The sequence below is a fragment of the Sorex fumeus genome, unplaced genomic scaffold (genome assembly GCF_029834395.1).
Source record: "Sorex fumeus unplaced genomic scaffold, SorFum_2.1 ptg000240l, whole genome shotgun sequence".
NCBI lineage: Eukaryota > Metazoa > Chordata > Mammalia > Eulipotyphla > Soricidae > Sorex > Sorex fumeus.
The window spans coordinates 7,490,416-7,562,504 of NW_026606297.1; positions in this window are offsets into that span (position 1 = coordinate 7,490,416).

Below are 72,089 nucleotides of genomic sequence, written 5' to 3' on the forward strand. Positions count from 1 at the left end.
ATAGGATGGCACATTTCTTTGGCAAAGAAAAAGAAAAAGAAAAGGTTTGGACTAAAAATAATAAGGAAAATATTGGTATTCTCCGCACAAATGAAGCACCCTGGATGGTATTTTGCCTCTTTAGTGAAGAAAGAATCCCAACCCTTACTCAGTCATCTCATATCTAAGAAAATCATCAATGACCAGCCCGCAAAGTTCCTTCTGTTATGGAAGTATCATACACAACACAAAATTACTTGTTTAAAGGTTTTAAAATATAATAGGTAAGAATTTATATTCTATTTCAGAGACTATGATTTTAGAAATAAATCACCCAGTATTTTTACTCAACAGAAAAATGATGCGTATGCTTGAATATTTAAGTTTCTTGATCATGAGTAGGAAAAAAAGCATGCTATCCAATGTAATTTGACAAGAAAGTTTATTTGGGGGCTGGAGGGAAATAGGTGGTATAAGTGTTTTGGATAGAATGTTAAGACATTATTTGTATAATTAGAAAGCCTAAACTCATCACTATAGGATATTGTGTAAAATAAAAGTTTTCTTTCAGCTACCAAACTGCCAAGAAATTAATGAATGTATGAATTTACTAATGCTGGTGGAAGCACGTGACATAGATAAATTAATATAGCCACACACATACGCATGCACACACACAGTTGCACCACAAACCTATATTCACCACAAAATCTATATTAAAACAGATTTTAGAAACTCTTTTTTAAATCCTAAAAAAAAAAAAAAACAGAAAATTTATCTGTTTTCCATGTTGAAACACAGTCTATCCTCAATATAGTTTGAGACGATTTGGAGCAAAGCCACACAACTTGAATTCAATTCAGCCTTCTAGAAACCTCATATTTCTGAATTTAACTCTAGCGCACTGATTTACATGGAATTACACTGAATTACAATTATATTGCCTGTATTTTTAAAGTCACTCAAATAGAAAATAAGAATTGCTTGGTTCAAAAACACATTTAGATTACTATATCAAAGATTTCTTAGTAATATTGACTTCAAATTAAGACCAGATTACAATATACTTCATATCAAAGTAGAGTCATAGATTTAAGTTTTATTGATTTGCATAATCTGGATTTTTATATAGTTCATAAAATAACCCTTAATAGAATGAAAAATAACATACTAATGTATGATCGATATAATAAATTTTATTTATACACCATGCAGTAGGCTAGAGTGATAGCAGAGTAGTAGGGAGTTTGCCTTGTGCACAGCCAGCACGGCCACGCCAGGTTCGAATCCTCTGCCTCTCTCAGAGAGCCCGGCAAGCTACCAAGAGACTCTCGCCTGCACGGCAAAGCCTGGCAAGCTACCCGTGACGTATACAATATGCCAAACACAGTAGCAACAAGTCTCAAAATGGAGATGCTACTGGGCCCACTTGAGCAAATTGATGAACAATGGGAGGACAGTGTTTGTTTGGACAACCATGCAGTACATATCAGTGTCACTGTCCTCCCGTTGTTCATCTATTTGCTCAAGCGGGCCCAGTAACGTCTCCACTGTGACAATTGTTACTGTGTTTGACATATTGAATACATCATGGGTAGCTTGCCAGGCTTTGCCATGCAGGCAAGATACTCTCAGTAGTTTGCTGGGCTTTCTAAGAGGGGCAGAGGAATCCAACTCAGGCCGGCCATCTTGGGCGCTTGCAAGGTAAAAGCCTTACCAACTGTGCTATCGTTTCTGCCCGCAGTACATATAAGAATATATAAATATAGCATGTGAAAATAATAAATATATCAAATTTTGCAATAAAATTAATATCTGACTCAAGTAAGATATTTTTAGCTTTCCTTAAAATGCTATTCTAGATATGGTTAAGTCCAACTATTCTAAAGCTATACTTCATTTTCTTAATATCCACTCCTTGTATCGAATCACTTATATGCTACTACAAAATTTTATTCAAGTCAATACTTTACCTGAAAAATCTTTGATGAATTCTTCCAAATTTGAAGGTTTTTTTCTGAAGAATTCTCCATATGAGTAGAATTATATATGCTAACAATATGGCATTTTACTTTCAAAAATTTTTTTTTTAGTGAAACACCATGAGGTACAGTTGTTGACCTTACAAGTTGTTGTACTTGGGTTTCAGTTATACAATGATCGAGTACCCTTCCTTCCACCAGTGCCCATTTTTTATTTGCAAAAGATTCTCAAAAAATTAGAAATTGAGCTTCCACTTGATCCAGCAATACCACAAAAAAATATAGCCAAAATGACATCTGCACTTCTATGTTCGTTGCTGCACTATTCACAATAGCCAAAATCTTGTCAAACATTTTTTGACTGCATCTTATATCAGACTGTCAATTCTGGGAACTGAGGGACTATCTCAAATGTTCAGTTATTAGAGAAAGTATGTAATATAGAATACAAATTTAGCAGCTGATAAATATCTGATCAATATCTGGGGACTACTAAATTAGTTTTGTACTCTCCCAAACCTTCTACTTTTTGAATCGTGTCTACCTCAAAGTTAACTTCCTATAACAATATAACTGATGTGCTGCTTCTCGAATGTTGAAGAAAACTCAGTCAATAAACTTTTACTTCAAAAAATTCTAATCCTAACCTTAACTTTTCTGGGAATCTTGTCAGATCACTATTTGAGAAAGTCTAGTTTTAGAACTCAAATTTATTATATGGACTGATAAACTATTTTACATGAACCTTCATTAACAGTTCACCCTCAGGTGTTTTTCCTCTTGGAAAGATAGCCCTGAGGACACTATAATTCAGGCATAAAACATCCAATAGTTTGTGTTTTTTTTTAAGTCAATTTTCATTCTTTGTGAATATGTCAAAATAATATTACATAAGCAATGAAGTTCAATTAACTCAGTTTTGATTTGATTGTTCTATTAGTTTTTGTTAGTAATAAATACTCAGTACCTGAGAAAGAAAAAAATGAACTCTGTGAAAATGTTCCATGTCTTATATTTGATCATGCTTCATGTTGAATTTGCTTATTGGTTATGATTATTACTTAAGATGATTATGGAAATGGATTGAAGATCCTTGTCTATTTATCTAAATGTTTTAGCCTAAAACAGTGCACTACTATTTACACATTTTATTGTTGTTGTTGTCATTAATTTGGCCATTCTGGTGTTGCTCAGGGGTTACTCCTGGCCTGGAGTTAGGGGTCACTCCAGGCAGGGCTTAAGGGACCATATGGACCCTGGTCAGCCAGTTATAGGAAAATCAACTTAATTTTTGTGCTATCTTTATTTAGACATTTTAACAGTATGTTTTAATTAGTATACAATAGCATTTTAAATACTAGACCTTAAGAGATATAATATCAAAACTATGGGCTTTTCTCAGAATAGATTTGTGACATCCTAATGGTATATTTTTGAACCTGATATTTTTTTAAGAAATCTTGTTCATAGAAGAAGATTTACTTACTCTACATAGAAAATAAATAGCAAACACCAGGTGCGAGTCTGTTTAATTTTATCAGGAATCCTTAAATATTATGCCAAAAGTTGAGGATATTTGTTTAGAATTAGTCCATGAATATTATAGTTACTTTGCTTTTCTTTCTGTTTTAGTACAAGAAATAATGAATCAATAAACAGCACTTAAAGTGTCAGTGATAACGAATTATCTTTATGGGGATAACCGTAGGTATAAATTCTCAACAGCTATTTTGTTTGTTTGTGTTTTGGGTCACACCTGGCAATGCTCAGGGCTTTCTCCTTTCTCCTTTCTCTGTACTCAGGGATCATTTCTGCTTGGTGGCCACTGAGGACCATATTTGGTGCTGGGGTTAGAACCAAGGTCAGCCATGTCCAAGGAAAATACCATACCTGCCCACAATTTTTTTTGTTAAATAAGATACAATGTATTTTCCTAGAATTGTTGAAAAAGAAAATACTCATTAGGGGCTTTCTATTTTAAAATAATTGAAAAGTTACCATTTCATTTATGTCTATTTTATATGGAAAGAAGTCGTAATAATTTTCTTCTAGTCTATTGAGCAGCCTGCAGGAGAAAAATGACATAAGTTCAAATGGGAATCCTCTGAGGGCACCATAGAGGTCTTTGACATTTCTTTTGTCTGAAGTTATGCAAGAATATCTAACTCAGAACAAAAGGAACATGCATGATACATCTTTGCCCAAGGTTCCTCAAAAAATATTAAAGTTCAAACTTTATGTCCAAGATAGGTAAGCTCTAAATTTTAATTAGTATCATACAAAAGTACGACTACACACAGTCTGAAGGAAAAAAAAGAATTAATCAATAGCTAAATCAATTGCTTCATTTAACAGATAACTGCATGACTTACCAAAAAGAAAGGTGTCATTGAAAATGCGATAAACTTTTTATAACTTACTCTTATTTCATCCTATTTCTTCCAGGAGTATTAAATAGCTAAAACAGCAAACTTTCCAATGATAAAAATTCTTCACTTCCAAGTAGGGGGTGTGACTACAGATGTCACCTTCCTACAGCTCTGAAAGAAAAGGAATAAGCTTCCTTTAAAACTGAAGGAATAGAGAGAAAGAGAGAGAAAAGGCAGCGTCAAGGCAGAAGAACTGAAGCAGTGAATAGGATCTGTTGCAGTAATTTGATTTCACAAGAGTCAACGGAATTGAAGCTTGAAGGCTAATACATGTGATTACTCCAAAACAGTCAAATCAGAGACAGTGCGAAATAAAGGGCCTCTTCCATTGCATCCTTGTGGCTTTTCTTTATAGCTACTACTTGAAAACTTCTTGGACCTTTATTTCCACAGTTTACCCTTTTGCTATCGATCTAATCCTTTCTGTAGAAAGCTTTGATTACCACAAGGATTAGACATTTGCTTCTGAGGCCTTTGTTTTTAATGTGAGTTTGAAAGTTGGTGGACAATTAGCAATCCAAATAGGAATAGTTTATAATTTCTGATGGCAAAAAAAAAATCACATGCAGTTTTATAAGTATAGATGGTTTCTTACCTGGCTGCTTCGGAGTGGAACCTGAAGATTAGCAGACGTAGATTTTTAAGCTATATAATAGATACAGATATATGTGGTATAGAAAATGAAGTGTGTTTATCTATCATATCTATCATAATACATAAAGTTTATATGGAAGAGAGATTGTGTACTTCAATAAAATTTTGCTATTCAGTGGCAGCAATTTTCAGAGTCTCTGATGTACATAAAGTATTTTTAAGTATAAAGCAACTGGATAAATTTTACTATGAAACCCAGACATATAGCAATTTATTTTCTGTGGTCTCTCTCTAAGTTTTTCTATTTAAAAACTGAAATGTTAATAGCTCTGTAGTAGCCCATGGCATGAAGAATACATTCTTTTGATATGGAAATACTGAGCTTTCTGGTGATAGAAAAGCTAACACTCCACTCAGAGAAGTCTGTGTATGTGTGTGTGTGTGTGTGTGTGTGTGTGTGTGTGTGTGCGCGCGCGCGCGTGTAGGGGTGGGGTGGACTTCTCAGATAAACAAAGCAATAGGAGACTCTAAAGGTAAGAATATGAAAAATGTAAAGATCCCTGTGAGGGCACCCCAACTAACTTTTTTCCCTAGAGAACTCCAGGCCAAGATTTGAACATAACCTAACAGAAGTCATTCTCTTTTGTTTTATTCTGTTTTGTTTTCTCCCCACTCTGGAGAAACCCTTGTTTTCTGTGGAACCCATATTGCTAATTCTTTCTCTCCCTTCACATTTCTGTAAGTTATTTTTTTAGGTAATAAAATTTATAAATTTCTTTAGATAAAAATTGATATTTTTCTTTTCTAAATGAAGTGTTGTCTCAATTTGACATGTAGTGGGAAAGGAAATTAATGGACAGATTATGCTACCTCTGCACACATGAAGTAGGCGGGGGTCACACTCACCAACTGACCCCCTGGCGCCGTGTAATCCCATCAGCGGCCAAGACTCAGAGACTATAAAAACCAGCTCCCGGAAGAGAAGAGTGCAGTCTTCTGCCCCCGCGCCTGACTGTCCTCGCTCGCCGGGACCCCTTGGAGGGGAGCGGGTTGAGCTTTCCTCCCCGCCCCGACCAGGGCTCCGGCAGCCGAAGACCTCCAGGACCAGCCACCACCATGCTGAGACCACTCTCCGCACACATGAAGGTACTGGCAGAGGGACAAAGTCACGCGGGTTCCGGGGCCGAGATCTCCAAGCCTACTAGGATTTGGGCTGAGCATCCTCCACCCAGATCCTCCAAATTCCAGTAGGCGGGGTCACACCCACCAACTGGCCCCCTGGCGCAGTATAATCCCATCAGCGGCCAAGACTCAGAGACTATAAAAACCAGCTCCCGGAACCATGAGGCCACATTTGCGGCCGCGCAACATCTTATTATGACATCTTATTATCTCATTCCTACTTTGGACAAACTGGCAGGCTACCGAATGTAGCCTGCCCACATGGCAGAGTCTGGCAAACTCCCCATGGCGTACCCAATGTGCCAAATACCAGTAACAATGATGGGTCTCATTCTCCTAAAGAGCCTTGAATATAATCTCAGGGCTAGGATGAAGGAGACGTTACTGGGGCCTGCTCGAGGCAATCGACGAATAACAGGATGATTTGTGATTTGTGATTCTACCTAGGGATGGAAATAAGAGTCTTAAATCTAAGAAAAACATATATTCTGGGTAAAAGGAAAATTCATATAAGAAAAAGAATAGTGAGGATCTATAACCCAGGCAATGGAGACATATTGATTGTCCATATCATATCATCTCTGTATAAGGAAGCAAGCATCTGAGAAGGCTGAGGGTCTCTGGTGCAAAAACATCTGTCAATGACACTAACTCAGACACTCATCCTCTCTGTATTTAGAGCCTCACTAAAATATTGATTAGACACACAACACACAACACACAACAGCGACATCGGAAAACTGGTGTGAATCTAAAGAAAGTCAGTTGAATAAATTTGCAAACATGCATTTGTTTGAACTTCTGAATCACAGTTTGTTCATATATTAAAAACCTGCCAAGTACTTTAAGTAGAAATAGGAAATTGGCTAAATAAATGTGTTAGTTGAGATTAAAATATTCACATAAGTTTTCAGAAGTACCTTTTATGAATAGTCATTGTACTGATATTAACTATATTACTTCAATATTATGAATGTTATTTTTAGTAGTGACCCATGAAGGCAAAAATGTGAAAGGGAAAGAGGACTATGTTATTTTGTTATTCCAGTGAAGTCCTCTATGCTGATCCAACGATTTACATAGATTTAGAAATATTTGTAGACGTGTACCGATTTAAGCTACAGCATTTTGTTTGCTAAATGTTACAAGTATTATTCATATTTAAAATAGTATAAATAAACTAACTTGAAATTTAATTAAGGCTGTCTGCATGTATACAAGTAAATATCATTTTTATATATTTAACCTTTTATATTCAACTCCAAATTACAGAGAGGCAATATAGATTCTAATTAAACAGAAAAAAATATCACTTTGAATAAATTACAGAGGAAGTGAGGGAAGGAAAAAGAAAAAGGAGATGGTAATAAGTAGGAAAATGGAAGAGAAGAATTTCAGTGTTTGGAACATGATGAGGTTTGAAATTTTTTTTATCTTTAATACATTTTATTCAGATTACTTTTAGACTAACCAATATATTGCAATATTACAGAACATGGTGGATCTCAACATTTTCTAGTTTTGCTATATTACTTCTCTCTTTGAAGTCTTCCTTGATCGCATCTCTGCAATGCTTTGCAAGCTCGGATGTTCGCTTGCGGTTGCCTGAGGCATGCGCCAAAAAACATTGGCGAATAAGCTCAAGAGTTTTCGAAGACAGGTGTTTTTTTGTAGTTATCTCTCTCTTGGCGTTCCTCACACAATCATAGAGGTGCTGAACTAGTAGATCATATTGCTCGTCAATGTTGTTCACAATGGCATCTTCCCATGTTGCAGCAATAGTGCCAAAGAGCTCCTAGTTGGTGCTCGTTCTGGGAGTTCTCTTTTTAAACTTTTCAGTCCTTTCTCCCCGCTCTGTGAAGTAGAATTTTGCACGGAGAAGATGGTGGTTCGATCCCGTTTGGAATTTTGGGACAACAGCGATATCGGCCAGGCAAAACTGTCGATTGAATATGATGCGGTCTACTTCATTGTGGAATTGTCCACCGGGAGACTCCCATGTCCAACGTTTAGATTCGGCATTCTGGAATCTTGAGTTACTATGGATGGTCTTTAGAAGAGCAGAAGATGCGGCAGAGCTGGGAAAAGTATTTGTAATGCCCACCTGTCCTTCTCCAACTACAAGACCAAGATGACTGCCCTCCGACGTCCTGATGGGTCTATCACATCTTCCAGAATGGCAATGGAGAAGATTATCCATGACTTCTACTCAAACCTCTTCAATAGCCATGTCCACCTGCCAACATACCAAATTCCACAGGGTGAATATGTCATTCCCAATGTTCTCCCTTTCGAAATCTGACATGCCATTTTGTCGGTAAAGAAACGAACAGCGCCTGGCCCAGAAAAGGTCAGACCTGAAAACCTGAAGAACTTACCATCAGTACTCATCAATACACTGGCACAGCTCTTCACACGCTACCTGTCTGAATGTAATGTTCCATTCCAGTAGAAAACCATCAGGACTGTACTACTATACAAGTAGAGAGACATCCACGACATTGACAACTATCGCCCAATCTGCCCATTTTATGTAGTCTACAAACTGTTCACTCGAGTCATCCTGAATAGGATTGGCAGAACACTAGATGAAGGACAACCATGTGAGCAAGCTGGGTTCTGCAAACGATTCAACACCATTGACCATATCCACACGATAATCAAGCTCATTGAGGTTTCTCGGGAGTTCAAGATGCCGCTCTGTCTAACGTTCATTTATTTAAAGAAGGCCTTTGATTCTGGTGAGACAGAAGTGGTCATTGAAGCCCTAGCCAATCAGGGCATTCAAACTCAATACATCAAGATTCTCCGTGAGCTGTATTATGGATTCACTACCAGGATCTCACCTTTCTACAAAGAAGTAGACATTGATGTCAACAGAAGGGTTTGGCAGGATGATACCATGTAACCGAAACTCTTCAGGGCCACCCTCGAGAACATCATGCGAAGACTGGAATGGGAAGGAATGGGAGTGAAGATAGATGGTCGGCAACTACACGACCTTCCGCTTTGCTGATGACATTGTTTTAATAACACCAAACATTAGCCAAGCGGCACAAATGCTGGCCAACCTCAACCATGAGTGTGGAAAGGTCTGACTACAGCTGAATCTTACGAAGACAATGTTTATGGAAACAGTCTCGTTCCTGACGCCCCATTCACTCTCAATGGAACAACCATCTCTGAATGCAACAGCTATGTGTACCTAGATCGAGACGTCAACATGACAAATGACCTGGCACCTGAGCTGCGCAGGAGGAAGAGAACAGCTTGGAATGCCTTCAAGAGTGTCGAAGAAATAGCTAAGAGGATGACGAATCTCAGAGTCCGGGCACATCTCTTTGATTCCACTATTCTTCCTGCATTAACATATGCCTCAGAGACCTGGGCCCTACGCAAACAGGATGAGAACGCTATTCAGGTCTCCCAAAGAAGAATTGAAAGAGCTATGCTTGGAATATCACGTTTCACTCAAATGAGAGAAAGAATCCGGAGTTCCGACCTCCGTCGACGATCAAGAATCAGGGTCGCTGTCTCGTTTGTCAAGGTGTCTGAGATTTAGAGACGACCGCTGGACTAGAGCTGTTACTGACTGGATTCCACGGGATGTCAAAAGACTGCGTGGCCGCCCACCTACCAGATGGTCAGACTTCTTCATCAAGATCATAAACGACCGGTTTGAGGCTCTTCGTATTCCTAGAGCAAACAGATGTCATTGGGCTACACTAGCATCGGACAGGGAAAAATGGAGACTTTACTGGCACCTGCTCGAGCAAATCGATGATTAACGGGAAGTCAAGTGATCAAGTGATCAAGTTATATTACTAAAACTTCTAATTTACAAACCAATATTGATTTGGCATCTTGAAATAAATTTGATAGAATATTGAAATTCACTTTGCAGTAATGTTCTTTCTCTATATCAGAATTCTATCAAGATATAGTGTATTTTTATTGCCTTATCTTCTCCAAAAATATATTTGTAATTTTAAAACACAGAGCGATAATTAGAGAACGTTCTTGTATGTGGTTAAATCTGGTTTTGATGCAAAAGCGGTTAAGAGTGGCACTCTGGCTGTCCGCAGTTCCCAGGTTCTCCAATATTTTTAAGAATGAAAATATTGAATAAGTAATAAATTTCTAGACTTCAGAGTTAAATTATAGAGGAGTTTAGGAATATAAGTAAAGGGAAAGAAACTTCTTAGCAGGGGAGTAACTCTGTATAGAACTAAGTAGCTTATGACTTCTTTTGTAAAGTTTGTTTATAGTAAAAGTGGTGCTACTTATCAAAGTAATCAGAAATATGACATTAATTTCCTAGATATGTCCTGTTAATTTAGGGCCTATTTGTGTTTTTTAGATAATACTATCAAACTGCATATATTTATATTTACATGTAAGATATGGAGGCTGTCTATTTTTTGTCATTTAGGTTTTCTGACTGTGCTCTGTGTCGTGTCTATTTTTTCTTGGCCCTCTGTTTACCCATGATCTGGGGCAGAAGTTATGGTCTTAGGGAAGTGTAAACTACCTTGTTTCATAAGGAGTCTGGGGACTTGAAAGAATGTCTAAAATTCAGAATTAACTCAGCGAAAATGGAGCCATAAGTAACAGTAGGCAAGATTTAAACTGATGTTTCCTCTTTCAGTTTCGTCCCTGGCACCACATATGTTCCTTTGTACTGTCAGGAATTACTTCTGAGCACAAAGCTAGGAGGAAACTCAGCATTTCTGAGTCCAAAAAATAAAATTATTTATAAACTGTAACAATTCATTACCCATCAGGACTTCTAAATTATGGCAAAAAAATGACCCTGCTATAAAGATGTAAAATTGTTGATGAAAATGATAGCACTTCAGAACATATAAATAATGCATGACTTATATAATTCTTTTATTTGTATAACATGGTTTACAGTAATGTTAATATTTATGCTTTATGCATACAATGCTAATGTCACAACCAAAATTAAAATATCCGTCCCCCACACACTTGGTTTGTAGTTTCCTTCTCTGCCTCCTGTTCCCACTTCTCTCTAGTTCAGTAAACTTATATTTGGTTTTCAGAGTCTATGAACTTATTAATACTGGCCAGTGACTCCCTCATTATTTTGTTTCACTGTGTTTCATAAAAGAGAGTTATTGTCAATTTTTTTCACTTTCTGATACTTTTGGCTTAAACACCAATTTCTATCCAAGTTGTAGTGAAATATCTGTTTTCTTATTGCAGATTAGTATTCCATTGTGTACATTGCTATAATTTATATCCACTCATCTACTGTTGTGCACTTGAGTTGTTTCCATATATTTGATATTATAAAGAGCGCTGCAATGTATAAAGGTGTTCACATAGCTTTCCAAATTAATTTTGTGTGTGTTCTTGGGAAAGAGATCATAAACATATTTTAGGGCCATTTTGTAGCTCTCTTTTCAATTCCTTGAGAAGTCTTTATACTGTTATTTTAGAGGCTGAACAAAATATTTGCACATTCAGTGAATGAGGGTCCTATTTTTATCATAAGCCCAACAGCACTTATTTTTCTATATGGATAATAATCTATATAGAGATAATATCTACTAATGATTTGATTTGTATTTTCTTCACAATCAATAATGAACAATTTTTCATGCACCTGTTGGGTACCTATATGTCTTCTTTAGATAATTGCATATTCAGTTATGTTCTTTTTATGATTAGATCATTTCTTTTGTCAAATTTTGTGACTGTTTGGTATCTTTTATATAATATTTTTGTATGAATCATTGAATACGTTCACTGATTCAGTTGAGTATATTTATTTTAGCCAAACCTCATGGTGCACTACAGCTGTTTAGTTTAATGGCATCCTGTGGTTTATATTTATTGTATTTTATGTGTCAATAGATTTAATTTATTAAATAGATCTCTGAGGTCAGCATCATCAAGTATTATGTTGCATTTTACTTCATTTATTTATAGATTCAGGCCTAATGCAAAGGTTTATAATACACTTTGAATTAATTGTGTACATTGGAAAGTATACTACAATTTCTTATTTTTAATGTGAATAACTATTCCCAACATTATTTGTCAAGTAAACTTTCATTCCTCTATCTGATGCTCTTGTTCCCTTTGTTACAAATTAACTTCACATAACTGAAAATTTAATCCTGGACTCACAATACTATTAAGTCTGTATATTTAGTTTTCCCTCAGAAATCAAATATATTGAACAGAATTGAGATTAATCTGAAAAACAGGATGCACTTAAAAACCCACCTATAATAAATTTCTATATTTGTAATAAATAATGGTTAGATGCAACATGGTATTTATCAAGAGTTCAGAGGAAATGATATTCTATTATCTTGAACCTTGATAAATTAAAAAATTTTTTTCACTCAAAACAGATACATTTTCAAATTAATTATAAACCATTTGCCCAAAGATAATACATTATTTTTCCAGAAAAATAATATCTCAATTGGCAAAAGTATGCATTGCATGCAGGAGCCTAAGGTTTAATTCTTGGCATTACATGGTCTTCTGAGTATTGGTGGAATAATCCTTCCAACAGCAAGCCAGAAGTAGCTCTTCAGTACTGTCAGATATGATACAAAAATAAAAACGACAAGAATATATCAATTATCTCAACATTTCTTATCATTTTAAATACAATACAAATAAGGAATAATCATATTTTTAAAAAATTTAGTCTGTTTGTGTGCAGTGCTGGTCTGTTTTTAACCTTTGTATCTTTTTTTTTTCTTTTTGGGTCACACTCGGCAATACACAGGGGTTACTCCTTGCTCTGCACTCAGGAATTTCTCCTGGCAGTGCTCATGGGACCATAGGGGATGCTGGAAATTGAACCCAGGTTGGCCACGTGCAAGGCAAACGCCCTACCCACAGTGCTATCTCTCCAGACCCCATTGCATTTTTTTGTCAGTTACTAGCAAAAAACATGATTAGGATATTTCAGTTTCTATCCTACTCTATATTGTAGATAGTTTATAACTAAGTTAATTTTCACGACATTATTTTTCTCATAGTGATCATTAATATAATACCTATTTTAGAGAAAAAAACTTATACTTGAAGGAGTTAGTAATTTTTATAAGGCATTCGGTTCTCAGAATATAGAATGTTGAATCACAGCATTATTTAAAGATATATAATATACAGTCACTGTCACTATCTTCCCATTGTTCATTGATTTGCTCGAGCAGGCCCAGTAATGTCTTCATTTTGAGACTTGTTGTTACTGTGTTTGTTACATTGAATACATATACATCACCGGTAGTTTTCCAGGCTTTGCCATGTGGGCGGGATACTCTTGGTAGATTGCCGGGCTCTCAGAGAGGGGTGGAGGAATTGAATCAGGCTCGGCCAGGCTGGCTGCACACAAGGCAAACACCCTACCACTGTGCTATCGCTCCAGCCCACAATGTAGGTTATACATGTATATATATATATATATATATATGTATATATATATATACTTATTGCTATAAATATATATTGCTATATATATGCAGTTTATATATATAGCAATATATATATATAGCAATAAGGATCACAACATCCTATAGCTTTATGGGGAGGGAAAATGTGCAGAGATTACCTAGCATTTGTAAATTAAAGGTTTTTGAGTCTCAATAATATTTGATGAGAAATCATGCATTAATGGGACAATCAAAATGCATTACATACCTGTGCATATATTAGCACATGTTCTATTGTATACTTCATGGATCTTGATAATGCAATATATTTTATGATCGATTATAGTAGCAAAGAGTTCTTCTATGTTTGAAAGCATTATTTGGCTGAAAGTAAATTTTTTTTCATTTTAGTGGAGTCATTTATAACAAGGAACTACAACACATTTATCATCTCAAGAGTCCTTGTACAAAACTCCAATGAGGTGCATTTTATCATTCCTTAAGTTTCAGAAAAGATAATCATGTGCTCGAGCAGAGATTATGACATAATTTTATATATTTTTCCTAACAAAGCAAGAGTTAAAAAACAATTATGAGTTTTTACAAAGTTCTTTTAAGCTCAGACTATAGTAAATGTATAAAATCTTGTCATCCAGATCATATTTTTCCTAGATTACTTCCCTTATATGTTGATTGCAGGATAACTGGGTCTTCAGAACAGTATTTTAAAATCCCTGATCAATATGACATTCTGTTCTTGTTTTCCTACCTATTCATTACTATGATACATTCTATTACATTCATTCCTGTGATATATTCTATTCTTGTTTGCCTACGTATTAATTACTCTGATAAGGTGAAGAATTCTTGGATTCAAGAAATTCATAATTCTAGGGGAAAGATTAGTATATTATTATCATTCATATGCATGATTAAGAACGTTCAACAATAGCCACAATAACCACACCCAATCTCAGTTCACTGAACTGGGTTGAGATTTTACCCACTACTTAGACCTGTGCTTTGCAGAAGACGTCTAATGGAATATGCAGTAAAAAAAATGTAGTCTTCCCAAAAATATAAAAATGAGAAATTATATTAGTATATTTAGCTGAATATGTCACTGTCTCTGTCCTCCTGTTGTTCATTGATTTGATCGAGCGGACCCAGTAATGCCTCCATTTTGAGACTTGTTGCTGTATTTGGCATATTGAATACATCACGGTTAGCTTGCCAGGCTTTGCTGTGCGGGCGAGATACTCTCGGTAGCTTGCCAGGCTCTCCAGGAGGGCAGGAGGAATCAAACCCGACTCAGCCAGGCTGGCTGCATGCAAGGCAAACGCCCTACTGCTGTGCTATTACTCCAGCCGAATATATCATAAAAAATCATATCATTGTGGGAAAGAAAGATGGCAGCCGCTTGGGAGCTTTGTGGAAAGCCAGGTATGAGCTGGTCGTGATGGGGCGACTAAAACCTCACAGAAAAGGGGGCGTTTGCGCCTCATCCTTCATGCCCTACCAGTTGCCCCCCATGAGCGGCTCTCCGGCACGACCATGACTCCAGAGCACAGAAACCAATCTCTTAATTATCTGACTCTAAGTAGAAATACTTCCAGAGTTAATAACTAAAATAGCAGAAATCCAAAACCACGTGGGACATCATTTAATTCTTGAACCCAGCTGTAGTAAGCAAATCATTTTGCAATGCTTTTTCAGCATGCCTGATTTGGGGGTGTAAACTCTAAATAATAATGGTGCATATTTTATTGAAACAATGAATCTAGTCAAAGTAGGTAGAGTGTTAACTAGAATTCATCTGCCTCACAGGAATTGGGAGAGTTGGGGGGTGGGGGTGGGGGTTTATTGGAGTTCTTCCTGGTGAAAAATAAGTATTGGTAAAGGGAAATGTGTTTGATATTTGCATGAGTGAGACCTAAACCTGAAAGCTTTGTAACTTTTCACACAGTGATCCAATAAATAAATAAATTTAAAAAATTAAGCATGGTGCAGTCAATATTTATATATATATATATATATATATATATATATATAAGGTAAAGGCCCTCCCGTTGATCGTCGATTTGCTCGAGCGGGCCCAGTAACGTCTCCATTGGAGACTTTGTTGTTACTGTGTCTGGCATATCGAATACTCTCTGTAGCTTGCCGGGCTCTCCGAGAGGGGCGGAGGAATCGAACTCGGGTCGGCCATGTTGGCCGCTTGTAAGGCGAACGCCCTACCCGCTGTGCTATCGCTCCAGCCATATATACATATGTATCAGATTGATGTATTTTGAAGTTTTATTCCCACAGGAAATGTGTCACTGCGAATAACCACTTTTTACTAAACATAAAGAGAGACACAGTGAATCAATTGAGACATACAATGAGGAATGTACCCAGAGCACTACAGGGTTCAAAATAAAATCTGCTTCTTGAACTTTGCAAGCCTCCTGTTCTAAAAGATGATCTCAACCCTTCCAACTATTTTTTTAGGACTCAAAAAAGAGCTTAATTAGCAACAAGTTTGCTCATTGGAAGATGGTGGGCGTATGTCTTCAAGCATTTGTCTTGTCCAGTTCAAAACACAGGTTTGAGTGGAAGAGAAGAACGAAGCATGGTTTTATTTTATTTTTATTGAATCACTCTGAGATACCTAGTTACAAAGTTGTTCATGAATGAGCTTGTCATACAATGTTCTAGTACCCATCTCTTCACCAGTGTCTATTTCCCATCATCATTGTCCCTAGTTTTCCTCCCCTCCTTTCCCCAACCAATTGTTATTATTTTTCTCATAGTGATCATTAATATAATACCAATTTTAGAAAAGGTATTCTCTCTCTCTCTCTCTCTCTATCTGTCTCTTCCACTTCTTAGACTAGTCACCAAAGTAATATTGGTGCCCACTCCACATTATTTCTTATGGACTAATGATATTTTAATAATCTAAGGAATAACCAATAATATTCCATATGGAACAATCACTTGCAGCATCTTTACAAATTGCAAATAAAGTTTAGACAAGATTTCCAACCTCTTATTTTTTACAACACTGCAAGGTTATAACCTCAATATTTTCAACCATGTCAGCATGGCCACGTTTTGGGGTTTGCAAAAGAGATCTCTGAACCAGGTTTAAGCTTCCCAAATGCCCAACAGGTTCAACTTTACAGCTCATCTCCATTGGCAGCAGTCACCAAAGTGTTCAACAAGCAAGAAGGCTCTTTGGCTTTGTTAATAGTAAGCTCAGAAACACATTGCTGCTACTCAGAGTAATCCTTGGCAAATTAGCAGAAAGATTGAGGGAAGTATAAATTGTTAGCCGTAACACCAAACCTACTGAATTTTAAGAACACCCTCAGGGACTAGAAAGAGAGTTCAGTGGGTTAGTCCCTGGCATTATACTCAGTCCACTTGACATCAACCCCTGGCCTCACCAATAGTCCGCTAACCTCCAGGGAGTGATGCTTATTTGCAGAGTAAGGAACAAGCCCTGAGCACTACCAAGAATGACCCCCAAACCACTGTCACTGTCACTGTCCTCCCATTGTTCATTGATTTGCTCGAGCGGGCCCAGTAACGTCTCCATTGGAGACTTTGTTGTTACTGTGTTTGGCATATCGATTACATCACAGGTAGCTTGCCAGGCTCTGCCATGAGGGCGAGATACTCTCGGTAGCTTGCTGGGCTCTCCAAGAGGGGCGGAAGAATCGAACTCGGGTCGGCCATGTTGCCTACGTGCAAGGCAAACGCCCTACCACTGTGCTATCGCTCCAGCCCACCCCCAAACCAAAAAGAAAATAAAATAAAAAATATCAGGAGATCCATATGTGCAGCAAAGTTGAGAAGTGCTGTTTTAACAAGTGTATGCAAAGAAGGCTCAGAAGTTCTTTTCAAGGAAACCTGGAAAATCTGCTCTGGGCAGCTGGCCATTCATAATATCCTACTTTATTAAGTACATTTATAATTTGCGTAGGTAGATCCAAACCAATAATGCCAAAAGGTATAAATATGCTATTCAAGTCACTTCTATCAGTGATATTTATAAGACTCAAACAAGTGCTCCCCAAACTTTTGTGAAATCGCTTAGACAATCAAGCCCTGCATATATATTAGTTTGTACTATTTATATTTTAATTTAATTTTAGACTAATTGCTTTGATAAATATGTATCTTGTGTTTGGACAAGCATGCTTTTAAGAGAGATTATGCAAAAGATAAATAAAATCAACATACTGATTTAACTTTATACACATATTAGATTCAACAAATAATTCATGATTTCAATGACACAGTTCTGAGAACAGCTGGAACTTAAGTAATCAATTATAGATGCATTTCCCCCAGGCACCTTAAAAATATTCCATAGAGTTAAGAATTTTTATTCCCTCAGCTGCTATGCTGTGTCAATTGCATATTTGAAATGGGGACCAAATTTCCAAAGTTATAGCATGCTGCATGCATGAATAATCAGATTGTCAAACTTTAGTCTGTATAATTGTAATTGTGATTACTTATCTAGTAAAGTCAATTCAATATATTTAATGCAAAAAATAGGTAAAGTCAAGAAATAAAATTTGTTATTGTCTCTATTCTTCTGGTATTTGTATAAACAATAGTTAAATAGTTAAGAATATAGATTTCTAATTCAGGTACACCTGGTTTAAATTTATGAATATTTTTACTCTCTAACTGAATAACATTAGCACTGTCTGTCCTGTAGCACTGTCTTCCCGTTATTCATCCACCTGGTCGAGCAGGCACCAGTAACGTCTCTATTGTGAGACTTGTTGTTTCTGTTTTTGGCATATTGAATATGCCACACAGAGCTTGCCAGATTCTGCCGTGCGGGTGGAATACTGTCAGTAGCTTACTAGGCTCTCCGATATGGGCGGAAGAATTGAAGCCAGGTTAGCCACGTGCAAGACAAATGCCCTACCCACTGTGCTATGGCTCAGCCCATTGAAAACTGAATGACATTAAAAATTAAATATCTCTAAATTTACTTCTTTTTAGTTATTTGTAGGGCCATAGTTGATGGTGCTCAGGACTGACTTCTGATTGCACCCAGGGATTACTTTTGGCATTCTTTTTTTGATATAATCTTATAAAATGATCAACTATACTGATTTTGTCAAACACTAGATGAAACAATAGTAGTCTCCATATAATACTTCTCTCTCCCCCTGTCTCTCATTCTCTCTCTTTCTTTGTCTGTCTGTCTGTCTCAGTCTGTCTGTCTGTCTGTGTGTCTCTGTATGTCTATCTGTCTGTCTTTGTTCTCTGTCTGTCAGTCTTGTTCTCCAACCCCCAACTTTCTTGGAATTTTGGTCTGCAATACTAATACTGAAAGGTTATCATATATACCCCTTTACTTACTTTCAGCACCTAGTTCTTGTCCAGAGTGAGAAAACCTTATATTTTAATGACTAGAAATTATATTAATATTATAATGATCTTAAGAAATCAATAAATAGTTATAATTGAAATAAATTGATTCTGGTTAGCAGTTAAAGGCACATTTACTATAGAGCACTCTGCTAAGAGCTTTTATAAACTATTTTTTTTCTGGAATGGAGAGAGAGCATAGCAGATGCTATAAGAGAGCACTGGTCTTCAATGTGATGGAACTGTATTCAATCCTGGTACTTATGGTCTCCCGAAACCCAGCAGTAGGGATTTCTGAGCTCAGAGCTGGGGTAAGTTCTGAGTTTCACCATGTGTGCCCCCCCAAAAAAAAAGAATCACTAATTATAATATCACAAGAATTAAAAAACAAAGTTTAGATAACTTCTCTAAAGTCACACATGTAAGAAAACAAGCATAAATACTTGGGTTAGTAACACTAAAGTCAATTCATAAACTTCTTAAAATAAAAGATCATGGAAATAATTCTTTGGAAAAGCAAGACAATAGAACATAACTTTTTACTTCAGAAAATTCCAGCAAATTAATTTTAATAAAATAGCAATTCCTCATCTAATTTTTTAGATTATTTATCAGTGTTGTAGATTGGGGATTTGTGACTCCCCCTTTCTCTGTTGAAGAACCCTAGTATCTTAGACTTTATTTATGGATGGTTTCTAAATAGGAATAAATGAAGAATAAATAACTGTAAGTTAATTCCCTTTGTAAGGATGGGTCTGAATCTTAAATGACAGCAGAGATGAGACAAGATACGAGAGCTATACCCAGATGACCATCAATGTACCTAAAGGACAATGATACACATAGAGAAGACTACACAAGAGAAAATAACCACTCAAGGTAATGGTACTTATAAGGAAAAAATCCTGCTAATGCCTTCATAAATTACATTGTATAGAAGAAAATGGGCTGGAGTGATAGCACAGTGGGTAGGGCATTTGCCTTGCATGCAGCTGACCTGAGTTTGATTTCTCCATCTCTCTCGGAGAGCCCGGGAAGCTACCAAGAGTATTCCGCCCGCATGGCATAGCCTTGCAAGCTCCCCATGGCATATTCTATATGCCGAAAACAGTAACAAGAAGTCTCACAATAAAGATGTCACTGGTGTCTGCTCGATGAACAACGGGAGTGTTCACAGTGCTACCATGCTACAGAAGAAAATAGTTTCCAGTTAAGTCACTCTCTTAATATTTTGTCATGTCAGACTTTAGCACACTTACATACTCAACAATTAATTAATCCTTCAATTCCACTTAAAGAGTCTTTTCCATCTAGACAAATACAATCTAATCTATTCCACTCTGACATGTATCTAACCCATATCAGCTTTTTTGCCTTGAACACTTTTCCTTAGATATTTGAGTCAACTCTTTCACACCGTATAAACATCCTACTTGCTAAGATTTTTTTAATAGGTATTATTCAGAGACACGGTACAGGCAATACCAAATGTACTTTCTTGATGATTATAGGTGGTATAGCAGGTAGGCACATGCCTTGCAGGCAAACTACCCAGGTTCCATACATGTCATCCTCTATGGGCTCTGAGCTCAAACGGACTGAGTGCAGAGCCAGGACTAAGTCCTGAGTACCAATAGCTCAGGTACTTGACCCCAAACAAAAACTTTTCACTTAAATGTATTTAATTAATCATAAGTGTATTTTATTAATAGGCTGATGTCTATGAATAATTTTATCAATATGTACTTTTCACCAATATTCAGGGATTCTTTGCTGTCATAGTTCAAAATCATCTATTTTTGGAAACTACATGTTCTGCAAATGTCTCTTCACGTCCAGTTCATGGACCATTGATGATGATGGTTCTCTATTGTGCTTCCAACATTCCATTTTATAAATTAATTTTTTCTTATAGGAAATAGGATTATTTCTATTATCTTGCTCTCTTTTGAGCAAACGAGACATGCGTTTGGTGAAAATGATTTCTATGCTTTTTCGTAATGTTGTGTCTTAAGTCTTTAGGAGAGAATCCATATTTTTTCCTAAATAATCTCCTAAAAGAATCCAAGAAACAATTATAGGGTCTGAAATATGTCTTTTAAAGCAACAGAGAAAAAGTGAAAACAATAAGGTATTTTCAAATTGTATCAGAAATATGTAGATCTCTCTAAATATACTTCTAGATTTTGTTTCATAGTTGAATCTTCTGAATCCCTGTCATGTGTAAGTATTCTTCGTATTAGTATTTTGATAACTACTCACTTGATTATTTTGCTTGATGATATCTTTATTTAATTTTTCTAGGACTGTATGGATTTCTAATATTAGTAAAGAGTTTGGGGGGTATTAACTTTAGTAATGTTATTAATATTTCCTCTATAATTATGAGTACTCATTAAATAATGAAGAGATGTGTTCTTAAAATACTCTTGATCTAGGATATGAAATGGAATAGAGGGATGGAGCAATGGTACACTGGGTAAGGAGTTTGTCCTTCACAAGGCCACCTAGGGCTTGATCTGACATGGCTATATTAAAATTGCAATAATTCAAAATATGATATGCATTGAAACTCTTCAAGGAGAGTGACTTTCTTGTATGGAGAGGATCTGATGGATGAATACAAGAAGAAACTGACAATGGTAAGCACCTCATTAGAAATTTTTATTTCAAGGAACACTTGTCAAAAAAAATATGACTGTATACCGATTAATTTCTGTAGTGTTTGTTTCAGGAAATTCTTGCATATCAAATTAACTTAGACAACAGTCTATTCCCCTGATTATAGCAAATATCTAACATAGCATACAACTATTTTTCAAGAAATACTTCATCGTACTTACCTTAATATACACTAATCTTAAATGTGAATATTCTGTGCTGCCTAATCTAATATCTTTGCCATATTCTAGGCATATATCAAAGTTCTTGGTCCATTTCTTAAAACCAGGTTTGTATCTCTCTAATGACTTCCATGCCTCAAAATTATTATAATTCCCTCTTGATGGTCTTCTCTGTTTATTATCACTGCTACCGAGTCAAATTTGTTATATAAATAAATTACATGGAAATATTAAAACTGTAAGCCAGATTGTTTTATTTTGGAAGGAACAATAACAATTACAAATAGGGATAAAACTAAACAAAATCTTGGTTAGATTCATTACTCAGCTCTTAGGTAACTGAGCTATGCAGAAGTTGCATAAATTTTCTACTCAACAGTTTTGTGGATGAACCCAGAATAATGTTCCTTTTGCTTTCTGCATTACCAGATTCTTAGCCAAAAGGCCGAGTGATAGCACAGTGGGTAGGGCGTTTGCCTTACAAGCGGCCAACATGGCCGACCCGAGTTCGATTCCTCCGCCCCTCTCGAGAGCCCGGCAAGCTACCGAGAGTATTCGATATGCCAGACACAGTAACAACAAAGTCTCCAATGGAGACGTTACTGGGCCCGCTCGAGCAAATCGACGATCAACGGGAGGGCCTTTATCTTTTTATCTTTTATTACCAGATTCTTAAGGATATAATACAGTTTTTGTGTCAGGTAGCTTCGTTGGAAGAATATTTGCTATAAGCAGTTTAGCTGCATCACTAGTTCATATGGAGGCAATCTTGCTGTCAAATAAAAGAATTAACTGGTGAACTGTTTGGTTTAATTCTTCCATTGACAGACCAATCAATCAATTTAATATATTTGAACAAGATGTCAATTAGATTTCATTTCTCCATTGATGAAATAAGAAACTATCTCTGTACACGAATGTGTTAATCATGTTCAAAAACAGTAATTTGTGAAATGGCTTTACACTGTGATTTTATACCTCCACTAAGATTGATTAATAAAAATCTGTTTAAAAATTAGGATATTATAAGTGAATAAAAGATTATGAATGTAAGTGCTATAAGGTACATAAACTCCACAAAAAATTCTATTTTTATACATATTAACATGTATCTGAACACACTGTTGAAGTTATCTGGATACTTTTTATTTTGTTAATAATTTCTCATGTCTACAATGCTATTGAAAATGTCCCTCTTAGTTTTTAAAATAAATCTTATGTTTTATGGAAAATCTATGTTATAACCATTTCGCTATGTGACAGAAGTATTTGTATCTATAACTAAAATAATATGTAAATATGGGATGAGTACTTGGTTATACAATGATTTGTAGATCAAATAGATTACACGATTTTGGTATAAATTATCTGGTACATTTCATATAGACCTTTATACTTCATAAGATTCTTTGTAGAATCATAGGAATCACTGATTGTTAGCATAAATTCAGGTAGTACTCCCACTTGGTTAGCAGCAAAACATCTGGAAACCAACACCATTATCACTACCATCATCACTACCACCATTAACATAATTTTTTTTGTAGGAGTACTGCTATTTATTCAGCCACTGATTAGCTGATTGAACTGTGCATGAACTCCACCTTACTTTTTTTTTTCTTTTTCCATTTTTTATAATTTTATTTATAGAATCACCGTGAGAGCAGTTACAAAGCTTTTGGGTCTAAGTCTCAGTCATACAATGAAACACCCGTACCTTCACCAGTGCCCATTCTCCACCACCAAAAATCCCAGTATACCCCCATCTCACACCCTCCCCCTGCCTGTGGGGCAGATGATTTCTACATTACTCTCTCTCTACTTTTATCACATTCACTATTTCGACACCAGACCCACCATTATTTAAGATTTTACCCAGCACTCAGATCTGCTGAAAAGGCAACAATAGACAATTTGTGTTCTATTGCTGGCTATGAATAACATATGATGTCGTGTGGCTTCAGTAGGGCCATGTGGTTTTGAAGTTCTGAAATTTTAACACTTAAATCTGGAGGTATTTCTGCCAAAAGTCACTGGGTTTAGAGATCTGCTCCTGAGTCTCTGGGATCATGGCCATTGAGTAGCTTGATGAGGAGCCAAAGAGGCCATTCGTGGGCGATGACTTGGGGTTTCATTGGGGTGGGGAAGACAGGCCCCGCTCCACCTCCCTCCCCATCCCGTGAGACCCAACAAGTTGCGTCACTGCGGGCCCAAGCCTGACTGTCCAATGGCCTCTGGAGGATGACAGCCACCAAGTCGCCAAGAGAGAGCAGGCGGAGGGACAGCACCCATTCCCCCCTGGGGGGCCCAGTGACAGTAACCTACTGAGGGGTCCGGACACATTTCTGACAAAAGCCACTGGTTTTATTAAAGATCTAAGCACAAAATTTAAAAGGCCCTCCCGTTGATCGTCGATTTGCTCGAGCGGGCCCAGTAACGTCTCCATTGGAGACTTTGTTGTTACTGTGTCTGGCATATAAAATACTCTCGGTAGCTTGCCGGGCTCTCCGAGAGGGGCGGAGGAATCGAACTCGGGCCAGCCATGTTGGCCGCTTGTAAGGCGAACGCCCTACCCGCTGTGCTATCACTCCAGCCTGTGCTATCACTCCACAAAATTTAACAGATAACTAAATGTAGTAAAATACCTATGTAACTGGGAAAAATAACAAGTAACAAAAAACACATGTAGTGAGAAGATACACATGAATGATTTACATACTAGATAGTAGGTTCTTCACCATAGAGTTTCAATTTTATCTTGTTTTGTTATTCAAACATGCATAATTTAAAATTTAAGCTTACTTTGTCACACACCAGGATACTTTATCTTCTTTAAAATGATATTTTTGAACAATAACATATTTAAGGTGAAAAAAATAAGACAACTGAAAAATAATGTAGAAAACACACAACAAAATCACAAAATATGTTTCAAAGTCTATAATTCAAAATTAATTCAAAGTAAATTTGCATTACTTGCAGACCAAAGCTATTTGACTTGGTCTTGTCAGACCCTAAAAGGAATTGATTTGAGGTTTCCTGACCCTGTATAGCAATGTCTGGAAGATACAGCATTGGGGTCAAGAGGCATTGGCCTATACGTCTAAGAGTTGAGGGCAACAAAAGTTTGAAAAGTGTTGTGTATATAAAGAAGACAATCTTTTTGAGTTATGAAGGTCATATTATTAATAGTACCAGATACTGTTTTATAGGTGTATGTTATGGACCTTTAAAGTTTGTTGTTATAAGGATTCTTCTTTTTTCTGCTGACCCTAGGTTTGCTATCTTTGAATAATTCTGAGCTTTAAAGAAAACATATAAAGTGGACACTTGATTCCTGATTACAAAAGACTACATCCTCTTCATTTAAGAATTCTTGGATGACACACATTCAAAGTCACCACCATTTAAACAGTCCAGTTTCATAGTCTCATAACTTATGTTTGAGAGATGCCAAGCCAAGCTAATGAAACTGATTGGTATATTGGTCTTTTGTGCTGAAAACTCTGAAACCTCCTTGTGAGAAAGGGTGGGCTGAGAATCATCCCAGTTCTACATATTCTGGAGTTCCTGGAGCATGTGACTGAATATGTGGCCATGGGACACCTCCAAATTCTGAAGTACTGAGGACCCAATAGGCGAACAACAAATTAGATGGAAAATCAACATATAAACCAACTAAACTCAATAAACAAAAACAATAACACAAAACTCAGCTAGCAACAGATTAGAAAATTCTCGATAACTTTAACAATTCCATTATAAGACTTATAAAAATGTTCACAACTTTTCTTATATTTTTTGTAAGTCCACTTACCCTTTTTTTGTAATAAGCAATATAGAATTTTGTGCCTGCCAAGAAGGCAGGGTTAGGGGTTGGATGGGAAAATGGAGACACTGGTGGAGGGAAGATCACACTGGTTGAGGAATTAATGGAGGAACACTGAGTATCCTTAACAACTGGTATCATAAACCACTTTGTAAACTATATTAATTAAATAATGTTTAAAAAATTTTTTTAAATCATCAAAACCTTTTCATTTCAACTTGATAAAATGAATGCAATCAGAAAAATTATAAAGTACCAATTTAGAATAAATATAAAACTTAAAATCTGATATGCAATATACAAAAGGAAGACAACTTTTGAAGAAACTGATTGAAAGAGAATAATATTGGAAGCATATTTATATTCTTCAAGTGAATAAAAGTACTGAAAAACAGAATATCTGACTAAACTTAGCAAAGTTTTTAATAGATGGGTGCATGTGCATTTCTTTAGAAATGGGAATAGTATGTTTTGAGTCAGAAAATAGAAGCTCCTTTGAATATTTCTTGTGATAGGTACTTGTTATTATTTTCTAGTCACTCAAATTTATTTAAGTTACATAAAGTGGAAGTTTTCACACCAGAGTTAGGGAAAGTTTTGTAAAAGTATGAACTTTCAAAACCAGATTATATAACAGTAATCCAAATTAATTCCATTACAACATAATTTATAAGTAGCACAGTGGGTAGGGTTTGCCTTGCATGTGGCCAACCCGGGTTCAATTCCTCTGCCCCTTTGGAAGAACCCGGCAAACTACTGTGATATTCCACCCACAGGGCAGAGCTTGGCAAGCTACCAGTGGCGTATTTGTTATGCTAAAAACAGCAACAAGCCTCACAATGGAGAAGTTGCTGGTGCCCACTCAAGCAAATTGATGAACAACAGGACAACAGTGCTACAGTGATTGTTATTCAGAAATATTGTAAAGGAAAACAATTATCTTTTCTTTTGTGTATGCTTATAATGTGGTTTCTGTTTTGACTTTCTCTCCCCAAGTCCATTGAGTAGCAGTATTTCACAATATATTTTTTCAAGATTTCAATTTGTTTGTTTTCTGTGTCAGTCCAGTTCTTACAAATTATAAGAATCTGATTTCAGAATAGATGTTAAATAGCACTGAATTCTTGATGATAGCATCTGTTGACATTATTGCTTCTAATACAAGACATTTATCTTGGTGTCCTTGAAACCACACTTCAAGGTTCCTCTACTATAACTTCAAAGCCATTCTTTGTAACCAGAATCATGACTGTTCATCACTTTATGGTGTATATTGCTGTATTTGTCACCCTTGGGAGTAGCGAAAATGCATTTACTCTTGTTGAAAGAAATTTTTTTATATGACAAGGGATGAAAGTCTCACCAATCAAAAATTGTGAAAATATCTATAGATTTACTCCCAAAGTCAGTTTAATGTATATGTATACATGTCCATATATATATGTGTATATATATAAGTATGTGTGCAGTGATCACTATGCATAACATAACAAAACATAAAACAATGTCAAAGATTCTGATATCAGAGGGTTGATAGACAAATTAAAATAATATGGTAATTCTAATGGCAATTCTTGTCTCAAAAATAAGTAAGAGAACTTTCTGTGAGAGTGAAATGTTTATCTCACTAATAAACTCAATCTTGATTTCATGCAAGAAATTACAGTACATTGTAGATCCACTTAACAAGAATCTAGGGGTAGACATCAACCAATTCTCTGAAACTGAGCTACTCCTTCCAATACCCAAAAAAAAAACTCAATTTCACCAACCACCCTGTAGAATTAAAAAAGAAAAGGAAGAAAGAAAGAACATGGGGCTGGAATAATAGCAGAGCAGGGAGGACATTTGTCTTTCATGCAGCTGACTGGTCTTTGAATCCCTGTATCTCATATGGTCCTCCGAGCACCATTGGTAGTAATTCCTGATGCACAGCCAGGGGTAACCCCTGACCATTGCCCCGTGTGACCCAAAACACCAAAAAAATAAAAATAAAAAATATAGATATTTTTCCCAATTGAGAATTAAAATGAATGTAACTTCCAACTGATATCTATATCAGAGTCTTGGGCATAAGTATGAACAAATGACTCACCTCATCTGAACCTATGGGAATGTAGGATATTCAGTGTGTAAATATTTTCAAGTTGATCAAATTTAGCTAATTTGTATTGATCTGACAACCAAAGCAAGTAGTTATTCCAAAAACATAATTATTGATTCAGAACAAAATGATAGAAAAGAGGGAAAATTCGAAGGCATATCCATGGAGCATGTATTGACAAAGTGCACTTCTCAAATTTTCAAATCTATGTCTAACAGCCTCCTGCATAGCCTACGAAGAACATCTCTGTTAGTTTTGATAGAAAAAGAGCTTCACTTCTGATTGAGAAGAGTCTTACAGTCTGTAGTTTTGTGGACACACTTTAAGCTCCAACTTCATTTTAAGAGGATTTCTGCACACTAAATTCTGAATACTGACTCTTCAGATGCATTATCCTTCAATAGATAACTAATACAGACAGACTTGTATGCAATGCCAGCATTGATTAAGATTTTGAATGAGTAGTAGAATTTATTAAGGAGAATAACTGTGCAGTGAAAGGAGAAAAACTCCAGTTTGAGTAAATTAACAAAGCAACGAAAGAAAAAGCAGTACTTTTGTAAGGAACTGAAAGTGTTTTATGGTTCACGAGCAGGTGCTCAAGTTTCAGATGGAAAATAAGGATGCAGTCAAAACCCAGGTTATATATCACTTTAGGGATCTTGGGCTTTTAATCATACTTGTCATAGAAGAGTACAGATGGAATAGAGGCAAGAGACTTTTAGGTATGATTTAGATAGATCACTCTTATAAAGAGGAAGAATTTAGGACGGGTAAGATTAATAATATATAAGTAATAGCTAATATTTATTGGGCACTTACATGACAGGAACTCTTCTACTTCATTTGGCAACCACAATCCTCCTTCTAAAATTTGATATGGCACTTTCAATATGGAAAGTTAAGGTCATGAGGAATTAAGTCAAATTACAAAGACAACAGGTAATGGATTGCAGAGTCAGGATCAGACACAATTAGATGTGCCCTCGGGGTCCCTCTATCAATGGCTCATGTGGGCTCTATCTCCGTGGCACTTCAAGAAACCACTGCAGGAAGAGACTTAATCTTATTGAAGAGAAAAGATTGTACAAAAAGCAAGATGATATAAAAAGCATCCTTTTAGCTCCTGACTTCCAGGCTTCCTATCTCACTGTTAGACCCCTCTCCCATCCCTTATGACAACATGAGTTCTTCCCATTCCTGGTCTTTCCTGTTTTTAACTCCTGTCTCTCTTCCTAGGTTGTCTTTTCATTAATCATCATTCTCACCAGAATCAAAAAAATTTCCTCTATTTGTGTCTTTTCTCATAAATATGAAAGTTTAATCCAACAAATTCTTCTTTTGTTTAGTTTGACACATACTTCTTTTCTTTTTCTCATTTTATTTTACAATAAGCAAGCAATAACTATCATTTTTTAAATCACTCTTGCTCATTCCATCTGCTGGATGATTTTCATCTGTGGTAAGTTCCAAAGAAAATTAATAGGAATGAATAGGGCTGGTGAATTTGCTTTCTACTTTGCCTATGCTGAAGAGACTGCATATTTATCCATAGACGCTTGACCTCCCTGGAAGAAAGGAAATAAAAAGTGAGAGATATTTGAATTTAAACCTGAAGAAAATGGCTCAAAGGGAGTTTGTTCAGTATTGTTTCATTATAGGCCACCAAAGTCTGAATCTTGCCAAATTAAGGGACTTTATATAGGATTCGGTTTTGTTTCAGCTGGAGAGAGTGCAGAAACAAATATATAGTATGTTTTTCCCTTTGTTGTTTTTGTTGTAGTTCATAAATCTTTCCCACAGCAATAGCTGGGCTTTAAGCTTTTAAAGTTCAAATACAGAATCCACTGTTTATCAGTAATGTAGCCATCAGTAAGGCTCCTGTTCTTTAATTTTGTCATAATAATACTTGCGTCTTATAGAATTTGCATAACAAAATTTTGCATGTTAAGAAACCTTTACACCAGGCATTCACACATTAAAAGTCACAAATATATCAAAGCTAAACTGAGATAAAAACTACATTGTTGGGGCTGGAGTAATAACACAGTGGGTAAGGCGTTTGCATTGCATGCAGCCAACCTGGGTTCGATTCCCAGCATCACATGTGGTCCCCAGAGCACTGCCAGAAGTAATTCCTGAATGCATGAGCCGGGAGTAAGCACACTGGCCAGGGTTCCATTTTCTGCATCACATACATTTTCCAGAGCACCACATGAGAAATCCCTGAATGCAGAGACAGGAGTAAACTCTGAGAACTGTAGATTGTGGCCACAAAACAAAACTAAACAAAAAAATATGCATTGGTACATTATACTTGAGTAATTCCAATAATGGTCTGGTTGATTTCTTGCCTAGTAGATGTATGAAAAATTCAGAATACGTTTTAGGGTAAAGGTAAAGGTAAAGGCCCTCCCGTTGATCGTCGATTTGCTCGAGCGGGCCCAGTAACGTCTCCATTGGAGACTTTGTTGTTACTGTGTCTGGCATATCGAATACTCTCGGTAGCTTGCTGGGCTCTCCGAGAGGGGCGGAGGAATCGAACTCGGGTCGGCCATGTTGGCCGCTTGTAAGGCGAACGCCCTACCCGCTGTGCTATATTAAATATAAAATGATTGAAAGAAATTATATTAAAAAGATTAATGCAAATTGGAATCAATAGTCATACTATTTACTGTCAGTAAAAATATCAATAGGTCTTATGTTTACCGGCCTAAAAAGTTTTGTGAGAGATACACTCCCTTCAGTGCTCAGGACTTGGATTTGGGCCCGTGCTTGGGAATCAAGTCCTAAACTTTCTGAGGCGAGCATATGTGATGCTGGGGATCAAGTCTCCGTCAACCAAATGAAGGCAAACACCTTATCAGTTATACAATCTCTCCAGTTTCTTTTTGGTCAAAATATTTTACTGACTCTTTTCCAAATTTTAGTGTGAGACACCTATGGATTATTTAGATGAAATTGAACATTACAACAAATTGATTTGTAATGAATTGTTATAATATTTATATCTATAATTCATAAATAGGAGATCTAGTTCTCTGATGTATTCTAGATTTTCTTTAGTATTTTACTCCTGATAGCTGTGCTTTTCACATACTTAATAATAAAGTTGAATGAAAAGAGAAGATATCACATTAGCTATCTATCTTATTTATACCAATATTTAAATGACTGAACTTGATACATAATGCAAATTGCAAACTGAACCCCAGGCCTATAAAAGAATTGCATTTAGTTGAGAAAAATTCCTCCATCCTCTCATTATAGAAAAAATGTGTTGGTACAGCAATTTGTTCAAGAAACCATTCAGTGAAACTGCTAATATGTGTAGTTTCTATCTCATTGTCCGGGCCATATCTGCTTCTAGAATCACATTAGTTTGTTTCCATTTACCTTTAGACTTCATCATGTTCTTTGATCTTTATAAGACTCCAGTTTCTTTAATAAAAATCGGACTACTTTGCCAGTCTGTTAATTGAGAAAATCAGGCCATTGATAAATTCCAGTCACTTAATTGACTAAGTATTTGAACTAATACCTGGCACAAAGCAAGAAATCAAGTAACTGCAAAGTTAATCAGGACACACACAGGTACAACACTTAATTAACTAGCAGGTCCCTTATATAGCACTTTTATATAGCACTCAAACCTGCTCTCTATGTGGTGAACAAACTCTTTTTTAGCAACTAATGAACTGAACCAGGCACTGAACAAGGCAAGGAGGAAAAATAGGAACCCAGAAGGGGGGCTGAAAATGAGTAAGTTGAAAGCATACCATGACTAAAAATATTGAAAAATGACTTTTAAAAAGCCCAACGATATCTTTGAAAGAGACACATGGGTAGTTTTTTTTCACAGTTTAAATTTAATTCAAACTTTTTATACGATGCCATTTCTGTTTGCTTTAAAGCAAACTTTGTGAAACTTTTTATGGTAGCAAAAAATCACCGTGAATACAGTTGTGATGGTCTGAACTATCATGAAGTTTAAAAGCACCAGGTGTGAGTATACTGATTATTTGTATTTAGTTATAGGATTCTTTAAAATGCTTCTTTTGTTGTAGTAGTGGTCTATTTTTATTTTTATTTATTTTTTACATATGTTATGTATGTGATCATCTAACCTTTCAAACAATGTATACTGAGGCAACAAGTTCCATTTTACTTTTTCAGTCAAATTAGTCAAAATATCTGGCCACCCCCAGATAATATTTAGAGATGATAAGAAAAGAGTTGTTTTAAAGTAAAGCGCTGAATAGGATGGCCTGCAATATTTTATACTTGGTACAAATGAAAAGAATAAATCACTTTGGTGAGATAGTCCTGGTCAAAGGTTCAAATGATGTGATATGATTATACAGTTAAAATTGCATTTGCTGATATTACTATGAGGGACATATGCATGATGATTTCCCATACATTAACTTTAAATGCTTTTTCTGAAAAAGCTTTGTATTCAATGAATATAGAAGAGACGAATAATAGATTGACATATTCTGGAAAGTTGTACACTCAGCAAGTAAACAAAATTTTATTAACAATCATTGGTTATAACTTGCTGCTTAACTAAAAGCCAAGACAAATTTATATACCAAATTATTCCATATTACCAGCAATTGAATGTAGAGTATCATGTTTTTATCAAAAAGCTGCCAACAAAGTTTTTTTTTTTAAGTTTAACCTACTGCAATTTGATCATCTTACGGAGGTGTTCAATTACCATTATTATTTAAAATTTATTCAGGCTCAGTAGTATTCATGACTTAACAATAGCTAGTTGCAGAATTTAGGAATTGTTTGGGGTCCTGGGGATTAAACCTCACAAGGTCAACTTCCAGTGATGCGAGTGACCTGCTCATTGTGTTATTTCTCTAGCCTCCTGATTCTTTTATTTGTGAAGACAGTCATACTTCTCACTTACTACTTGAGTATTTATGAAGAGATGTTGGGCCACTACATTGCTCAGGGGCTAATCCTAGCTCAGTGTTCAGGATGCCTTCAGACTCTACTTAGGGAGAACATACGTGGAGCTGGTGATCAAACAGAAGTTAGTCTGATTTGAGGTAAGTAGCTTAGCCATTGTGCTGTCAGGTGTCAACATTTGACGTTATTGAACTCTAAAATTCATGCATACGTTGTTTCAAGTAAAAAAAAATCACAATGATTATATAAGAAAACGAAACTTTGACTTCTCCTTACACATACACATGCATACTCAGATAAACACTAAAATAAGTTTTGTGCTGTCTGTCCTCCTCCATCACCCTTCTGATATTGAGAATCACGTTTTCTTCTTGTTATTGTTACCCAGCTAAACTTGAGCATAACTGCTGGCTCTTTGGTAAAGAAAATTCCCGGGAAACCAAAAGTAGTGCCAAGGTTTGGCTGATTGTAAAGCAAGCTAGTGCCTTAGCCCATGTACCATGTCTCCAGTTGAAGTTACACATTTAAAAGTAATGAAATTAATCATGCTATGTTTTCTTGCTAGCACCCCAGCCCCTACATCTAATATCCTATTCACTTTCCCTTAGTTATCTTAGTTCTGTTATTAATTGGTTCATTTTATGCCACATTGTCTGTCCATCAATTTTTATATCCTTTTTATTGCACACATGGGTTAAATCATGATATACTTTTGAGACGTTTTTCTGGCTTATTTTATTTAGCATAACCCCATTGAAAGTTTTTGTGATTTGCTACATATTGCAAACTTTCAACTTTTTAATAATTGAACTGAACTTCATTATTACTATATACCAAATCATCTTTATCTAATCTTTTATCATTAATAACTTGTTTGTTTCTGTGATGGTAAATAATACTGTGCTAAGTGTTAGGGTGGACATAAGTCTTTGTGTGAATATCTTCATATTCTTTAGCAGATGTCCAAAAATTAAAATAAAACTTTCTAATTTCCATTCTTTAGTACTTTCATCTGTGATTTTTATTTTACTCGCCACTCATAACAAATCAATTATAAGGGCAATGTATGGTATATCATGAAATTTTGGCACGAACTCTATTACAGATCAAATTTATCTTTTTATGAGACAAATTCAGGAGGCTCTTTGAGCATCAGTGGTCAAGGCTGTGGAATCCATGCCTCAAAGGCATCTCCTAAATATTCCAGGAGAAGGAGTGCCATCACCCAGCAAAGATCTATGTCTAAGAGGTTATGACAGCACTGAAAACAAATAAGATAAAGGAATTTCACCAATTCTCAATTCACTTTTTGTGATGAGGGCCACGCCAGTAAGTTAGCCTGACATTCCACCATTATATCAAGATCTTATTCTGATCTGTTCTGAGTCATTCATTTTTTATTCACAGCTCAAGTTCTTTCCATTTTACTTCTACATGTGCTCTACACAATATTGCAAATTCTTCTGGGAAATTTAGCTTAAACTAATAGCTAACTTGATCTCAGGCCACTCTCCCTGCCTTGTACCATGAGGGAATCAGTATCTGAAGGACAATCTCAGACCCCTTTGGTAGAAAGTCAGCTCAGTATCGGGATCCCCCAAACTAAGAGAGCATCTTGTCTTTGCTTCTCAGAGGAAGATCCTCAAGAAAACAGATTTTTACTGAAAACAACAACCTTGATGCATCTTATGGAGGTGTTCAATTATCATTGTTATTTAAAACAATGGCTGGAGTGTTATTTAAAACAAGGGCTGGAGTGATAGCACAGCGGTAGGGCGTTCGCCTTACAAGCGGCCAACATGGCCGACCCGAGTTCGATTCCTCCGCCCCTCTCGGAGAGCCCGGCAAGCTACCGAGAGTATTCGATATGCCAGACACAGTAACAACAAAGTCTCCAATGGAGACCTTACTGGGCCCGCTCGAGCAAATCGACGATCAACGGGAGGGCCTTTACCTTTACCTTTACCTTTATTTAAAATTTATTCATGCTCAGTAGTATTCATGACTTAACAAGAGCTAGTTGCAGGATTTAGGAATTGTTTGGGGTTCTGGGGATTAAACCTCACAAGGTCAACTTCCAGTGATGCAAGTGACCTGCTCATTGTGTTATTTCTCTAGACTCAGTTGAAGATAAATTTGATCTGTAACAGAGTTCGTGCCAAAATTTTATACGTATTTAATACACATTACAAGTATGATTGTCTCTATAACTTTCTCTGTTATATGTGTCCTATAGATCTGTATAGGTAAGTTGAAGCAGAATAGTTATCGTATGTATGGTTATTCTAAAAATATTTTTAAATGCTTGTGATAGCTAATATTGAATCTACAAATAATCAAAGATTTAGAAAATTAGTACTAAATTCTTTATAATCTTGTAATGTAGTATTTTTTTCATAGTAGATATTACTAGAAATTTTTCTCTTCCTAGAATATCAATTTTGTATCACATATTAATTTGACTATGTTCTTATATATTACTTAGTAATAAAAATATAAATAAATGATACCCACAAATGGTAAACTCAATTAAAATAATGAACATAGAATTATAATGTCACAGCTGTTAAGCTAATTTTTAATTTCTGTTTTATGTGCTTTCTTGAAAGTGTCTTGTTTCTGTTTCTGATGATTGTGTGTGTGTGTGGGGGGGGGGTAGGTGAGACCTGGCAATGCTTAGAACTTCTTCCTGGCTCTGCAGTCCACATCACTTCTAGCAGGACTTGTGGACTTGTGGACTCATAAGTATTGTCAGAGATTAAGCTCTGGCCCACTAGTGTCTGCGGTCCTTTCACTGACCCTACATTATTATTTTTTTAATTTAATTATTGAATCTCTGTGAGAAAAGTTACAAAGCTTTCAGGTTTAAGTCTCAGTCATACAACGATCAAACACCCCTCCCCTCACGAGTAATTATTTTTCACCACCAAAAAACCCAATATATCCCTTTCCTCACACCCCTATTGATGCCTGTGAGGCAGATGATTTCTGCTTAACTCTCTCCCTACTTTGAATACATTCATTTTTTCAAAAAAAGATGCATCATTATTGTTTGGAATTTCCCCCCCAACAATCAGAACTGATGAAAAGGCATTGTGAAATAATTTGTTTTCTATTGGTGGTTATGAAAACCATATATGTTGTGCAGTCACTATTGCGGCTGCACGATTTTGGATTTCTGATATTTTATTAATTAAATATGGAGGGATTTCTGCCAAAACCTGGATAATTACGAGATTGGTTTCTGTGCATCTGGTGCCATGGCCGTGCCAGAGAGCTGCTTGTGAGGGGCAACTCATGGCCTACGCTGAGCATGAAGCACAAGCTGGTTCTGCCCTCCTTCCCATGAGGCTGCAGTTGCCCCATCACCGCTGGCTCATACCTGGCTTTCCAGTAAGCTCTGAGGCGTCGGCCACTATGCTGCTTGGTGGGGGGATGGGGGAGACACAGATACCCTTTGCCTCCCTGGAGTGCATGGTGCTGGAGTTTAACGCATAGTCCATTCAAATTTCTGCCGCAAGCTGCTGGGCTCTGGGTTAGGTCCATTTGCCTCTGGTGCCATGGCTGTGTCGGAGAGCTGCTCGTGGGGGGGAACTCATGGCCTTGGTTGGGCGTGAAGCCCCTATATTATTTTTAATGTTATTATTCAATATGCATATTTAATGACTTGAAAAACATAACTTCAATATATTTTTACCAGTGCTTCTATAACCTTTATGTAAACATATTCCTTAGTTTATTAATTTCAGAGAGTTAAAATTAAATATGTGTTCTCTTGGGAAATAAAACATTGCATACTTCTAACTAATGTCCTTTGGACAGCTTTTATTGTACAAACTTGTACAGTTTTCCCCAATTCAAAGGGTGAAATTAAAAAGTAAATTAGATAATCATATATTAAAATAGTGGTCTAAGTCATTCATAATTTTGTTTCTACCTAAATTTAATATCTTCTTATCTTTAAAATTATTTTAGTGGTCACATTACTCTCATTTTTCTAAAACTTATCTATTGTGTATTCTTGCATTTATTTATGGTTGAGGATTTTGAATTTGGGTTCATAATCAGTGCCTAAGGATTACTCCTGGCTTAATGCTTGGAAATTGGTCCTGGAACCATATGTGGTTTTGAGAATCAAAATATGATGATCTGTATGCAATGGAAGCACTTACCTTTTTACTACCTATCTGGCCCTGAGTCTTTTACTTAAGTCTCCATTGTTTTTCCTTTTTCAAAAATGTTTAGAATTGAACTCATGTGATATGTAGCCTTTCTAGATTGGATTACTTTTCAATATGATCTTAAATTATTTTCATATAATTCATGATTTGACGTCCCATTTTTTATGAATTTATGTACCTATATTTTGGAGTGCTGGGTGTTGAAGACAAAATTCACATGTGAGGGTTGCTTTCTACCACTAAGTATATCTCCAGTTACTTATTCCTATTTTTATTGATAAGTAATATTCCACTGCCCTAGTGTTGCACAAATCATTGATTATTTGAACTATTCAAGGTTATCTTAATTCCCTATGCACTTGGGTGATTATGAAATAAAAACTCTAATACATGTCAGGAGTTAAAAATATATGCTTTTTTAAGACAAGTTCAACCTGTCTCTAAAAGCAGAGATGATATTTTAAATTCCCAATAGCATCAGATGCACCTCTTTTGTTGTAAATTCTCAACAGTCTATATTTGTACTGTTCTAATAGGCATATTTTGGTATCTCATTATTTTCACTTGTAGTTACCTAGAAATTATAACATCGAGTAACTTCACATGCACAATTCTCATTTACCATTTTATATTATTTTGTATTAAACATTCATTGTTCAGGTCTTGGCCCATCTTATGTTTGTCTGATCATTTTACTATTGTTGAGTTTAAGAGTTCATTATTTTAGATAGAAGTCATTTGTGTATTGAAAATAATGTCCACTGGTACATGATTTGTCTTCTTATTCTTTCAACAATGTCTTTTCCAGAGCAAGTGTTTTATGAAGAGTGAATGGTTCTGCATCTGCATGTATGCTTTTGTATGTGGATGATGAGATTTTCCACAATTATTTGTTGAGAAGTTTATATTTGCTTAATTGCATTTTCTTTTCTTCTTTGTTAACAAGTTATGCATATTTAAGTGGGTCTATTTCTGGATTCCCCCTTCTGTTCAATTAATTGATTTCTGTGTTACTTTAACAATGCCATATTCTCTTAATACCTTATACTTATTTCCTTTAATTTATAACTGCTTTATTTTTGGTACTAATATAAATGGGAACATATCTTGTGGTTATTATTATGCACTCACAATTGACATACAGCAGGATACTGGTTATATGTAAGACAATATAATATCCGTATGACAAAGCATATTTCAATTAACTTCAGTCACCATATAGTATAGTGAGTTTCTATGCCTTATTTATGATTTAAGTTCCAAGTTTGAATCTTTTTGTCTTTTGGGCCTCAGAGGTAGGGATAAAGGAACTTAGGATGAAAATAGGCAATCCTTGTTCTATATCTGGCAGCATATATGGTCCCCCGAGCATCACCAGGTGTCACCGCTGAGCAGAGAGCAGGAGTACGCCAAAGTACCGTTGAATGTGCCCTCAATAAACCAAAGATAATATTTCTATTCCTTTGTTTTATGCCTCTACAAATATCCACACATCTAGCAACCACCAATCTGTTCTCTGAGTATCTGTGCAGGTGTTTTTATTGTTGTGTTTGAAATACATATAAAAATCAGACTACATGTTACTGTCTTTCTAACTTATTTTTCTTGGCACAGTGCCCCCAAGATGTACTCAGGTAATGTTTTTAATTTCAAATGGTCCTTGTTTATTACTGTAAATAAGAAAACATTGACTTCTGTAGACCCATTTATCTGATTTCAATTACTTGAGGTCAGCCATGGTAGAGAATGCATAGAGGAAGATAATTTGGAAGAGAGAGGAGTTAGAGTAACGGAGATTGAGGCCCATATGAGGTGCTGTACGCAAAACCTGAAGTGACCACATGCAAGGCATTTACCTTAATTTATGTATAAAATCATATTCTTGAAAAAAATATATTTTACATTTTTGTTTCCAAATCAGTTTTTATTATTATTTTATTTTTATTTATTTATATATTTATTATTTATTTTCATTTTTATTATTTATTATTTTATTTTATTATTTTATATTATTATTATATTATTTTATTATTTTATTTTTAATTTTTTATTATTTCCATTTTATTTTGATCTCATTAGCTAGGATATCCAGGAAAATGTAAAATGGTTGAATTGGATATTTTGTTGTTCTCTGTATCTTACTATACAGTAATGGTATTTACTGTTGGTTAGGTAATGCATTTTCATTGAGGAATTCCTCCTGCAATTCAATTTGGAGCATAAATTTTCTCATGAGGGAGTTTTAAATTCGACATATGTTCCCTTCCAGTTATTAAAGTCCCATTTTAAAAATATATATATTTTATATTCAGTATCCTTAATTTAGCTTGGACATGGGCAGTAGTAAGAGAAGGCCAATTATCTCAAATAAATTTAGAAAAATAAGTTTCATTGAGGTCCAGTTAGTGTGTAAAAACTGTACATATTTAATGCATATAAATTGATGAGATTTAAAATAAACATCTGTGAACCTGCCACAGTCAAAACAAGAGCCCTTTTTAAAAGGTACTAAGAATACACATAAAGAATAGAAGAATTTTATCTTACTTTATTTCTTTCATTTTATTAGGCACCTAGCAGTACTCAAGGCTTACTCCTGGTACTGGTCTTAGAAATCACTCCTCATGGGACTCAGGAAACTGTATGTGGTTTCTGGACCTGGGCTGGGTCACTTGGAAGGCAATTACTATCTCTCTGGCCCCAAGGCAATGCCTTTTTCTACCTCCTGTAAGAGTTTCCTTAAAAACAATTTAAAAGGGGTTGGATGGATAGTACAGTGAGTAGGGCATTTGCCTTGCATGAGGCCGATCCGGGTTCCATTCCCAGCATCCCATATGGTCCCCCAAGCACTGCCAGGAGTAATTTGTGAGTGCAAAACCAGAAGTAGTCACTGTGCATAGCCAAGTGTGACCCAAAACGAAAAAAAAATTAGGATTTTACATATTGATGATTGGTACAATATTTTTTCCCTTATTGACATGAAGCAGTATGTTCATTGATTCACAAAATTTAAAGAAATCTTTCACACCTGAAATAAATCTTGTGTGATTATGGTGCATATATATGTTTTTAAATATATGTGTTAAACTTGTCTTTCCCTTGTTTAGGCTTTGCTTTTTAACAGAAAACTTGATCTATAGCTGTCTTATAATTTCTTTGTTTGGGTGTTGGCGTTGTTTTGGTGTCATAGAATCAGGCAGTGTTCTTTCTAAAATCTGTTTTATACGGTCCTGACTAAAAATGTATTTTATTTAATAATTTGTATTTTATTTATATTTTATATTTAATTTTAACAGTCTTCTGTATGGAAACCTGATTAGAGAAGGCAAATTCAGTACAAGATAAAATGAAGTACTTTTATTGTAAAGCTGAGATTCAGGAGACAGTGTGAGTTCAATCAGTGTTTGATTTATCATGATCAGCAAAGCATCTCTATGGGTGACATCTAGAGGCCACAAGAACTGCTCCCTGCAGCTCTGGAGGTCCCCAAGGTATGGGAGTTGGGGGTTGGAGGAAGTATTCCTGGACCCCAGGGTCTTAGCTACATCACATTTCAGACCCATGAATCCAAAGCCTGATGAACTGAGACTCAGGATTTGGATACCACGTCACTTACTGATGAAGACCCCCCAAGCCCTCTAAAACAAAATAAGACTTTCCAGTTGACTTCTGAAGAGATGATACAGAACAAAAGGAAGTGGAGAAAACTCATGATTCTGAGATAGACATCGGAAACAAAACCAATGGAACTTGCTTATGAATAAGTCACATAGAAGGATTCAAGTCTTATTTAACATAACACCTATTTAAGAAAGTGCATAAATTCTGGGAGTCATTACCAAGGTGATAAAGCCTGTAGAAATACCAGATGGAAAGTGTAAGTTAGTTAATTTTTTCAAAACCTTTTTAATTTGCAGACAATAGTATTTGTCACAATTGGTCTTACATACCAGTTTGAAATTAGTGTCATCATTTCTCAAATAAAGAGGCAAGATTTGGAGATACTTAACCATGTTTAGTCTTCTATCCCTTTATGTTATAGTTCTGATGCTAATAATTTTAAGTCATAATTAGAGACATATTAAATGTGTATATATATGTATTTATATATACTTTTTTCAGATTCTGATAACACTTTTGTGAATGGGTGTTGTTTTTCCTTCTAAAGTATTCATTTTGAAATATGTATATCACTTGATCACTTGACTTCCTGTTAATCGTCGATTTGCTCGAGCAGGCACCAGAAACGTCTCCATTTGTCCCTGTCACGTGCTAGTGTAGACCAATGGCTTTTGTTTTTTCTAGAAACATAAAGAGCCTCAAATCGATTGTTCATGATCTTGATGAAGAAGTCTGACCATCTGGTAGGTGGGCGGTCACATGGTCTTTTGACATCCTGTGGAATCCAGTCTGTAAAGGCTCTAGTCCAGCGGTCGTCTCTAAATCTCATTACGTGACCAGCCCATCTGATTTTTGACACCTTGGCAAACGAGACAGCATCCCTGATTCTTGATCGTTGACGGAGGTCGAAACTCCGGATTCTTTCTCTCATTTGAGTGAAACGTGATACTCCAAGCATAGCTCTTTCAATTCCTCTTTGGGAGACCCGAATAGCGTTCTCATCATGTATATGATTTAGAAAATTCAGCAAGTGTTCACCAAATGATATTTAATCATTTCAACCAAATGCTATTTAATCATTTCAATATTTCAGTAATATTCTGCAGTAAGTTAGTTAGAAACTACCTGTTAGCCTCCCAACTTCCGCTAAAGGCCCAAACGTCTATGCATTCAATTCATTGGTATCAAACTGCATATTTCAATTCAAGGCTTTACAACAGTACAGGAATTTTAAATAGTCTACTAAGCTATTGAATAAATTTGCCATAGGCATTCATTTCTAATATCAAATTTTAGATTTTATAACTAAAGCTAGTTATATGTAGCAGAAATAAAATTAAGGTAGATATTAGAAAGCTTTTATTAATAAAATCACTGCATTTTAAGAAATGCATTTATTCATTTCTATGCTTTTGTAAAACCTGAATATAATAATTTTAGAATTTCACTAAATAAACGTAGCACTATACTAATTTCACCCTTGCATGGGCAGCGGGGGTAGGACGCGGTCTTTCTCTTCTACTTACCAATAACTTTTTCTACTTTCTAGGATTAATAAATAAAATAAAATTTGACAAAATGCTCAGAGGGATTTTCTGTGTTAAAGCATATCTTTTAAAGAAGTTTATTGCTCATGATTTTAAATGGTCTTAGGCTAAGAATAAGCATGGGGCAGCAGTCTCAATACTGAGAGAACATTTACAGGAATCATCTGCTTTTGTTGAACTCAGAAGACATATATTACAGGGCTTCAAAATGTGACTGTTTTTACATTTCAGAAATGGTATTCTGATCTCAATGTGATTTATGTCATTTCCTCTAATACATTTGCACTGGATAAAACAAACACAAATTTGTTAGTTATTTCTTGTGAGATAAAACAATTCAATATTCAGACATTTATTTCTTTCCCGTTAAGAATACTATAGCCATAATATTTTTTTAAATGAAATCAACATCTGTTTAATGTCTCACTTTATGGTAAGGGATTTGCATATCTTATCTAGCTTAATTCTTAGATTACTTATTTGCCAATTTAAATTACAAAAATATGAAAGACTTACAGTGAGACTGATAAATCTACTAGGCTTGACTCTCACATGGGTCAGTTTGTCTCACATTGAATCGTCTTAATTATGTCTGAAAAGGCAAAATTCTAGTTATTTGTGTGATATTCTTTTGTTGTTTTTGTTTGGTTTTTTGAGTCATACTCAGTGATGCTCAGGGTTTACCCCTGTCTCTGCACTCAGGAATCACCCCTGAGTGCAGAGGGGTGGGACCATATTTGATGTTGGGGATTGAACCCGGGTTCACTGTGTGCAAGGGAAATGCCTTCCCCACTATAATATTGCTCTGGCCCCTTGTGTGATATTCTTAAGCATGTGTTTATGACTTGTTGATCATAGAACTTTAAAATATAGATCCATATATACACCCCTACAATAATAAAATTAAAGTAAGGGAACATTTATAATAAAAGTACACTAAAATTCCATGGAAACTATTCAATTTTTAGAAATTATTCTTACAATTAAACTCAAAGAAATAAATAGTGATATTTAACTACCCTAAGTAGCATAAGCAGTGCTCAATTATAATTTATTAAACATCTTTGCTTCTCAAAAAGATTAGGATCAAGTAAACTCAAAAGATTAAAAAAGATTAAAAAAAAACTTCAAAAATATTTCTGAGAACATGTTTCTTAATACTTTCCAAAAAACTAATTTGGCTAATAAACATGGGCTATAATGAAGAGACAGTGTTTTTCTTTTACTGAGCTGAAATATACCTAACTAGATGTTTTTTATTTGCGTTAATCTGTTATTGTTCATAAGAATCAGAGCATGCGCTCGACACAGTGGGGATTGAATGCAGCGAATTTATTTATGTATCTATGCTGTGGTGGCCATGTCAAATTTAAATCATGCAGAAGGCTGTGAGTAATAAGAAAAGGAGAGGTTACTCTAAAACTGAAATACCTAAAGAAAGATGCAGGTTTCAAGTTCAGAGCAAAGCGACAGAAGTTTGGTACAAGTAAGCTGCACACCCTGACCAAATTTAGCATCAGCAAGTCAATATGAGAAGTTGGAAAGACCATCTTCAAAGATTTCTAGGGAGAAGGAACAAGTCAGGGAACAAATGGATTAAGAAAAAGACAAGCTAATTGGGAGCTTTAGAGACAGTCAAGTGGCTGAGGCACTAGGCATGCACCAGGCTTCTTGGGTTAGATCCTCAGGACACCTTAAGGCCCCAGGAAGAGAGGCAGGAGTGATTACTGAGTGCAGTGGCCACAACAGGGCGTAGTCTAAAACCACCCATGGGGATCTGGAGGGATAGCACAGCAGGTAGGGCATTTGCCTTGCATATGGCCCACCGGGTTAGATTCCCAGCATCCCATATGTTCCCCGGAGCACTGCTGGAGGTAGTTCTTGACTGCATAACCAGAACAACCCCTGAGCATTGCTGGGTGTGACCCCCCCAAAAAACACCCTCAGGAGCCCCCCCTCCCCATTCCGCTTTCCCCCAACCCCAACACACACACACACACACACACACACACACACTAAATACAAGACAGTTAATTAGGGTTTTATTGTTGTTGTTATTATTCTCTCTGTCTCTGTCCTCCCGTTGTTCATCGATTTGCTCAAGCGGGCCCAGTAAACATCTCCATTGTGAGACTTCTTGTTACTGTATTTGGCACATTGAATACTCTCGGTAACTTGCCAGGTTCTCCAAGAGGGGTGGAGGAATCAAACCCGGCTCGGCTGGGCTGGCTGCGCTCAAGGCAAATGCCCTACTGCTGTGCTATGATGTAGGACAATTTCAAGTAACGAAAACTTAAAAATTTTTAGTTGTTTTTTTTGGGGGGGGTCACACCCAGCGATGCAAAGCAGTTACTCCTGGCTCATGCACTCAGGAATTACCCCGGGTGGTGCTCCAGGGAGTATACCGTATACTGGGAATCAAAACTGGGTCAGCTGCGTAAAAGGCAAACGCCTACCGCTATCGCTCTAGCCCCCTAAAATTTTAGTTTTTTTTTTTTTTATGAAGATCCTGTGACATGGTGCTTTCAACACAACACTTCATAAAAAATTCTACAAATACTTATCCGTTAACATCTTCTCTCCATGCTGGTGCTATCCTTACAAAATGTCACTACTTACCTCAAAACAAACAAAAATATATATTCTATTAAAAATAGTTAAAATTCCATAAAAATATTAGACTAGTTATATTATTGTAAAATTATGAAACAATGATCATGTGATTTAAAGGTCATCAATCAGTGTAAACCAATACTCATTCAGCAGGTTTTGGAATAGAAATTATTTTTCCTAGGCTACAGGCTAATTGAGATATAAAGCAAACACTATTAAATGAAGTTATACATAGACACTTGAAGGTTATCTTTTGCCTAAAAATGGAACAGATTAGTAACTATGTGAGATATTATATAGCCTGATCAAACCTAAAATATTCACTAACTCTCCTCTTATAAAATATTGGAAATGTTGAAAACAAAAAGGACCAGGACATGTAGATCACTTAAGTTGCATGCAGTCAACCTGGGTTTAGTCTTGGGCACCTCATATAGTCCCCCACACATGACTAAGAGTAAACCCTGAGCACTCAATCATAAATAAGCCCCGAGCACAGCTTAGAGTGGCAATGAAGTCAGGGAAAACTGTTAGGGGTTGACAATTATATACTATGTCAGGGATCTATCCACCCCAGAATGTGCAAAACCAGTGCTTAACCTACTGTATTATCTCTCAATCCCCACCTTTTTCCTTTTTTTCCCAAAGAAAACTTCTACCAGTTTCTTTTTTATTTTTTATATTGCTTGTGAATAATAAAAGACAACAATCACAAGTTCAACTATATACTACTCGAATGCCCACAAAACCAAATTGATGTTTCAGGTATCAAGTTTAAATAAAGAAAATCTATTTTGTCGTTAAATTATTCAATACCTAAATTAGGTTATCTTGTATTAGGGCCAAATAACTTAATTATCAGATATTCTTTAGAAAAAAAGTCATTCTTTCATTTGCCTTCAGGTAGATTTAACATTTTGACTAAACAGTTCACAAATGGATAATGATAAAATTGAATGCTTTGTATTTCCATAGTTTCTGGTAATGATAGCTAATACTTTTAATTAAATTTTTCACAAAATATCCAAATTTTAATATATATTTACACAATATAATTTTAATATGATTATTATTATTAATAAGGTAACTAGTTTGTTTACTGTCACTGAAAATTATTTTCAGTCTTGAAATCTGCCATAGGCCTAGATTATAGTTCAATCATCAATAGGACCATATATTAAATAGTAATATTTAAATTTAACTTGAACATGGATTAAAAACAGGAACAATATAGATAGGATCTCAAGAAACTTTAGTTATAACTCATCTTCCAGATATTTGATTAGGAAGGGTGCTTTTCAAAATAAGTAATAAGAAGTTATATATTATGGCATCAACCTCGAATGACTACAGTAAAACCTCTGTCACACCAATTTTAATCTCATTTTACAAGAATTATGTTCTTATGTCTGCTATGCAAAATATATATAAAAAAAGAGTATACAAATTAAATGAGAAAATTTAATTACATTTTGTTTACAAAATCAGAAGAAAGATAGAGGGAAAAAGTGGTGGAAAACAGAATGTATCTGATGCCAACTAAGAGGCACACATGTAAATCATTTCTAAAATTAAACGCCTTAATTTCTCAAAAATTCTATTTTAAAAAGTCAATAATAACAAGCACGCATTTTATTTGACATAATCCAATATAGAAGTTACACCTACTTTAGAAGTGACGGGTGTTTTTGTCTCTTTTGTGGTAAAATAGAAAGTAAAAGCCAGTTTTAGTATAGGATTTCTTTTTCTATCTTTATTTGGATGAGAGCTAAAATTTGTATTCTCAATTTTACCTCTATCCGTGAAAATGCTCTCACATCACAGCCTAGAGACAATATGAAATTCTCCCTATTGAATTCTAAGCATGTATGCATATGTAATATACATATTCATGTATGTATATAATAAAAATTTGTTTCTATAATATTCATCTATAGAGGAAAGGGGCACCTTGTTCGATATCCTTCTTCAAAGTCCGTTCATATCTCAGATTAACACCTCAGGCTTGGCTTTACAATCCCCTTGGGTAGAAGTTCTTTTTAGTGGGCAAAACCTTATATTTCTCCTTTTCGTGACCCCCAGGCAGTAGAGCTGACACCGAAATGAATGTGTCTGTTTCCATTGGTCTCTCTTTTGCTTCTGGTGTGTTTTGGTGCCAGTGACCATAGGTGAATCAGAGGACTCTCCTGCTATCAACATCTATCCGCTAATGGAGAAAGTCTTCTCTACCAAATATGCTCTTTCTTTTATGAAGACCCTGACGGCCTTGGTTTCTATTACATCCTAACAAACTGTCACCTTCATCGGTATCCAAGTCATACAACTTAACAAAGTCTCCATTTAGGAATAAGCGAGAAAAAATCCAAATTCCTCACTAAAGATGATCCTACTTAAAGACATTCCAACTAAGTTATTTGTGGAGTTTAGCACAGCTCACTTCATTTATCCTTAGCAGGAGATCCTTTGCTTTAGTCTACTCAGTCCCACAGCATGTCCTAGGCATCCACTGGGCCTTTGCCTTCCAACATCATTTTTCATGTACTGGCAGGTGACTTACCTGAAACAGTCTTGCAGGGATGTCTCCAAGGAAGTGGTATCCTAAGCCTGAAGTGGAGCTAAACCTCTAGTTTTAGGGATCATGCATATATGATCATATATTGTATCTCAATCCTAAATATACATGGAGAATCACCATGTTATTGACAGGCTCAGAGAAAAAAAGAACTAAATTGCTACAGAGAAATGCTCAAGATTATTATTGATTAGAGGGGATAAATGAAATGATTTCTCTGCTCTGATTTTGAACTCAGTAGGCTATGGTGAGGTCTGAACTGCTGAGTACCATGCAAAATATGAGAAAGAGTATATTATAAAAATCAGAGTTTAGGGTCGAGATAGATAATAAAACGATCAGGGCACTTACTTTGCACATTGCACAAGCCTAATCTGGCTCTGATACCCGGCCACTCACCTGGTCCCCTGAGCATCACCAGGAGCAATCCCTGAGTGCAGAGCCAGGAATAAAGCCTGAATATAGCTGGGTATGTCCCACGCCCCCCCTCTTGACCCCTCCCCAAATTAATCCCATTTAGAAAATGTAGAAACTTTTTTTTTCTGATGACATTATTAGAATATGATGGTATTTGAAGCTATAAATAAATAGAAAATTTTAGCTTTTGAAGCAATAATTATTTTTTTCAGTTTAATCTAGAGGGCTGGAGCGATAGCCCAGCAGTAGGGCATTTGCCTTGTGCGCAGCCAGCCCGGCCAAGCCGGGTTCGGTTCCTCTGTCAGAGAGCCTGGCAAGCTACTGAGAGTCTCCCGCCCACATGGCAAAGCCTGGCAAGCTACTGGTGACATATTCAATAAGCCAAACACAGTAACAACAACTCTCAAAATGGAGACATTATTGGGCCCACTTGAGTAAATCGATGAACAACAGGAGGACAGTGACAGTGTTTAATCTAGATTGAAGTGTACAATGTATAACTTCTAAGATTGCAAATATTTTTTCCTACATGTATGTAGGTCTCTGGAAACCCTCAAGCATTCCATTATGTCAGGTGTGGACATGGAAAGCTCATTATGTATCATAACCATTTTCTGTAAATTATAACTATTTACAGAATAGATAATCCAAGCATCTCAAATACAATAAACTCACAGTTGCAAAGAGAGAGGCACAATCAATAGTTGTGATTTCCTACTAGTCTCCTCAGTGTAAAACTCAAATATTATTCATATGCATCCCTGAATCCCTGCATCTTTTTGTTTTTATGCTGAGATTTTCAGTTTGATAGAGAAAGCTCCAGGTCCCACTTACTCTATAGAGAACTCAGAAGTCGTTAACTACCCTAATAACAAGAAAAACCTGAAAAAAAGATAAAGGTAATTATTTCTCACATTCACTAAAGCAATGTGTTCATAGGGGGCCATTCTCCTTATAAAAGTAAAAAATAAAAATAAATAAAAAGGCAGATGAAGATCATCACAATTTACCTGAGCAGAAACTCAGAAAGTACCCATAAGAAACTTGGGTGTGGGGTACTCTGAATTTGTAACTGATGGATACTCAGTATTAGGACTGCACCTTCAAGGGGTCTGGTCTGAGGCTGGAGCAATAGCACAGCGGGTAGGGCATTTGCCTTGCACGTGGCTGACCCGGGTTCGATTTCCAGCATCCCATATGGTCCCCTGAGCACCACCAGGGGTAATTCCAGAGTGCAGAGCCAGGAGTAAACCCTGTGCATCACCGGATGTAACCCAAAAAGCAAAAAAAAAAGGGGGGAGAGGAGGTCTTAGTCAAATGAGCTCCTTACTTTACCTCTAAGTCATCTACGGAGTACTCACAGAAGCTATTATAGTAATTAAAAAAGCCTGGAACACATAACTATCTCAAAATACTCTAAAGATTTTGCTTATTTTACCCATATCTGCCCTCAGGAAAAAGAATTGTACCCGAGTTTAGTTGACTAAGCTTTATACATATCCATAAATAAAATAGCTGAGGAAGGGGAATTTGCAACAAAGAACAGTGGTCTCTAGGCCATACTGTTATTCTTAGATGGTTCACTCAGTGCCTGTAAATACTGTTATATATGTATTTAATTTACTGTGGCAAATTCACTTCAGTTTATCTATTAACCAATACAAAAAAGAGAATTGTTCTCTAGGTCTGATTCCTTTTGTTTTGCTTTCTTTGTTGTGTTACTTAGAGATAATAAATAGGAAGGCAAGGGCATAAAATAAATTACAACGGGTATTATTTGATGTCTCTTCCAAAGAGTTCTATAACATTAGTTTGCCCTTATCTTCTTAGTGTATCAGTTATTATGGTTATTCATTTACAAGTACCGCCAAGGTAATTTAGTATTGAATGGTCTCTGCCATTTTGTTGAGTCATATAATCTGGATCATACTTGCATAGATTCTTATGCACACATTATATATGTCAGCAATGAGGTTTGACACGGACCTCACATTCATGAATCATGCTTTCCTCACTCCTCAACTCCAATTCTATTAACATGAAGTTTGCCTATGATCAGGGACTCATTTTAGTTCAAGTTAAGAAATCACTATTATTAGCCAGAAACTGGAAGAAACCTGAATGCCCAAGAACAGATGACTGGTTAAAGAAACTCTGGTACATCTACACAATGGAGTACTATGTAGCTGTTAGAAAAGATGGAGTCATGAAATTTACATACAAGTGGTGCTACATGGAAAGTATCATGCTAAGCGAAATGAGTCAGAAAGAGAGGGATAGACATAGAAAGATTGCATTCATCTGGGGGATATAAAGTAACAAAGTATGAGATTAATACCCAAGAATAGCTGAGATCAGCACCAGGAGGATTACTCCATAACTTAGAGGCCAGCCAGGTATCCTAGAGGAAAGGGCAGTTCAGATAGAGAAGGGAGCACCAAATAAAGTATGTTTGGAGGATCCTCCCAGGAGGGGAGATGCATGTCGAAAGTAGACTATGGACTGAACATGTTTGCCACTCAATGCCTCTTTTGCAGACCACAACAACCAAAAGGAGAGAGAGAACACAGGGGATTGCCCTGCCACAGAGACAGGGGGGATGGGGGGATGGGGGTGGGAGGGATATTATCCATGGTGGTGGAAAATGGGCACTGGTGGAGGGATGGGTATCTGATCATTGTATAATTGAAACCAAAGCACAAAAAATTGTAAATCTACAACTTTAAAAAAATAAAATAAAATAAAGGGGAAAAAAAAAAGAAATCACTATTATTCAAATTTTACTGTAACCATGCTGTTATTAGATTTACAGGTCTCACCTCCCCAATCCAAGTAAAATAGAGCTTTTCCTTCTAAATAATTTCTAAGAAAAATGGCATAAAATAAGAAAGCAATTATCAATAATTTTTATGGAAACATTTTGTTAATAAATGTTAGACTGGGAAAGTATTAGTACTAAATAACACAGAAAGAGGCAAATAACAATAACCCACCAAAGCAGGGCTTACTTGAAAACATAAAAATCTTGTATCAAATAGCTCCTTGAGAACAAGGTTATTGGTGTCACTGTCACTGTCACTGTCCTCCCATTGTTCATCGATTTGCTCAAGCGGGCCTGGTAACATTGTGAGACTTGTTACTGTGTTTTGGCGTAATAAATACTGTCTCGGGTAGCTTGCCAGGCTTTGAAGTGCAGGCAAGATGCTCTCGGTAGCTTGCTGGGCTCTCCGAGAGGAACAGAGAAATCAAACTGTGGTTGGCCTCATGCAAGGCAAACGCCCTACTCACTGTGCTATCGCTCCAGCCCATGGGTATCATTTACACCAATTAGAATGCACTGCTTCTGGAAGGTGCATCATCAGTATGGTAAAGCACATGTCTGCAGGTGTTAGCCCCTGTGTTAAATCCTGGGAAAAACAAAAAACAGATACAAATATACAAACATAGACACACACTCACCATACTCACACAATAAAAAGCTATTTTTGATTTTCATTTATTTAAATATGTAAAAGCAAACATTCTATCTTGATTTTTTTTGGTTTCCCTCCCACCTGACTCCCCAACGCCCCTGCCCCCAACACTCAACCCCAAAATCAAGGCTGTTCTCAGGTATTACTCTTGTCTCTGCACTAAAGGATGACTCCAAGAGCTTTCACGGGACCATGTGGCTGCCAGGTATAAACCCAAACAGTTTGCATACAAGGCAAGTGTTTATCCTACACAGGACCTATTGTCGATGTTTGTAAAACAGAATGCCATAAAGTCGGGAATACTTGTGAATCAATACTAACCAAAAAACATAAGCACATTCATTTAACTTGTCAAAGACAGAAATAGGGGGATGGCAATTTCACCAATTTCAAGAAAGTCACTACTTAATATATTTGAAGAATTTTAATGTTGTTATATTAGATCACAATTAATATTCTAATTAATATTAATTCTACCCTGACATATGTTAGGATTTCTAATTGCCCGATTAAGAAATTAGCTATATTGTGGTAATGCAACAATTAAACTTTTTCTTTCTATGCTTTACTGTTCTTTTTTACAATCAGATACCATATGTGAAGGAGCATATTCAATTTTGAAAAACCTGTTTACTTACAATTCAAGCCAAATGCAATTCCCACTAATTGCTTTAAACTATTCCACAATAAGGAGGCTTTAAAACGTTGGTCCCAATATGTGCTTAATGTGAAAAGTTAAAATGAAATTTTAATATATTTCTATACTTTAATCCAGGAATAATTATCCCTTGATATTTGCAAGAAGCAAACATAATTAACCCTAAAACACAGTGTCAAACTTGAAGAAAAGAATAATAAAAAAGGTAGTATTAGAAACAGTAAATCAAAGCTAATGAAGCAACATTAGCACTTTTATGTTGTAGGTTCTAATTAGAAAGTCTGTTAATGAAATTGGGGCATTTACTTAATTGCTGTGAACAATTATTTTCAAATTAGGCTTGGCAATTAAATAGCATGATTAAACTAAGAGTAGGGGCTTTAGGTAGGGGTATGTTAACTATTTTGCATGCTGTATTATGTATGGCAGTTTAAACTGAGTATCTGCTGATTAACAAATGTAAATGGAATGCATTACTTCTTGGTCTTGGCAATTTATGCAAAGACATTTCTTTCTGCTTTAAATACTTTCTTTGCACAGTAACGTGAAACTACTGGAATCCCAACCTCCAAACTGCCCCACTTAACTTGAATAGAATTTTTTTCTTTCTATAAATGTCTAACGTTTTGAACTATAATTCTATGCGCCGACGTTAATAGTCACCAATGCCTCTTTTCATTCTGACTCTTGGTGCCAGTCTTTTAATCACCAGAAACAATACAAATCACCGCAAAATAGTAGCTTCGAATTGAACAGAAGTTTTACCTTTAGTGAATGATTTCATTCTTAGTAACAACCTTTAAGAAAACAACTGTTAGCATTTCTATTTTCTAGGTAAAATGAATTCTGAAATATTTTCAAAATTCTCTCAAAGGCATATCATAATAAATGACAGGATGGAAATTTGAACACATACTCTCCTACTAAAACCCCAGGCTTTCTGCAAAATCCTTCTTCCTCTCATGATCTTCACTCACACAGTTGCTTCTCACCAAAATCAGACTTTATCTTTAAAATAAAAATCATTCTACCACCGTGCTCAGATTCTGATACTACTTCCCAAGGATGCATTTTGAAATTCTCTTAAATTGCTTTAAAAGTACCACTTTTCAAATTTCTTGATTTTTTTCCCCATAGACTTTCTTTCTTTCTTTTTTTAAATGGATACAATCAGCTCTGCAATCAAAATATATTTTTCCTGAAATTATTTCCTGAAAAATAGGTTTCAATGGTTGAAATTGACTACATAGATCCAATTAGCCCATTTTCCCCAAACAAGAGCTCACTGCCAATTAATGAGCCCAGCATTCACCCTGACTTGATATTGTCAGTTAGACCTACTGTCATTGTCTTTATTTTTTGTCATTCTTTTTTTTTCTTTTTTTTTAATTAGTGAAGCACCATGAGGTACAAACTTTCGTGCTTGCATTCCAGTTACACAATCATCAAGTACCCATCCCTCTACCAGCGCCCATTCCCCACCACTGATGATCCCAGTATCCCTCCCACCACCCCCATCCCACCTCATCTCTGCGGCAGGGCATTCCCTTTTGCTCTCTCTCTCTCTCCTTTTGGGTATTGCAGTTTGCAATAGACGTATTAAGTGGCTATCATGTCCATTCCACAGTCCACATTTAGCCCGCATCTCCCATCCCAAGCAGACCCTCCTAGCCTGCTATACTCGGTGGTCCCTTCTCTATCTGAGCTGCCTTTTCCCCCAGCATGCAAGGCCGGCTTTTAGGCTGTGGCGTAATCCTCCTGGAACTTATCTCTACTGTTCATGGGTATTAATCTCCCATTCTGTTACCTTATATTCCACAAATGAGTGCAATCTTTCTATGTCTGTCCCTCTCTTTCTGACTCACTTCACTCAACATGATACCTTCCATGTTGAACCATCTATATGCAAATTATATGACTTCATCTTTTCTAACCACTGCATAGTGTTACAGAGGAGATAAGGTGGTGTTGAAATCTCCAAATACTATGTGTTGTTCACTATGTACTTCTTTTTTTTCCCTTTATTTTATTTTATTTTTTTTAAGTTGTAGATTTACAATTTTTTGTGCTTTGGTTTCAATCATACAATGATCAGATACCCATCCCTCCACCAGTGCCCATTTTCCACCACCACGGATCCCAGTATCCCTCCCACACCCATCCCCCCATCCCCCCTGTCTCTGTGGCAGGGCAATCCCCTGTGTTCTCTCTCTCCTTTTGGGTGTTGTGGTCTGCAAAAGAGGCATTGAGTGGCAAACTTGTTCAGTCCACAGTCTACTTTCGACATGCATCTCCCCTCCTGGGAGGATCCTCCAAACATCCTTTATTTGGTGCTCCCTTCTCTATCTGAACTGCCCTTTCCTCTAGGATACCCGGCTGGCCTCTAAGTTATGGAGTAATCCTCCTGGTGCTGATCTCAGCTAATCTTGGGTATTAATCTCATACTTTGTTACTTTATATCCCCCAGATGAATGCAGTCTTCCTATGTCTATCCCTCTCTTTCTGACTCATTTCGCTTAGCATGATACTTTCCATATTGTACCACTTGTATGTAAATTTCATGACTTCATCTTTTCTAACAGCTACATAGTACTCCATTGTGTAGATGTACCAAAGTTTCTTTAACCAGTCATCTGTTCTTGGGCATTCAGGTTTCTTCCAGTTTCTGGCTATTGTAAAGAGTGCTGCAATGAACAAACTATGTACTTCTTAAGGTCTGTTAGGCAGTTGTTGTAGGTATTTGTCTGGTCCCTCATTGGGTGCATATACGTTTAGGAGTGTGATTTCTTCCTGATGTACATATCCCTTGATTAATTAAAAAAACAACCGGACTTCACTGTCCCTTCTAATCTTTTTTAACCTGAAATCTATGTTGTCCAATACTAGTAAGGCCTCTCCAGCTTTTTTGAAGGGGTTCTTTGCTTGCAGGATCATTTTTCATCCTTTGACGTTGAGTCTGTGTTTGTTCTGACTATTAAGATGGGTTTCTTGAAGGCAGCAGAATGTTGGGTTCTGTCTCTGAATCCATTTTGTCTCTCTGTGTCTCTTAGTTGGTGAATTATTGTTATGGGGTTTTGTGTCATCTTTCTGTAAGGGTTTGTTGTGTTGTAGGGGTTTGTCTTGTCTTGCAGTAACCCCTTTAGTCCTTCTTTTAGATTTGGTTTTGAGTCTATGAAGTTCCTTAGCTGTTGTTTATCCACAAATAGTTTACAGTTCCTTCGAGTTTGAGTGAGAGTTTAGCCAGGTAAAGTATTCTTGGTGAAGCGTTCATTTCATTGACTTTTTTCACTATATCCCACCATTGCCTCCAGGCTTAGAGAGTTTCCTCTGATAGGTCTGCTCTGAATCTAAGGGGTGCTCTTTTGTATGTGATTTCCTTCTTTGACCTTGTTGCTTACAGTATTCTCTATCCATGACATCCATCATTTTAACTATGATATGTCTTGGAGTGTTTTTATTAGAGTCTCTTTTAGCTGGCACCCTTCAGGCTCCTTGAATCTGGATGCCTACATTCTCCAGCTCTGGGAACTTTTCAGCAATGATTTGTTTAACGGTGGCCTTTTCATTGGGATTGCTTCCCTGACCTTCTGGTATTCCAATGATTCTAATATTCCTCTTGGAATCATCTCATAGGACTCTGATTCACTCTAGAGCTATTTTGAGGTCTCCTGCAATTGTTTGTTGTTGCCTGTAGGCTTCCTGCAGCTCACCTTCAAGCTCACTGATTCTGTCTTCAGCTGTAGCCATTCTACTGATGAGGGCACAGACTGGGTTTTTCATTTCATCTACCAAATCCTTTATTCGTGACACTTCTGTGCATAGCTTTTCTATTTCTGCTCTCATTTCTTCCTGCAATTCCTCGATTGTCTGATCCACTGTTTTTTTCATGTCCTCCTTTAATTTACTGGATATCTGTCCCACTGTTTCTTTGAGTTCATTGAACATCTTCATTATTTCATCTTGAATTCTCTATGGGAGAGCTCAAATTTTTGAGTAATGCCTATTGAGTCTTCTGGCCTCTTTTCTTCGTCCTCACCTCCTGGTGGGGATTTGCGCTGTTTCTTCATGTTGTGATGACTGAGATGTGAAACTAGATTGCTGGATCTCTGTAATATATCTGCAGCTGTGAGTGTCTTCCAGCTCCAAATAAGGCCACGCCCACTTCTGCAGTGGCCACACCCACTTTGGCAAAGGCCACGCCCCCTATGGGTACCTGCTTGGGGGGGGGTGCAGACCTGGGAGAGGGAGAAAACTGGTCATGGCGTTGGATGGACTGAATGTGCTAGGGGAAGGTGGGCAGCCCAGGGTCCAAGAGGATGCCTGGGGCATGGGCGTGGGAAGGAGGTGGTGTCCCAGGTTCGATTATGCATTGACCTGGGAAAAGGAGAAAAATGAGTGCAGCATTGGAACGGACAGCTCATTTTCTTAATAAGGTAAGTCATCACCTCTAAGTCCAGTACCTCAGCTTCTAACTACTTCATGTTCACCTAATTTTCTGGCCATCCTTGCAGACACTCACCTCCTGACACACTGATTGCAATGGTGATTTCTAACAGGAAATACTTAACTTTCATACCAATCCTATAAGTAGGTCTGCTTACAGGGATGAGAAAGATCTCTCTCTCAACCTAAAAAAGCTTTGAATAGTTTCCACCATCCAGTATAACTTCATTGATTATTGATAATAATAGCATGTCCTACACAGAAAATTTAGAAATACTGTAATGAATTTTATTTTTAAAGTATTTAAATAAATTTGTGTGTGTATTTCTGTGTGTCTGTGTGAGGCTTGTGGTGGTGATACCTGGAGATTATCAGGGGTTACTCCTGGCTCTATGGAAGAGAATTACTCCTGAAGATGCTTGGGAGACCACAAGGATGCAAGAGATGGAAAGCAGGTATGCTGTGTGCAAGGTGAACACATACCTCTGCTCTAGAACTAATTTATTTTCATTAAAAAAGGAGCAGATATATATGTATATATTATATATATATATATGATTTGTTTATACAAACAAGCATCTCTAATGTTTTCTTATATCTGGAGTCCCACTTTCCTGACATTCACTGACCCGAAGGCATGTCATTTTCACTGAGATTTTGATCTGAAATCTAGGGTTTGTTCATGAGGTATTCTTCCCTGAGTGCTCTCTCTCTCTCTCTCACTCTGCCTAGGTGTTAGGACTTAAGGATTCTGTTTCATACCTCTTTTCTTGATCCTGCATTCCTCATTTCTCTCACTTCATATTGTTCTTCTGTCTTTGGGTATTATCCTCATACAATGTGTTTTATATTCCAAAAATGAATGCCATCATTCTATGTTTGTCCCTCTCTTTCCAACTCACTTCATATAGCATGATACTCTCAATGCCCATTCTTGTACAAGCAAATTTCATGATTTCATTTTTCATAGAAGTCATGGATAATCTTCTCCATTGCCATTCTGGAGGATGTGATGGATCCATCAGGACATCAGAGGGCAGTCATCTTGGTCTTATAGTTGGCGAAGAACAGGCGGGCGTTACGAATACTCTTCCCAGCTTCTGCTGCATCTACCAGTACTTCTGCTCTTCTCTCTTTGAGGTCTTCCTTGATCGCATCTCTGCACTGCTTTGCGAGCTCAGATGTTAGCATGCGGTTGCCCGAGGCATGCGCCAAACCACGCTGGCGAATTAGCTCAAGAGTTTTCGAAGACAGGCGTTTTTTGGTGGCTATCTCTCTCTTGGTGTTCTGCGCACATTCATGGAGGTGCTGAACCAGTCGATCGTATTGCTCGTCAATGTTGTCAACAATGGCATCTTCCCATGTTGCCGCAATAGTGCCAAAGAGTTCCCAGTTGGTGGTCATTCTGGGAGTTCTCTTTTTGAACTTTGCAGCCCTTTCTCCCCGCTCTGTGAAGTAGAATTTTGCACGAAGGAGACGGTGGTCCGATCCCATTTGAAATTTTGGGACAACAGTGACATCGGTCAGGCAAAACCGTTGATTGAATATGATGTGGTCTATTTCGTTGTGGAATCGTCCACCGGGAGACTCCCATGTCCAACGTTTAGATTCTGCCTTCTGGAACTGTGAGTTACCATGGATGGTCTTAGTCAACATGATGAACTCAGACAGTCTCTCACCCTGTTCGTTCCATTCTAGGCCATGGGTCCCGATGTGAAGTTCTTCAGCTGATCTTCTCGGTCCTATCTTGGCATTAAAATCACCCACAATGATCTTGTAGAAGGTGTGGTCTTCTTTATAGAACTTCTCCAGCTCCATGTAGAACTTCTCGATTTCTCTTTCATCATAATGAGATGTTGGTGCGTAGACAACGAAGATAGAAACTGCAGGCAGTGAGCCACATCTATTCAAATGTAAACGTCGGATTCAGGTTGTTAGGCATTCGAATGAATCAATGCTCTTGGCCAAGTTTGTGTTGACAAGGACACCAACGCCTCCGACACCTCTTTTATCGCATGTTCCGAGGAACAATTCTTCTCCAGTGTCAAAAACAGCATGGTGAGATTCGTGCCTTCTTGTCTCAGTCAGACCAATGATGTCGTACTTGATCATTCGCGCTTGTACCATCAGGTCCTCCATGTATGTAACTGATGCTAGAGTACGTGCATTGAAAGTACAGACGATCCTTTTTGTCTTCCTTCATTGTGGTAGTCTAGTTCAGCCTTGAGATTTTGTTGGCCTCTCCTTTCTCATCCTTCTCAGTGCTGACATGTCGGTGAAGCCGTCTGGCACTTCTTCTCAAATCTCTTCGATAGCCATGTCCACTTGCCGACATACCAAATTTCACAGGATGGATATGTAGTTCCCAACGTTCTCCCTTCCAAAATCCGACACGCCATTTCGTTGGTAAAGAAACAAACAGCACCCGGCCCAGACAAGGTCAGACCTAAACACCTGAAGAACCTGCCATCAGTACTCATCAATACACTGGCTTGGCTCTTCACTCGCTACCTGTCTGAATGCAAGGTTCCATCCCAATGGAAAACCAGCAGGACCGTACTACTGTTCAAGAAGGGAGACATCCATGACATTGGCAACTATCGCCCGATCTGCCTATTGTCTGTCATCTACAAGTTGTTCACTCGAGTCATCCTAAATATGATTGGCAGAACACTATATGAAGGACAACCATGCAAGCAAGACTGGTTCTGTAAAGGATTCAGCACCATCGACCATATCCACACAATAACCAAACTCATTGAGGTTTCTCGGGAGTTCAAGATGCCGCTCTGTTTAACGTTCATTGATTTAAAGAAGGCCTTTGATTCTGTTAAGACAGAAGCGGTCATTGAAGCCCTAGCCAATCAGGGCATTCAAGCCCAATACATCAAGATCCTCCGTGAGCTGTATTCCGCAATACAGTCTCTGCTTTCACTACCAGGATCTCACCATTCTACAAAGAAGTGATCGTTGATGTCAAGAGAGGGGTTCGGCAGGGTGATACCATTTCACTGAAACTCTTCAGTGCCACCCTCGAGAACATCATGCGACGACTGGAATGGGAAGGAATGGGAGTGAAGATAGATGGTCGGCAACTACACGACCTTCCGCTTTGCTGATGACATTGTTTTAATAACACCAAACATCAGCCAAGCAGCACAAATGCTGGCCGACTTTGACCGTGAGTGTGGAAAGGTAGGACTACAGCTGAATCTTACGAAGACAATGTTTATGAGAAACAGCCTCGTTCCTGATGCCCCATTCGCTCTCAACGGAACGATCATCTCCGAATGCAACAGCTATGTGTACCTAGGTCGAGAAGTCAACATGACAAATGACCTGGCACCCGAGCTGTGCAAGAGGAAGAGAGCAGCTTGGAACGCCTTCAAGAACGTCGAAGAAATAGCTAAGAGGACGAAGAACCTCCGGCTTCGGGCACATCTCTGATTCCACTGTTCTTCCTGCATTAACATATGCCTCAGAGACCTGGGCCCTATGCAAACAGGATGAGAATGCTATTCAGGTCTCCCAAAGAAGAATAGAACGAGCTATGCATGGAATATAACGTTTCACTCAAATGAGAGAAAGAATCCGGAGTTCCGACATCCATCGACGATCAAGAATCAGGGATGCTGTCTCATTTGCCAAGGTGTCAAAAATCAGATGGGCTGGTCACGTAATGAGATTTAAAGACAACCGCTGGACTAGAGCTGTTACTGACTGGATTCCACGGGATGTCAAAAGACCACGTGGCCGCCCACCTACCATATGGTCAGACTTCTTCCTGAAGATCATGAACGATCGGTTTGAGGCTCTTTATAATCCCAGAGCGAACAGATGCCATTGGGCTACACTAGCACGCGACAGGGACAAATGGAGACGTTACTGGCGCCCGCCTGAGCAAATCGACGACTAACGGGAAGTTAAGTGATTAAGTGATTTTTCATAAGGTATATGTAATATCACAAAGTATAGATGCACCATGATTTCTTTTTCCACTTGTCTGTGCTCAGGAACTTGAGTTGCTTCCAGTTTCTGGCAATTGTGATTAATGCCACAATGACATAGGAGTTCAGATGACTTTTGTGCATTGTGTTTATTGACCCCTCGTACATGTCCTCAGGAGTGGTATTGTTGTATTTTATGGAAGCTCATTGTAGCACTGTAGCACTGTACTCCTGTTGTTCAATGATTTGTTTGAGCGGGCACCAGTAATGTCTCCGAGACTTGTTACTTTTTGGGCATATCAAATACACCATGGGGAGCTTGCAGACTCTGCTGTGCAGGCAGAATACTATTGGTAGCTTGTCGGGCTCTCTGAGACAGACGGAAGAATGAAATACAGGCCGGACAAATGCAAAGCAAACTCCCTGCTCGCTGTGCTAACACTACAGTCCTGTGGAAGCTCAATGCTATGTAATTATTTAAAGAAAAAAATTAAACATTACAATGAAACACTCATTCATTTTAGCCAGAAATATGCGAGAAAATCAAACAGTTATTTGAGAAGGCATTTTATCTATATTAAGTATCATATGTTATAATTGTATTGCAGTTACTAATATTTTATGATATGCCCCAAATTTAACAATCCATGTATAATGCCTTGTTCATTGCCTTCTTTAGAATATTATTTAATGCAATACGCATTTCCAATGTTTAATGACTCAAAAGCTAAATTATTTACCAAAAATATGTATACATATATAATGGTTACATTGGTAGATAATATTTGATTAAAATGCATTCACAATGCAAAATTTAATTTTAAAATATTTTCTTATAAATTATAATGCAGCACATGAAACATGACAAGAATTCTTAAATTCTAAGAAGGATTTGTATAATTATGTTATGTTATTAAACATGTCCTCCGGCCATAATAAAAAAAAAGGTCTGAACTACTTCAAAGGACCATGTTCTCTCATGCCTAAGGGCTTGCAAGGATTATGCTGCCCCTACCTTAAAAACGCTGCTCTATTCAGTTTCCAGGCTTCCCTCAGTTGATTTCTACTCATTTAGCCTAAGTACAAAGACATCTGTCAGGCTTCTCTAGCTCACAAACCTAGCTTAGGTCAGTGTGAATTCTCCCTTATAATATATTTTTTATAAGCTTCCTTTTTAAAAACTACATGTGAAAATTTTTATAGACTGTTTGATTTTATAGAAGATCATTAGTACCAAATGTTCAAAAAGTTTATCTTGATTTTTATTCTCCTAGGTATAGCAATCACTGACTATATTTATATTTGTGAGTGAGTGAATGTCTTTGTGTTTGTGTGTAGGCATTTGTCTGTGTATGTGTATGTGTGTGTGTGTGTGTGTGTGCTTAATTTGTCTATCTCACTTATAATTCAACTCCTCAATGTTTTTTTCTCTAAAGATAACTGAAGTCATCTATAAAAAAGCTATTGGTTCAATTAATCATATAGCCAGAGCAGCAGTTGCCATTTTGTCTCTTTGAAAATCACTGACCATAAAATTACAGGAACAATGCCACCTCATATACATAAGAGTGCTCATGTAGCCCATAGAGTGAAGGCTAGGGGGTTTATGAACAATCCTTGAGAAACGTGGGTGTATAAGATAGAATCTAAGTTCCTTTGAGTTCACTGCATGTTGCATTGCTCATTCATTCATTATGCATTTACTCATTCATTTATTGTTGAATTATTATTATTAAATTTATCCTCTTATTTATTTTTAATTTACATTAATTATAATCTAAAAACAACATAAATTAATGATATTAAATAAATCCACACATTCATTTACTCCTTTATTTATTAAATATATTTGGTATTTTTTCTGTATTCATTATGCATCACTCATTTGTTTTACTCCTCTCTACTCAAATATTTGTAGGTTTTTCTTGCCTTACCACTCAAAAATTTTCTCATTTAAAAATGAATTTAAAAATAATTTTAATATTGAGCTATATGTAAGAAAATGTATTCATATTTTGAAGTTTCTTCCATTTTTAAAAGTTTCCACATGAAGAAAGTTTCACATACGTTACCCATGTAATATGCTATTCTCACAATTATATTTTCTATACCCATATCAGATTATGACATCCACTTGTACAATTAGTAGAGCTGCACTAATAGCCTGAATTTTAGAGTAAATTCCATCCTCTAATATGAACTGTCTGGTATACCAAGTTATTTATTTTAGTACAGCACTTTACTTCATATAAAAATGAGAATAGCATTTGACTACGTAAATCTTTTTCAAGTATCATGTGCTTCTTTGGTCAGGAACTGTGATTTTGTGTGTGTGTGTGTGTGTGTATATATATATATATATATATATATATATATATATATAACACTGTATCACTGTCATCCTGTTATTCATCGATTTCCTCGAGTAGGCACCAGTAACGTCTCCTTCGTCCTAGCCCTGAGATTTTAGAAAGTGCCACATTCGAGGCACTTTCAGGGTCAGGAGAATAAAACCCATCATTGTTACTGGTTTTTGGCATACTGAATATGCCACGGGGAGTTTGCCAGACTCTGTCATGTGTACAGGATACTTTTGGTATCCTGCCAGGTTCTCCAGAGTAAGAACTAGATAATAAGATGTAGGGGAGCTGGGTTTTATAGTCTCTGGGTCTTGGCCGTTGGTTGGATTACACGGCGCAGGGGGCAGTTGGTGGGTGCAACACTTACATACTGGAAGATGGAGGATCTGGGAGGAGGAGGCCCAGTCCCAATCCGAGCAGGCTTGGAGATCTATGCCCCGGATCCCGCACACCTGGGTTCCTCTGGAACCACAGACTATAAAAAACCCAGCTCCCGGAAGAGAACAGCGCAGTCTCCTGCCTTCGCGCCTATATATATGTATATATATCCAATATTACAGGCAGTAAAAAAATCAATCCTCAGATTAATCAGAATTTCACCATATAAGGTTGGGGATGACAATAGTACAGTGGTTAAGGTGTTTGCTCTCCATGTAACCCACTTAGTTTCAATCTCTGACATCCCATATGATCCTCTAGAACATCCAGTAGTAATTCCTGAGTGCAGAGTCAGAAGCAATCCCTGAGTAATGCTGGTGTGACCCCCCAAATCAAGCAACAACAAAAAAAGATAACGATGAAAAAGAATTGAACCACACAGCTGTCATTTACTATTTTCTGCTTAAAATGTGATGAAATAAACAATGCCTTTATCATTTCTTTTTTTGTTTTCCCACCTCAAGTATTCCTGCATAACAAATGGTGTAATAAATGCACATATTTGCTTAATATTATGCAGTGATTTAGTGTAAGAATTTGAACTCAAACTCAGTCTTTGTCAAGTCTAAAGAGTAAGTAAAAACAGGAAATAATTAACTTAATACCAAATGTTGTACTTACTTAAGTACTATAACTTGTGTTGCCTAGGTATTTTTTTAAGTATGCTTCTATAAATAAACCTCATTGCAATCAAAGGATTTTCTATTTCAGATTTTCAAATTTCGTATTATTTTAATGAGGAGTTACCCTTTATTTATGATTCTGAAACCTGAAAAAATTAATTATTTTTGTTTAGGGCGTTTTTTTTTATTTTTTTTATTTATTTTTTTTTTTTATTTTTGTTGTGTTCAGCGCTTACTCCTGGTACTGTGCATAGAGATTACTCCTGGTGGGGTTCGGGCATGGTATGTAATCCAGGGAATCTAACCTGATTAGTACATGCAAGGTAAATTCCCTACCTATTTCAGTATTGCTCTGGCTCCTGAAACCTAAAAAAATAACAATAATAAATTACTGTAGTACTGCACTGTTGCACTGTCCTCCTGTTATTCATCGAATTGCTCAAGTGGGTCCAGTGACATCTCCATTGTGAAACTTGTTCTTACTGTGTTTGGCATATTGAACACGTCACGGGTAGCTTGCCAGGCTTTGCCATCTGGGCGGGATACTCTCGGTAGCTTGCCAGGCTCTCCAAGAGGGGCAGAGAAATCAAACCCATGTCGGCCACATATAAGACAAACACCCTACCCACTGTGCTATCCCTCCAGCCCAGTAATAATAATACATTATTTTTTTTAATTGTTAGGGCTTTATTTTAATGTGCGTGTGTGTGTATGTGTGTGTGTGTGGTTTTTTGAGTGTCATATCATCTGTTATAGATCACAAGGAAGTTGCTGTAAGATTTGCCATGAGACATGGAATAGAAGATTTCTCTTGAGTTACATTGTACATAAAATTCCCAGAAAACCAGTAAAGTCCATTAATTGCTGTTGTTTTTATTATAAAATGTTTTTATAGTATTTTCATTTTATTTTTTATGATATATTTTTGGGACGGAGCATAACTAGCTGTACTTAGAAGATCATAGAGACATCCCAGCTGACACTTGGCACTGACATTTCAGTTCTGGGGTCTTAGAATTAGGTGTCCAACAGAATCAGCTGTTAAGGGATGGGGACCACTAGGACACTTGATAGTATTTGGGGAATATCTGGTACTGGGATCAAACTCACGCCTTGAATGTCAGATGTAATTTTTTTTTCCATTTTAATCACTTAATCACTTAATCCCTGTTATTCATCGATTTACTCGAGCGGGTGTCAGTAACGTCTCCATTCATCCCGGTTGCGTGCTAGCATAGCCCAATGACATCTGTTCGTTCTAGGAATATGCAGAGCCTCAAACCGATCATTCAGGGTCTTGATGAAGAAGTCTGACCATCTTGTAGGTGGGCGTCCACGTGATCTTTTGATGTTCCGTGGAATCCAATCAGTAATGGCTCTAGTCCAGCGGTTGTCTGTAAACCTCATTACGTGTCCAGCCCATCTGATTTTTGATGTCTTGGCAAATGAGACAGCGTCCCTGATTCTTGAGCGTTGACGAAGATCAGAACTCCAGATTCTATCTCTCATTTGAGTGAATCATGATATTCCAAGCATAGCTCTTTCGATTCCTCTTTGAGAGACCCAAATAGTGTTCTCATCCTGTTTTCGTAGGATCCAGGTCTCTGAGGCATATGTTAATGCAGGAAGAACAGTGGAATCAAAGAGATGTGCCTGGAGCTGGAGGTTCTTAGTCCTCTTAGCTATTTCTTCGACGCTCTTGAAGGCATTCCAAGCCGCTCTCTTCCTCCTGCGCAACTCAGGTGCCAGGTCATTCATCATGTTGATTTCTCGACCTAGGTATATATAACTGTTGCATTGAGAGATGGTGGTTCCATTGAGAGCGAATGGAGCATCAGGAACAAGGCTGTTTCTCATAAACATTGTCTTCGTAAGATTCAGCTGTAGTCTGACCTTTCCACATTCACGATCAAAGTTGTTCAGCATTTGTGCCGCTTGGCTGATATTTGGTGTTATTAGAACGATGTCATCAGCAAAGCGGAGGTGGTGTAGTTGCCGACCATCTATCTTCACTTTCATGTTTTCCCATTCCAGTCATCGCATGATGTTCTCGAGGGTGGCACTGAAGAGTTTTGGTGAATTGGTATCACCTTGCCGAACCCCTCTCTTCATATGGATGATTACTTCTTCGTAGAATGGTGAGATCTTGGTAGTGAATCTGCAATAGAGCTCACGAAGGATCCTGATGTATTGAGTTTGTATGCCCTGATTGGCTAGGGCTTCCATGACCGCTTCCGTCTCAACAGAATCAAAGGCCTTCTTTAAATAATGAACGTTCGACAGAGCGGCATCTTGAACTCCCGAGATACCTCAATGAGCTTGGTTATTGTGTGGATATGGTCGATGGTACTGAATCCTTTTCGGAATCCAGCTTGTTCACATGGTTGTCCTTCATCTAGTGTTCTGCTAATCCTATTCAGGATGACTCGAGTGAATAGTTTGTAGATGACAGACAATAGGCAGATTGGGCGATAGTTGCCAATGTCGTGGATGTCTCCTTTCTTGTATAGTAGTACAGTCCTGCTGGTTTTCCATTGGGATGGAACCTTGCATTCAGACAGGTAGCGTGTGAAGAGTCGAGCCAATGTATTGATGAGTACTGATGGTAAGTTCTTCAGGTGTTCAGGTCTGATCTTGTCTGGGCCAGGTGCTCTTTGTTTCTTTACCGACGAGATGACATGTTGGATTTCTGAAGGGAGAACATTGGGAACGACATATCCATCATGTGGAGTGTGGTATGTGGGCAATTGGACGTGGCTATTAAAGAGATCTGAGTAGAAGTCATGAATAATCTTCTCCATTGCGCTTCTGAAAGATGTGATAGATCCATCCATTTTATTTTTGTAATTTAATTTTATTATTTTTTTTCTTTTTGGGTTACACCCAACAATGATCAGGAGTTACTCCTGGCTCTGCACTCAGGAATTTTTCCTTGCAGTGCTCGGGGGACCATATTGGATGCTGGGGATTGAACTTGGGTCGGCCACATGCAAGGCAAACACGCTACCCACTGTACTATCCCTCCTGCCCCTTTTTTCCCATTTTAAAATATTGCCATTACCCCCATCATTTTTGTAGAATCAACTGAACATCCCTGTTATTCTATTTCATTTGCTATTGACAAATATAAATTGCTTTTCTTTTGAAAATAAAATGAATTACACTTAAAAGTCGATCTAAAGGATATCCAAGTATTTAAGCAAACACTCCTGCTGGGTTACATCGCAGGCTAAACTCCCCAAACATATAACATGCTACAAACCCATACTAACATTTTGTTACTCAGGGGAGTTTGCTGATAGATAACTGACTCATTTATGTGTATACTGTGAAAAATTATCCGTAAGGGGAAGTCAGTCAATTACAATATAACATATGAAAATTGTTCTTGTGTTTTTCTTCAAGCAAAGGCACCTCCATGACCTTTAAAAGTTTTCAGGTTATAATCAAATGATCATGTTGGTTGTCATAAATGATAGAATTGTCTTAGATTTTACCCTTGCTGGTCCAGGTAGAGTGTGTAATTACTAAGGCCTTCTGAAATTCCTGGATTAATATCTCAGTACGGTGGAGAGATCAATAGCAAAACTTGAGCACACACATGGTTTGTTAAGAAGGATGTTCTGGGTTAAATTCAGGTCCTAGGGGAACAAGACCCAGGAATAAGGTTGAGGGTAAAACTGCAAATTGGCACTATGTAGTCATGCTGGTATTAAATTGAATTAAATAATTTATGAGACATATTAAATGGATTTTGCCCTAGCCTTTGTCAGTAAGATTAATCAGACTAACATAATTGTAGAAAAATTCAATAGAAACCAAGTGATACAGAAACAGGTGGTAGATATTGGTTTTTTCCCTTTTTTTTGTTTTTTTGGGGCATACCCGATGATGCACAGGGGTTACTCCAGGATCTGCACTAAGCAATGACCCCTGACAGTGCTCGAGGAACCATATGGGATGCTGGTAATTGAACCTTGGTCAAACCCAGGTCAACTACATGGAAAGCAAACTTCCCACCTGCTGTACTATCACTCCAGCCCCTAGATATTGTTAGATAACAATTCTCTTTAGATTTTTCATGTGAATACATATGCTACAAATGAAAAAAAACTCTACTAGTTGCACTCAGGGTTATCCTGTTATTTATTCGTCGATTGCCTGCCTCGAGCAGGCCCCAGTAATGTCTCCTTCATCCTAGCCCTGAGATTATATTCAAGGCACTTTAGGAGAATGAGACCAATCATTGTTACTGGTATTTGGCATATTGGGTACGCCACAGGGAGTTCGCCAGACTCTGCCATGTGGGCAGGCTACATTCGATAGCCTGCCAGTTTGTCCAAAGTAGGAATGAAATAATAAGATCGTCGATTTGACATTTTATTATGACATCTTATTATTTCGAGCGGGCCCAGTAACGTCTCCATTGGAGACTTTGATGTTACTGTGTCTGGCATATCGAATACCCTCGGTAGCTTGCCGGGCTCTCCGAGAGGGGCGGAGGAATCGAACTCGGGGCGGCCATGTTGGCCGCTTGTAAGGCGAACGCCCTACCGCTGTGCTATCGCTCCAGCCCAGTAACAACAAAGTCTCCAATGGAGACGTTACTGGGCCCGCTCGAGCAAATTGACGATCAACGGGAGGGCCTTTACCTTTACCTTTTAATAAAATGTCGCGCGGCCGTGCGGTTCCGGGAGCTGGTTTTTATAGTCTCTGAGTATTGGCCGTTGATGGGATTACACGGCACCAGGAGGCCAGTTGGTGGGTGTGACCCCCGCCTACTGGAATTTGGAGGATCTGCGTGGAGGATGCTCAACTCCAATCCGAGTAGGATTGGAGATCTCGGCCCGGGAACCCGCGTGGCTTTGTCCCTCTTCCAGTACCTTCATGTGTGCAGAGAGTGGTCTCAGCATGGTGGTGGCTGGTCCTGGAGGCCTTCGGCTGCCGGAGCCCTGGTCAGGGCAGGGAGGAAAGCTCAACCCGCTCCCCTCCAAGGGGCCTCGGCGAGGAACAGCCAGACGCGGGGGCAGAAGACTGCACTGTTCTTGTCCGGGAGCTGGATTTTATAGTCTCTGAGTCTTGGCCGTTGATGGGATTACACGGCACCAGGGGGCCAGGTGGTGGGTATGACCCCGCCTACTGGGATTTGGAGGATCTGGGTGGAAGATGCTCGACTCCAATTCGAGTAGGCTTGGAGGTCTCGGCCCCGGAACCCGCGTGGCTTTGTCCCTCTGCCAGTACCTTCATGTGTGCGGAGAGTGGTCTCAGCATGGTGGTGGCTGGTCCTGGAGGTCTTTAGCTGCTGGAGCCCTGGTCGGGGCATAAAGGAAAGCTCAACCTGCTCCCCTCCAAGGGGCTGCGGCGAGGACAGCCAGGCGCTGGGGCAGGGTTATCTTCTCAAAAATAGGGAAAACTAGAGATCAAACTCCTTTGGAAAATAGAGATAGAATTTCTCCATAAACAAAGCAGATTGGTTTATCAAACAACATAATAAAAAAAAGATCCACTGGGTAAATATCCCCTGACAGTGCTTCAGACAGGCATACTTCATTTATGGAATCTGGTTCCTCAAAACTGGCTACTGTTAATTCCCTTGTTCTTTGTCTCTGAGTCTTTTATAATCTTCCTGTAATTCGTCGATTGCCTCGAGCAGGCCCCAGTAACGTCTCTTTCATCCTAGCCCTGAGATAATATTCAAGGCTCTTTAGGAGAATGAGTCCCATCATTGTTACTGGTATTTGGCATATTTGGTAGGCCACGGGGAGTTTGCCAGACTCTGCCCTGTGGGCAGGCTACATTCGATAGCCTGCAAGTTTCTCCAAAGTAGGAGTGAGATAAGATGTCATAAAAAGATGTCCTGATAAGATGCATTCGTGGCCGCGCGGTTCCGGGAGCTGGATTTTATAGTCTCTGAGTCTTGGCCGCTGATGGGATTACACGGCGCCAGGGGGCCAGGTGGTGGGTGTGACCCCCGCCTACTGGAATTTGGAGGATCTGGGTGGAGGATGCTCGACTCCAATCCGAGTAGGCTGGGAGATCTTGGCCCCGGAACCCGCGTGGCTTTGTCCCTCTGCCAGAACCTTCATGTGTGTGGAGAGTGGTCTCAGCATGGTGGTGGCTGGTCCTGGAGGTCTTCGGCTACCGGAGCCCTGGTCAGGGCGGGGAGGAAAGCTCAATCCGCTCCTGCCCCTGTGCCTGGCTGTTCCTCGCCAGGGTCCCTTGGAGAGGAGCGGGTTGAGCTTTCCTCCCGCCCGGACCAGGGCTCCGGCAGCCGAAGCCGAAGACTATAATCTTCCACTTTCCAAAAAATGATGTCAAAGTCATGAAATAACTTGGTAAGTATGATAAAAAAATACCTTTGATATTTCTTATCATAAATTTGAATTTCTAAAAGATAGAAGTAGAAACCTATCTTTATAACTTATTACAACAAAGTAATTAAAAATATAGATAATACCTATAAATTGACTTCCAGCCATTAATCTGGTACTTTGTGAAATGAGACAAATCATGCCTCCTCTATTTGCCTTAGATTTTGTCATAAGCAGCAATAAAAGAAGGCAACCAAGGGTTTCTCCTCTATATACATGTGTATATTATATACAATATAATATATGTATATAATAGATATATACATGTATATATGTATATATATTTATAATATAGTCTACTTTATCCCTCTACTGAATGCAGGACTTTTGAATATCATGTGGATTTGTTATCATGATCAAATCATTAATAAATTATCTTGAGATAAATCAATAAGGGGATCATTCTGGATAGATCATATGATCTAACTGGTAGTTCTTACCAGGTGAACCGTATTAAAAATACCTTACAGATCAGAAACAAGTCATTCCAAATTATTCTGATAAGTACAGATCATTTTGTTTTCACCAGAAATAGAAGACACAGTCATTTTTTTTTCTCTTTTTCCAATCTGGATGTTTTTTATTTTAATTTTTTAAAATTTTAATTAGTGAAACACCATTGGGTACAGTTGTAGAATTACAATTTTTTGTGCTTGGATTTCAATTATACAATGATCAAATACCCATCCCTTCACCATGCCCATTTCCCACCACCATGGATCCCAGTATCCCTCCCACCCCCATCCTCCCCATCCCACTCTGCCTCTGTGGCAAGGCATTCCCTTTTGTTCTCTCTCTCTTATTGGGTGTTGTGGTCTGCAAAAGAGGCATTGAGTGGCAAACATGTTCAGTCCATAGTCTACTTTCTACATGCATCTCCCCTCCTGGGAGGATCCTCCAAACATCCTTTATTTGGTGCTCCCTTCTCCATCTGAATAGCCCTTTCCTCTAGGATACCCAGCTGGCCTCTAAGTTATGGAGTAATCCTCCTGGTGCTGATCTCAGCTATTCTTGGGTATTAATCTCATACTTTGTTACTTTATATCCCCCAGATGAATGCAATCTTTCTATGTCTATCCCTCTCTTTCTGACGCATTTCGCTTAGCATGATACTTTCCATATTGTACCACTTGTATGTAAATTTCATGACTTCATCTTTTCTAAGAGCTACATAGTACTCCATTGTGTAGATGTACCAAAGTTTCTTTAACCAGTCATCTGTTCGTGGGCATTCAGGTTTCTTCCAGTTTCTGGCTATTGTAAAGAGTGCTGCAATGAACAAACAAGTGCAGATGTCACTTCGACTATACATTTTTGCCTCTCTGGGATATATTCCCAGGAGTGATATTGCTGGGTCAAATAGGAGCTCAATTTCTATTTTTGGAGAATCGTCCATACTGACAAAGAGTCATTTTTAAGGGAGAACATTATCTAGGAAACAAAAGCATAAATCCTAGAATCACTGTCACTGTCCTCCCGTTGTTCATCAATTTGCTTGAGTGGGCCCAGTAATGTCTCCATTGTGACAATTGTTACTGTGTTTGGCATATCGAATACGTCACGGATAGCTTGCCAGGCTTTGCCGTGCAGGTGAGAGGGGCGGAGGAATCGAACTCGGGTCGGTCATGTTGGCTGTGTGCAAGGTAAACACCCAACCCGCTGTGCTATCACTCCAGCCCACCTAGAATCACAAGGAATAGATTTTTTTTGAACACCTTAAGAAACCAGCAGCCCACATAAGATCAGAGCATGAGGACCCTGATTTTAAACTAGCCCATCTCTGATGAGACCAAGCCAAATTCCACTGGACCCCTGTATCTCAAACTGAAAGACTTCTGTTGTTGGCATTATTATTTGAAACTGTTTAGTCCTTGTTAATTTGTCACACAGCCTAGAACAAAACTGTAGTTTTTATGTCTACAGAAAATATGGTTACAACAAATTATTTACTTCAGAGCTTCCTTGGAAGGATTAACGTTGATATATTATAATGATTTCAAAAGCATTGGTTTATAGTAAGAAAAAACTATTTTTAGATATTATGGGTTTTATATATTATGGGGCGGAGGGGCGGAGGAATCGAACTCGGGTTGGCCATGTTGACTGCGTGCAAGGCAAATGCCCTACCGCTGTGCTATCATTCCAGTC